General features: G+C 44.4%; 1 protein-coding gene across 2 annotated transcripts; it reads right to left on the bottom strand.

Annotated features, from left to right (window-relative positions):
* Positions 1 to 229: 229 nt before the first annotated feature.
* SETD7 (SET domain containing 7, histone lysine methyltransferase) lies at positions 230 to 44326 on the bottom strand. Of its 2 annotated transcripts, XM_073655814.1 has the most exons (8): positions 44173 to 44324; positions 30330 to 30459; positions 23080 to 23281; positions 19457 to 19646; positions 8172 to 8253; positions 6138 to 6255; positions 5029 to 5186; positions 240 to 1503 (listed from the first exon to the last, which is right to left on the bottom strand). In XM_073655814.1, exons 1-8 carry the CDS (start codon positions 44210 to 44212, stop codon positions 1326 to 1328), a joined length of 1098 nt encoding a protein of 365 aa, XP_073511915.1. In that variant the 5' UTR covers positions 44213 to 44324; the 3' UTR covers positions 240 to 1325. The 2 variants fall into 2 exon arrangements, with proteins under 2 accessions (XP_073511923.1, XP_073511915.1); XM_073655822.1 differs by lacking the exon at positions 23080 to 23281 and having other exon boundaries at positions 230 to 1503; positions 19457 to 19669; positions 44173 to 44326.
* Between the last annotated feature and the right edge of the window lie 27763 nt (positions 44327 to 72089).

The raw sequence follows: 72089 nt of genomic DNA on the forward strand, positions 1-72089 counted from the left end.
TACATTAACATTATAACTAGTGTTGAGCGAGTATGTTCTATTAACCCTTTCGCCGAGTATGCTCGGGCCGAGCACCGAGTATTTATAGCTGCTCGGTGATATGTTTGAATCGCTCCCATGTGCATGATTTGCGACTGTTTGACAGTTTTAATACATGTGAGGTATGTCTATTTCTTACACATTCCTCCCATGTAATAAAGCTGTCAAACAGTTGCAAATCATGCACACGGGAGCGATTCAACCATATCACCGAGCAGCTGTAAATACTCGGAGCTCGGCCTGAGCATACTCGGACAGAACATACTTACTCAACCCTAATTATAACCAATTGTATGGTTGTTATAAAGTGGTATATGTCAGAACACTGATGTGAAAAAGGTGGGATGATTTAGCAGTCTAACACTGTAGAAATATGTAGGAGATGGTAAAATCTCCTGGCATATAGCACTGTGCCATACGCCATGGAAAGGCAACCCCGTGTGATAGCCCATTGTATAGAAGAATAAAGCAGATTACACTTACTGAAATCACTAAAATGTTTACAGACATATACGGTACCTGCCGAGTGCCTAAAGCACACTCTTTGGCATCTTTCTGGTGGACAAGAAGAAGCCTTTAAATCTCTTGCAGGGAATGCATTCTTTACACATGCAATATTAACAGGTCATTAAGTTAGAAAAGCATTTTATACATACATTTTTGTGCATAATTATTTTAATAAATACTCATCCTCCTTGCAATATTCTTTCACAGTCTAGTACACGCTACATAGGGCATTACATGATACAAAAAAAGTGTACCAAAAGATCTCTAGTTTGCAGTTCCCCACACCTAAATGTGCAGTCCTACCACAGGCAGATTTATAAATAATCCTAGAAACTTTACCCTTCTGTAGTTTTTTCCTATGTACATAGAAAATACACATTGCAGTAAAGACAACAGTCATCCTTTCCCATCTCTAACATGGACTGCCAACTTACACTACAGCGTCCTAGTGTATTGTAACCAGCACAAAAGGCATAGACACAAATCCTCTATATTTGGAGTCCTAACATTTATACCCTTTTTCCACTCTGATGCCCAAGTTAAACCTGAAAAATATGTACTAATCCGCACAGTATTCGCCTAGCATTAGTCTTATTTAGTGTAAGATACGGTCACAATGTTGATAGGTATTTTGACTAAAAGTTTGATAACGAGAAATATCACAAGATGAAGATTAGTTGATTGTTATTCTCAGCGACCATAGGAAAGTCCAAAAACCTTCGGTAAAAACAAAATGCATAGATCCAGTTACCCAGAGCGCAGAAGAAAAGCTTGGCCGTTCACTTCTGAGTCAGCTCAAATTCCTTCAGCTGCTGTCGATACCATTCTGGGGCCTCGGGGCCATTTTTCCCTGCAGAGTTGTGGTCGTAGCCGTACGCCACAGTAAGTTCCTCGTCTTTTTCCACTGCTGCAATGGTTCGGATACACTTGATATGTCCAAATCTAGGATGAACAAACCTTAAGAAAGAAGACAACATAGAATTCAAGAAAACATTACAGTTTAGATAGGAAAGTGTGATAACTTCTATCTTCACACACGGAAACGCTTATTTTTATTTATTTTTTTTACAGCTCATAATTTTGAGTCTGCAGCCAAATGCAAATAGGGACAGACCGAGCTACAACAATAAATGGCAACTATGTAGATATGCAGTCAGTATCAAGTGTTACAAGTCATCTGGCATTATAAACCCCACCTATCAAATAGGTCACATACTAAAAGGAATAGGTCAGAACAAGGTATTCTCAGCAATCTAGAAGTTATATATGTTGATGTTGTGTATTTTATATGAGATATATACTTTATTATTAAGTGCAGCGCTCATGAGTCAACCCCGGTCATCCCTGCCAGTCAGTGACTGACAGTTTTCCGCCTATACACAGTAATAGAGAAGACGTTGGCAATCATTAGCACAAACTATCAGGTCCTAAAAACAGGGGACGCCTCACAATAAGTTTCACAGAAACTACATCCCAGGCACATAAAACACTGAAATACGTAGTATCCAGATATCTTCCAACACGCAACCTCCAGTCCTCCCAAGACCTCCTTCTCTCCTCCACACATATGTTCCTCAACCAATCGCCTCCAAGACCTCTCCCGTGTGTCTTCATGCTCTGGAATTCTGTGCCTCAACACATCAGACTATCCGCCACAATCGGAACCTTCAGACGGAACTTGAAAACCCATCTATTCAAGACAGCTTACAGCCTGCAATGACCCCGCTGCCACCAAAGCTGCCACAACCCCCCAACCTACTGTCTCCTTCTCCTTTGCTGTAAAATGTAAGCCCACAAGGGCAGGGGCCTCTCCTTTCTCGACCAGTCTGTCATTGTTAGTTTGTTCCCTGTGTTTTATATTTGTATCCTGAATATAACCCCCTTCTCATGTAAAGCACCATGGAATCAATGGTGCTCTAAAAATAAATATTATTAAAAATAATAATGCACTCTGCAGCCTTCTCCCTCGTCCCTTTCGGGGGTCCTCCTCTTACTTGCACAGCACTGTTATTACCCAATTAAAGGGGTTGTCACTTTTCAAAAAGTACCAGTCCCTGAAAACAATTTGTTAAAAAAAGAAAGCTTTCCTCCCCTTCCGAGTCTCCGCCACTGCTCCTAGCATCTAATATTGGCTGCAGCTCTGACGCCACTTCGACAGCCAATCACTGAGCTCAGCAACTTTGAGCGAGACATTCTACACACTAAGAGCTACAGCTAATTTCAGATACTTGGAATAGTGGTGGATATTCGGCGGCAGACCAAAAGGAGAGTAGAAGGAAGAAAAAAACAAACAAACAAAAAAAAAAAAAACAACCTAAAAAAGGATTCTCTTATTCTCTTTGGTATTTAAAAAAAAATAATAAAAAGCGCCCGGGGACCATGATTTTCTGGAAGAGGACAACCCCTTAAATATAACTGAAAACACATTTACATATACAAATTTTCTCCTTTAACGAACCTATAGGCACAGGTCCATTTCATGTGGTATAATGCAGAATAATGACATATGTGCATTCACTATGGTATTTGTATCATTTTAGTGTTTACAGCTGAACAAGGGTAGTTTGTAGACCAAAAGCAGAAGGGCTCTAACCATTCACACTCAATGAAGTCAAAGAAAGAATTCAGAGAAACCTGATCGCAATGTGAATTATTTGAAAACTGTAACCCTGACGTGCTACTATACAGTTTTATTATATTATTCTACAATAATGTCAGCAGGCACACAACACACTACATTCCTGACATATGCTTCGGAAAACCACACTGTGTGCAGAATTATTAGGCAAGTTGTATTTTATTTTTATTACTGATCAACAACTACTGTATGTTCTCAATCAACCCAAAAGATTCATAAATATCCAAGCTTAATATTTTTGGAAGTTGGAGTGGTTTTTTTTTTTTATTTGGCTATCTTAGGAGGATCTCTGTTTGTGCAGAATTATTAGGCAACTTAATAAAAACCAAATATAATCCCATCTCACTTGTTTATTTTCACCAGGTAAACCAATATCAGTGCACAAAATTTAGAAATAAACATTTCTGACATGCAAAAACAAAAACCAAAAAAATTAGTGATCAATATAGCCACCTTTCTTTATGATGACACTCAGCAGCCTTCCATCCATAGATTCTGTCAGTTGCTTGATCTGTTTTCGATCACCATTGCTTGCAGCAGCCACCACAGCCTCCCAGACACTGTTCCGAGAGGTGTCCTGTTTTCCCTCCCTGTAGATCTCACATTTTATGATGGACCACAGGTTCTCTATGGGGTTCAGATCAGGTGAACAAGGGGGCCATGACATTTTTTCTTCTTTTAGACCTTTACTGGCAAGCCACACTGTGAAGTAGTAGGATGCATGTGATGGAGCATTGTCCTGCATGAAAATCATGTTTTTCTTGAACGATACCGAGTTCTTCCTGTACCACTGCTTGAAGTTGTCTTCCAGAAACCGACAGTAGGTCTGGGAGTTGAGCTTCACTCCATCCTTAACCCGAAAAGGTCCCACAAGTTCATCTTTGATACCAGCCCACACCAGTACCCCACCTCCACCTTGCTGGTGTCCGAGTCTGAGTGGAGCTCTCTGCCCTTTACTGATCCAGCCTCTGGCCCATCCATCTGGCCCATCAAGAGTCACTCTCATTTCATCAGTCCATAAAACCTTTGAAAAATCAGTCTTAAGATATTTCTTGGCCCATTCTTGACGTTTTATCTTATGTTTCTTGTTCAAAGGTGGTCGTTTTTCAGCCTTCCTTACCTTGGCCATGTCCCTGAGTATCGCACACCTTGTGCTTTTTGATACTCCAGTAACGTTGCAGCTCTGAAATATGGCAAAACTGGTGGCGAATGGCATCTTCACGCTTGATTTTCCTCAATTCATGGGCAGTTATTTTGTGCCTTTTTTGGCCAACACGCTTCTTGCGACCCTGTTGGCTATTTGCCATGAAACGCTTGATTGTTCGGTGATCACGCTTCAAAAGATTAGAAATTTCAAGACTGCTGCATCCCTCTGCAAGACATCTCACAATTTTGGACTTTTCAGAGCCCGTCAAATCTCTCTTCTGACCCATTTTGCCAAAGGAAAGGAAGTTGCCTAATAATTAAGCACGCCTTATATAGGGTGTTGATGTCATTAGTCAACACCGCTCCTCATTACAGAGATGCACATCACCAGATTTACTTAATTGGTAGTTGGCTCTCAAGCCTATGCAGCTTGGAGTAGGACAACATGTATAAAAAATATCATGTGATCAAAATACTCATTTGCCTAATAATTCTGCACACGGTGTAGAGAATGTGCCAATGAGACTTGTATAAGAAAATGAAGACCAGGAAAGTAGTGCTATGTGAAGACAATCAGGTATTTGGTGGAGATCAGATTTTTATTTCAGCTACCTTTTTGTTTTTATTGTATATAGGCACCTTGGGGATGAGTTTTGTCTAGTTCAACATTTCCAGTAAGTTAAGAGTATTGTACTCACGTGTCATAAATACAGTTAGGAGAAAAAGAGTGGTTGGCCTTGTGTCCCAAGGATGCATAATACTTAGTAGTCTTGTTGTAGGGATCTGGTACATCAATTACAGTTTCATCATCTAAGGAAATGGTGTTGCCATTTAACGACCAGTCTCTACTGTCCACCTAGTAGTGAAATCAGAAAGGGGACATGATTCTTAATACTGCTGGGAAGAGGAGGTAAAGTACACAATTCTGTTGTGCATGCATGTTGGGCAGCATGCATCAGATGCTGGCTAATTTATTTCAGTCATATACATGTTTAATTCTGAAGCACTGCGGGTTCTCCCCACCCTCTGCCCTGAATTGGCAGGTCTCTCCCTGTGTAACACCTATCATTCCAGGGCAGCGGGTGCAGAGAAGCCGCTGGTGACCCGCCTGTCTGACTAGTCTCCCATGTAGCTCAGTCCCTAGCGGCTATTAAACTATGTGTTTCTAGAATTAAACATATACTGTATGGCTGACAATATACAGCCAGCGGCTGATACATGCTGCACGTGGATCAGCAGTTGGGTTCCCTTTAAATTGCCATGATCAGGTTATATTGTAGAAGTTATCTTTAGCAATACTACCGCAGCTCTTCTTCCTGAATGGATCCAGAGACCAGATTAGGAGGAGAGTATGGGCACACATACACAAAGTGATGCTTGGTTGATAACCAAATGACTGGACAATGCAATCAAAGAGATAGCTGTGTGTGGCCGAATTCACACTGCAGCTGCCCAGCACATCCAAACATGTTCAAGGGGCCCCAGTCGCTCGATAAGGCTATACAAGAGGTTCCGTTAGGCCTCTACCGGGCAGGTAAACCCCTTTCATTGGGTTGGAGTAGATTAATCTGCTGCGTATTCTATACAGAAACATGTAGCAGAAAAAAAAACCCACATACTGCACGGTTTACACGTTTCTAACATGGGAACCCGTGGGTGATGCAGGACTCCACACTGGCATATGTTGGGAAAACCCTTATGGTATATACCTTCGACAAGCACTATAAATGCAGTGTGGGGAAACCCTTACTAGAATTCAGGGATGTAATCTGTCCAGCATAGATTGTGTTAGTTTCTGAAGTCATACCTCCTGATGTGTAATCCGCACACCATTATAAAACGACATCACAGTACGAGGACCTGTGCTTATATTAGCGTAGAGACCTTCTCCAGCATTAGAAATCATAGAAACAGCTACGTACACTCTAGAGATGAAAAAAAAACAGATGAAAGTCCAGAGATAGTCATCAGATAGCAATTACAAGTGAAGATAACAGAAAAGGACTCCCTAATAGCAGAATATAAAACAAAGTGTCCTATGTAGGAACAGTCTGAGCAGGCAGCTTGTATCCACCGATTCTACCTTCTATCAAGTGGAGTAAACCTTCAAATGTATGGAACTCTAACCAGTACATGAGGTCTGCAGACATACGTGTACAGCAAATGTAGCAAATATACCTACAACACAAGTATTCAGTATATTATACATTTTCTTTTTAGAAATAGGTTTTACAATGACCTCTAAAACCAATATGCAAGTTACTTTATAGAAAGAATGATAGCCTATGCGCTGCTAGAAAAGCAGATCTTCTTACCTGCATGTACAAGGGCAAGGAAAGGACTCGTTACAGTTCAATGCTTTAGAATCTAATCAAGGCCACCTCCAGTAGAAAAATCAGGCTCTATTTCTAGACTAAGGGCAACTTTACAGGTCTGAATAGTGCAGCATAATGGATGTCCACATAATTATCTGGATGAGAACATGCACAAATAGTTTAAGAGCAAATAGCCAGATTAAAAATTAAAGAAGGGGTGGTGGGTGGAATCTGTCACCACATGTAAGAACAGTTCCGAAGTATTTATTTCTCTTAAAACGGAGGGGTTTTTATTATTATTATTTACATACGTATACTCTCAAAGTTGACACCTAACGCATTGTTAAAAGGGCCTCAGCACCTTATACACACAAGCTCAGAAGAAACATGACTCAAGCGAAACGGATGATAGCCATCACTGTCATTAGAAGCGAAGGCCTGGCATGCTGACGTCAGCTGCTGGCCTCTGAATGGCCAGCGGCACGTATTGCAGCGCAAGGAGCCGGAGGGTCCCTGCACTGCAATACACTTAAGCTGAATGTGTGAGATTGAACGAACATCCAGCTGAGGTTGGTGCTGGGATCGGCGGGCCTCCCTCCCGCGCGGGCCCAGTCAATAGTTACGCCCTGGCAGTGCCATATCCCCGTTTTCTATTAACATTAGAGTAAGCCTGAAAAAGAGGCACAAAAAAAGAAAAAGAAAAAAAAAAAATGAACAGAATGCACAGTAGTGTAAAAACTACACTGCTGTGTACATGTTCAATCTTTTCTTACTCCTATTAACCTGGTTTGAAAACCATGCCGGCATGCAAGATGGGGCAGTTTCAAGTTGATAATAAATGATGCATTTATTAAAAGTGAAAAAAATATACATATCCATCTTAAACAGTTATTAATATGGATAGAAAAATGCATTGACTTGAATGTCAACGTGACTTGGCTGCGTCATGGCACCTCCAAGGTTATCTGGACTTTTGATTACGGCAACCTAATTTTAGTAATGATTAAGCAGTTATCCCCAAACCACTCTTCTCCCACCCCCAGCCCCACAACAAAAAAACAAAACAAAAAAAAACATATAGTATGGAAAATAACTTGATAGCTGGGAAACAAACCACTGGGATTCCCAGAATTTAAAACCAGAATATCCTGAGCGGAACAAAGATCTGCAAACGTGACCTCTGCACCATTCATTGCCTTTGGGACTGCTGAAAAATTTCAAGCGCTGTACTTGGCAGTCCCACAGAAAATGAATGGAGTAGAGCCTGTGCATGCACACTTTGCTCTATGCAGAGCCCAAATCTTAGGATAAATTTGATTTTTTGGTACTAACCCTTTAATAGCTTCAACTAACCAATATTCCCTCTGTAATGATTAATGTGTGTAGGATCATTTATTTTTTTCAAAATATAGTGCACAGTTATGAATTCTGCCTGATGTATGTAAAACTAATAGCACAACTTCATCTTATAGACATAAAATGTTAATTCGTTCATCTTTGAATAACCTTAATATTATTCATCTCACCTTTCTGATTCATAGGGGTCTGGGAGCAAAGGACTTGTAGAAATGCCGGATGAAGTAGATTTATCAAATGTATAAACTTTACCTACAAAAACAAGAGGAACAGTTGTAGAAGTGTCAACCATTCACTGCTAGCAATAATCAGTCTGGATGAAACGCGGACGGTTTTTTCATACGCTCGTCTCCAGGCATTCTTAAGTTGACTTGATACATGAGAAATATAAATGAAAAGAATAATAAGGGAATTGCTGTGGGGGTAAAGGAGGGGGAAGTTGCATCAGTGCCACCCAAAAATAAATAAAAGCTAATTAATACAGCATGTGCCCCAGAATAGTGGTATTGAAAAAATATACACTGCTCCAAAAAATAAAGGGAACACTCAAATAACACATCCTAGATCTGAATGAATGAAATATTCTCATTGAATACTTTGTTCTGTACAAAGTTGAATGTGCTGACAACAAAATCACACAAAAATCATCAATGGAAATCAAATTTATTAACCAATGGAGGCCTGGATTTGGAGTCACCCCCAAAATTAAAATGGAAAAACACACTACAGGCTGATCCAACTTTGATGTAATGTCCTTAAAACAAGTCAAAATGAGGCTCAGTATTGTGTGTGGCCTCCACGTGCCTGTATGACCTCCCTACAACGCCTGGGCATGCTCCTGATGAGGTTGCGGATGGTCTCCTTTGGGATCTCCTCCCAGATCTGGACTAAAGCGTCCGCCAACTCCTGGACAGTCTGTGGTGCAACGTGACGTTGGTGGATGGAGCGAGACATGATGTCCCAGATGTGCTCAATCGGATTCAGGTCTGGGGAACGGGCGGGCCAGTCCATAGCTTCAATGCCTTCATCTTGCAGGAACTGCTGACACACACCAGCCACATGAGGTCTGGCATTGTCCTGCATTAGGAGAAACCCAGGGCCAACCGCACCAGCATATGGTCTGACAAGGGGTCTGAGGATCTCATCTCGGTACCTAATGGTAGTCAGGCTACTTCTGGCGAGCACATGGAGGGCTGTGCGGCCCTCCAAAGAAATGCCACCCCACACCATTACTGACCCACTGCCAAACCGGTCATGCTGAAGGATGTTGCAGGCAAGCAGATTGCTCTCCACGCCGTCTCCAGACTCTCAAGTCTGTCATATGGGCTCAGTGTGAACCTGCTTTCATCTGTGAAGAGCACATTGAGCCAGTGGCGACTTTGCCAATCCTGGTGTTCTGTGGCAAATGCCAAGCGTCCTGCACGGTGTTGGGCTGTGAGCACAACCCCCATCTGTGGACGTCGGGCCCTCATACCACTCTCATGGAGTCGGTTTCTAACCGTTTGTGCAGACACATGCACATTTGTGGCCTGCTGGAGGTCATTTTGCAGGGCTCTGGCAGTGCTCCTCCTGTTCCTCCTTGCACAAAGGCGGAGGTAGCGGTCCTGCTGCTGGGTTGTTGCCCTCCTACAGCCCCCTCCACGTCTCGTGTACTGGCCTGTCTCCTGGTAGCACCTCCAGCCTCTGGACACTACTCTGACAGACATAGCAAACCTTCTTGCCACAGCTCGCATTGATGTGCCATCCTGGATGAGCTGCACTACCTGAGCAACTTCTGTGGGTTGTAGAGTCCTTCTCATGCTACCACGAGTGTGAAAGCACAACCAACATTCAAAAGTGACCAAAACATCAGCCAGAAAGCATTGGTACTGAGATGTGGTCTGTGGTCCCCACCTGCAGAACCACTCCTTTATTGAGGGTGTCTTGATAATTGCCAATAATTTCCATCTATTGTCTATTCCATTTGCACAACAGCATGTGAAATTGATTGTCAATCAGTGTTGCTTCCTAAGTGGACAGTTTGATTTCACAGAAGTTTGATTTACTTGGGAGTTATTTTCTGTTCTTTAAGTGTTCCCTTTATTTTTTTGAGCAGTGTATATACAACTCATTCAGGAAATAAACAAGCTTCAGCAACAGAGGTTATAGATCCTTCAATGTGGAAGTGAGAAAAAAAAAATTACAAAATAAAATTAACGGACCTGGTTGTTAAAGCACACATGTTTTGCCATACTGTCTATACAGACAGTACAAGATGGAAGTGTGTGTCTTGAATATGGTCAAATCTGGGACAGAATGTAAAAATAAAAAATAGCTAGCACTTTTGAAAAAGCATTCTTCTCTTTTTACAGACTTAAAGGAGCATTTCCACTTCCAAGATGCTATCTCAATATGTAGTAGGTGTAATAAGATTACAAATACCTCCAATTAGATATGTAGTATAGTTCTTCTGATTCACTATGCCTCTTTCCTCATGTGCAGGGCATTGCAGTAGCTTAGGTATCCATGGTTATGACCACTGATATAGTGACAGGTAGTTAGCTAGTTGCTAGTGGTCATAATCATGGATACCAAAGCTATTGCAATGCACTGCACATGGGGTAAGAGACATATTTTATCAGGAGAATTGCACTACATTTCTAAGTGGAGGGATTTCCTAATATTATTAATTATTATTACACCTACTACAGCTTGCTTGATCCCTACACAGTAATAATTCTATACCGCAGTGCGCTGTTAATTTAGCAATCTCCTATCAAGCACAAACATGGCAGACGCGGGGGTCTTCAGAAGGCCTCCATCTGCCTAGCTAACCCATCATCACCCTGCTACTGTATCATGCAATGAGTGCGACAGATCTTTGGCGTCAAAATTACTAAACAAGATCACGGGTTTATTGTACTAAAATTGTAGCATTTGTAACCTAAAGAGAACGATTAAAAAATGAACTTTATTCTTTTCATTAACTGAAGACAAATTCACAGTCATTTACTGACCCTGTAGGCTGATGATGGGACAGGTATAATGATAGAGAGGAGGATTAGACAGAAGAAATTAACTGTCCCTGCATTGATTCTATGCTTCTTAACACCTACCATCTGTCCTACTCTACTAGTACACTAAGCCGCCTGTTCTACACTACTCCCAGATGGCTTCCAAAGCGTTTTTGCACTAAATATAGTTAAGGTTCTGTAACAGGGTTAAAGCCAGCTAGAGGGAAATATAGGCCCAGATTCATTAACACTGGCGTTTCATACACCAATGAGGAGCGTGCATGAATATGATGTGTCGAATTCATCAAGAGGTGCACGCCATGTAAAGGAAATCTTATCAGCAATTTGTTGACATGTAATCCGAGAGTAGCACGATGTAGGGACTGAGACCCTGATTCCAGTGACGTGTCATTTACTGTGCAGTGTGTTGCTATTTCAATAAAATCAGTGTTTTAATCAGTAGGAAATTATTACTACAGGACTAGATGTCTCGTGCTTCCTAGCCAACTGTTGTGTAGTGCACACAGAAAGATGCCAATCAGTGGTGTGGGCGGGGTTATACAGGGCTCAGTATTCAGAGAACTGCTAGATCTGCAGAAGATAAAACAGTGATTTTATCAAAATGACAGCAGGTCAAGTAAGTGACATCATTTGAATCAGCGTCTTTATCCCTTCGTCATGCTCTGAGACATCTCCTTCTTTCATCTCCTGTATTCAATGAAGACATATTTTCTCATTTCTGAAATAGGAGATGACAGTTGACAGCAAAGATAAAACATTCTGCTAAAAGTTCTTCCTGAAAATTATAGTTACAGTTCTCCATAGAACTTTATCAGCACCAACTGTCATCATCTCTCTCAGTAATGGACAAATCTTTATTCACCAAAGACACATTTTACCTGCGGACTAAATTCTGAGAATGAATGATCCGTTCAGAAGGAGAAAGCAGTAGATTTCTCTAATAAGATAGATTACAAAGTTTCTTATTTTCACATGTATTATGGATTTATAGAAGAAAAACAATCAAAACAACAGTTACTCCACTTATCAGAGGAGTACGCCTCCGTACTCCTCACCAGAGATGTTACTCCAGTAAAGGACTAGTTTAAGCAAAGCTGCCTCTTTTGATGAATTTGACAGATTGGCGTAGCCACGCTTCGCACCACCCTGACTCATCCCCAACTTTGCCCAATTTGGCTGAGCCGCTTGAAACTTGGTGTTTTCTGGTGTAAACACTTTGATGAATCAGAGCCAGAGGGTTTTAGATACCATTTACAGTATGTTTCACAGCAGTGTAACCCATGGCTCATCTTCCCTTTAAATAAGGAGCGATCTTTACTCACTAAGGCTATGTGCCCACGATGCAGAAATGCTCCGTATTTTTCCTGAGCGTTTCTGCATCTCCCTGGCAGAAAAAAACGCATGCGGATTGTACATGCGGATTGTACATGCGTTTTTTCTGCCAAGGACAAGCGGAAGTGAAGCGTTCTTCACATGCATTTCCACATGCGGGTTGTCAAGCGCTTTCCAAGCGATTTTAGCATCACTTGGAAACTGCTTGTCAACTTGGTCACACTATATAAATCCATGCAAACGGCATGGATTTATATAGTGTGACCCGAGAGAATGTCAAAAAAATAAATCTATACTTTCCTTCTGATGGCCCCCACAGTCTTGCTTTGCTCGGTGCTGACTGTCGGCAGATCGCGGTACACTGAAGGACCTGCCGACGTCAGCATCGCGTATAATATAATATTTATTTTACAGTTTCTTTGGTACCCAGGTCCGGAGGAGAGTCTCCTCTCCTCTAGACCTGGGTACCATCTGCACATTGAATGCATGTATTCCGCATGTGCTTATCTAGTGAAGCGGAATGCATGCGTTCTAATGCAAGTCAATGGCGGCGAAAATGCAGCACTTCTGCAAAATAATTTGTAGTGCTGCGTTTTTTTCCGCAATGATAATCCGCAGCGGAAATTTCCGCAGCATGTGCACAGCACATGCGGATTATCATTGGGGAACATGGCAGGCCTTCTACCATGCGTTTAAGCGTTTCTGCCGCTGCGGAAACGCTTAAAAAACGCATCGTGGGCACACAGCCAGTAGTCGTACTCCAATCAAAGTAGTTTACCGTTGGGTCGATCACAGGATGTCACGGGTGTGTCAGATGTAGCAGATAGTAGTTTTGCAGCTGGTTGCAGAAGGTCACTTTGTTTGGCATTACAGACGCCTTCTTAAATCTGTCTTACTTTAGGACCCAGCAGCTACCTCCCAGCTCTGATTAAACACCCTGGCCTGGGTGTTTAAATACTTTCAGTTTTCTGCAGGGAGGGGACGGTGATATTCACATGTTCCCTTGTGAAGGCTTGGAGCTATTGCAGTCTGCTTATTTCCTCTTTGGTGCTCTGGAGGATTTTGGTGTAATCTCTCTGAAGTCTGCTCAAGCTAAGTTTCTCCTCCTTGTGTTTGTCTCCCTTGTTGTCTTTAGTTTATAGTGAGGACTTCCCTACACAGGGCCTAGCTCCAGGGATATACAGGGCTTAAGTTTCCTGTTCGGCGATTGGTGAAGAACCAGTATAGGGATGGTAGGGGAGACAGGGTGATATTATATCAGCCAAAGAGGTCTCCACTCCCTCTTTCCATAGTGTCTGGGCTCCCTTCCCCTCTTCTCTTCGTGTTGCACTTTGTCTTTCCTACAGTGTGTGTGACACAGGATGGCAGATTATATAAAAAGGACACATAGGTTTACAAGCCAAACTTAAAATCTGGCATAGTCTTCCATATCCAATTTTAAAAGTGCATAGCTCACCAAAGACAAGTCGTCAAAAAGAAAACGATAACTTAAGTGCTACATGAGCACGAAACATTAAAGCACCACTCCAGATTTTTTTTTTGTTATTTCAGCGCTGGAGCGGTGCTACTAATCGAAGTTCCCTGCCCCTACTCTTATACTTACCAGACGCAGTCTTCATCTTTGCTTGGCGAGCCGGAAGTCACTACTCAATGAAAGTCTATGAGAGCCAGAACGAGGCCAGAATGAGACCCTCAGACTTGCACTGAGAGCATGCTTTATATATTGCATCATACCAAGTCGGTCCTAGCCCAATGCTACACTGTCATTATAGTACATTGGGTGGAAGACTAATGCTAACAGTATGTAACTTTACCTTCCACCTTGACTGTTTGCTTTTGTTGATATATTGTATTTAAAAAAATGGAAATGACCCAGCAGTCTCACAGTATCCAGTAGACCCACTGGTTCTCTGTCTTGTTACACCCCCATTACTAAAGGTTTGGTCATGGTAACTCACCTGAAAATTCTGTGACTGTATATGAGAACTCTTCCTTACAAGAACTGTCACTGATTTAGTGCCTGACTTGTCAGCAAAATTCCTTTATAGTCTTGCCTACTTACTTAACTCTACTGGGATGGGAGAGGAACATGGCAGATCATTTATTTGTACAAAACATTACCACAACAGAGATGAGGGAGGTTACAAAAAGGATTGTCACTTGTAATCACCTAGAGTATTACATTCATTTGTCCACCTAAGTCACAGACAAACACCAGTGCCAAGAACTAGGTCTCACAGAGGATATCCCAGATCTGAGAACAAATTTGAGCATTGTCAGCAATCTTTTGGAGGGCCGGTTCACACATGTATCCCCCAGTAGTAGAGAGATCACCTGTAGTTATTTTTAATCAACTGAGAAAAACGAAGCCATGTTCCTGCTTCAATACAAGTTGGAATGAATTGGAGGACCCATCGACACAAAGCCCTCAGATAACCAAGGGAAGCCTAAATAAGAATATTTTAATTGGCTGAGGAAGTTCCATCTAGACACACACAAGGCCGTGAAGTCTAGGGGTCCTGCAGGCAATCAGGGCACATCTTATTTTAATGAAACATTGTTAGGATTTCTTCACACTGTCTTTTTTTTTTTTTTTTAACCACTTCGCACCAGAGCCTGTTTTTGCCTTCGTGACCGGGCCAATTTTTTCAATTCTGACCACTGTCACTTTATGAAGCAATTACTCTGGAACGCTTCAACGGATCCCCCTGATTCTGAGATTGTTTTTTCGTGACATATTGTACTTCATGATAGTGGTAAAATTTCTTTGATATCACATGCGTTTATTTGTGAAAAAAATCGGAAATTTGGCGAAAATTTTGAAAATTTTGCAATTTTCAAACTTTGAATTTTTAAGCCCTTAAATCAGAGAAATATGTCACGCAAAATACTTAATAAATAACATTTCCCACATGTCTACTTTACATCAGCACAATTTTGGAACCAAAATTTTTTTTTGTTAGGGAGCTATAAGGGTTAAAAGTTGACCAGCGATTTCTCATTTTTCCAACAAAATTTACAAAAACATTTTTTTAGGGACCACATCATATTTGAAGTCACTTTGAGGGGTCTTTATGACAGAAAATACCCAAAAGTGACACCGTTCTAAAAACTGCACCCCTCAAGGTGCTCAAAACCACATTCAAGAACTTTATTAACCCTTCAGGTGCTTCACAGAAATTTTTGGAATGTGGAAGAAAAAAATTAACATTTAACTTTTTTCACAAAAATGTTACTTTAGACCCAATTTTTTTTATTTTCACAGGGGTAACAGGAAAAAAATGGACCCCAAAATTTTTTGTGCAATTTCTCTTGAGCGTGCTGATACCCCATATGTGAGGGAAAACCACTGTTTGGGCGCACGGCAGGGCTCGGAAGGGAAGGAGCGCCATTAGACTTTTTGAATGTAAAATTTGTTTGAATAATTAGCAGACGCCATGTCGCATTTGGGGAGCCCCTAATGTGACTAAACAGTGGAAACCCCCCACAAGTGCCACCATTTTGGAAACTAGACCCCTTAGGGAACTTATCTAGATGTGTGGTGAGCACCTTGCACCCCCAGCTGCTTCACAGAAGTTTATAATATTGAGCCGTGAAAATAAAATTTTCACATTTTTCCCATAAAAAATGTTTTTCATCCCCTAATTTTGCATTATCATAAGGATAACCGGAGAAATTGCACCATGAAATTTGTTGTACAATTTCTCCTGAGTACGCCGATACCCCATATGTGGGGGAAAACCACTGCTTTGGTGTACGGCAGGGTTCGGAAGAGAAAGGAGCGCTATGTTGGCTGGGATAGGCAGCAGACACCATGTCACATTTGAAGAGTCGCTGACATGCCAAAACAGCAGAAACCTCCACAAATGACCCCATTTTGTAAACTACACCTCTCAAGGAATTCATCTAGGGAAGTAGTGAGTATTTTTTAATTTTTAAATTTATACCATTGGGCAGTGAAAAAATCATAATTATATTTTTACCACAAAAAAATGTTTTACCCTCAGATTTTACATTTTCACACAGGGCAATGGGTAAAAATGGTGCCGAAATGTGTCACACAATTTCTTCTAAAAGTGTCAATACCCCATATGTGGCTGTATCGTACCGCTTAGCCATACGGTGAGATCTGGGGGGGACGGAGTGCTATTTGACAATTGGAGAACAAATTATTGTAGAATAGGCATTTGGATTTGGGAGCACAACATTTTCTGAATTTCTTTTGGGGGGCAAGGGTCATTTTGCTTTTCCAGAGCCTTTCTGCTACCAGTAACTTGGAAGTCCCTTATATTTTTAACAGATGACGGACCTGAGTGGGGACTAGCTTTTTTTGAGGACTGAGTTGAAGCTTTTATTGGGAACATTTTACGTAACATTTATCCGGCGCTCTAGGCTGAGCACTTACATCGGGGTTTCCATCTAAATTTCCAAGTGATGTAATTCAGATGAAACCCCTGCAGGATCCATTCACTGTAATGAGGCAGCAGAGTTACTCTGGACACTGTCTGGCCTCTGTGTAGCGGTGTCCTTTTTTTCAGAAGTGCACAAAACTGTGGCCAACCGCACTTTTATGCACGCCTAAAACAAATGACACCGTGGGATCCCAGGCTAGACGGCGTCCACAGTGGCCTATATCTGTCTCATTACAGGGAATCTTCCGTCATGGGTTCCGGCTGAATCATGTATTTCAGAGATTTACACGGAAACTCTGGTGTAAGTGCTCAGCGCAGAGCACAGGATAAATGTGGGCAGAGCCTTACTGGGATCTTTGGGGACATAATAAACAAATCAGTAGCAGGTGAAGAATTGGTTTTATTTATTTTTTACGCCGTTCCTAGTGTGATATAACTGATTAGATTACTTTATTCTTCGGGTCGGTGTGATTACAGAGATACCAGATTGATATCGGGTTTTTATGACTGACAGCTGTCACACACTAAAAGACGCTTTTTTTGCAAAATCTAGTTTTTGCATCACCATATTTTGAGAGCTATAATTTTTCCATATTTCGGCCGACAGAGTCATGTGACGGCTTGTTTTTTGCGGGACGAGTTGACATTTTTATTGGTACCATTTTTGGGGACGTGACATTTTTTGATCGCTTTCTATTCCGTTTTTTGGGAGGTAAAATTAACAAAAACAAACAATTCAGGAATTGTTTATTGAGTTTTTTTTTTATGCCGTTCTGCGTGTGGTAAAAGTGATCAGGCAGCGTTATTCTTCGGGTCAGTACGTTTACAGCGATACTACACTTACTGTATTTTTTTTATGTTTTGGCGTTTTAACACAATAAAACTATTTTATAGAAAAAAATATTTTTTTTGCATTGCTTTATTCTGAGCGCTATAACTTTTTTATTTTTCGGCTGATGGAGCTGTATGGCGGCTTTTTTTTTGCGTAACAAGATGACGTTTTCAGTGGTACCATTTTTATTTCTATTTTGTTTTTTGATCGCATTTTTTTCCACTTTTTGTTTGGCAATATGATGAAAAAGCATATTTTTTTGCTCCGTTTTTTATTTATTTTTATTACGGTGTGCACAGAAGGAGTTAATTAGTGTGACAGTTTTATAGCTCGGGTTGTTTCGGACGCGGCGATACCAAATATGTGTACTTTTTTTGGTTTTGTAAAAATATACGGATTTATTGGTTTAATATTTTATTTATTTATTTTTATTTATTTTGTGATTTTTTTATTAATAGTTTAAAAACTTTTTTTTTACTTTTTTTCACATTTTTACTTAGTCCCTGTATGGGACATTAATCTTTATTTTTCTGATCTCTGATCTCATGTAATGTAATGTAATAGACATATATTACATTACATGAGATCTTCCCTGACTGTTTCAGTCAGAGTCTCCTGTCTGGCTACAGCTGCAGCTGAGCCAGACAGGACACCATATATGGCAGAGCTGGAGGCGGTCATGTGACCTCCAGCTGCCATAGCAACCCCAGGTCCTGGAAGGACACGGAGGTCTTCGGAGAGGTAAGTTGACGACCCCCTCTCCTCCTGCTGTCTCCTATATGCCGTGATCACTATAGATCACAGCATATAGAAGACAGCTAAGGGTTAACATCACTGGGACCTGATCTAATCAGGTCCCGATGATGTTCCCTGTCAGAGCTAACGCTCTGCACCGGAATCGCAGCGCTTGCAGGACCCTAGGGGTCCTGAGCGCTGCGAGACCACCCACCGTTTTTAAACGTCGGCGCTGCACAGAGCCCGGCAAGCGCCGACGTTTATCTACAGTGGGCGGTCGGGAACCGGTTAAGATGTTTGTAAATGGCTTTTCTATCGGAAAGGCTTCTTTTTTTGGGAGGTGGGTTTCCCCTTCCTGAAGCTTTTATCGTAGCCTTTGGATTTAACAGTACCTAGTTTACAGTGGATTCTATCAGGATCTGGATCAAAGAATTAACTGGTGCCCTGTATTATCTACTGGGTTGTTTCATTCCAAAAAGATACTGTGTAAACATGGCCTTACTTCTACCCTAGGGCTCCAATTGTTAAAGGCACTTTGCACCATAGCATTATATGTAAATATATATTGCAGTGGATCTATAGCACTTTAGTGTCAGGGTTATGAGGTCACATTGCCTGATCCCTTATTACAGCTCAATGAGCATACAGTCTAGTCGTAACCTTCATTGTGCTTGAACGTTCCAATAGACAGTTGGGACCTGTCAAACTAACAAGTGGCAGCCTACATGTGCAAGTGTCAGGATTTAAGTACTAAACCTGAAAAACTATTGCTGTTTGAGAAAAGAGGTTAGCTGATTTTATGTCAACTGGGCATTTGTGTCCATGTGAATACTGAAAGTGTAAAATCATGGCACAAGCTCTACCTCCAAAAGAGTCTGTAGGAGTATTTGACATGGACACTAATTGAACTGACAAATGCTCTTTCAGGTATTTCAAGCCCTCTCCGGTACTTCAGTATTTCACCACACTACAGCTTGGTCTTCATGGAAAGTTCGCTTAGGGGCACCGCTATGAGTTAATAGGGCCCTGCATATATACTCTACTTCACCCTATAGAGGGATCAGAGTTTTGACCCAGATTTCCTTTCTAGACGACAGCCAAGTCATTTTGATATTACTGAGTATACTTACTGCCAGGCACAATCTCAAAATATGGCTTCCCTTCCTCCACAGACATGAGTGTAGCTAATTTTCCCTCCAGCATTTCTCCATCAATAAATTTTCCATACAGGGCAGTTCTTCCGTCTGGGTAGACATAAGCAATCTTCTCACCAGTCATCTCCCCATCTTCATTCACTTCTCCCACAAGGCCCCCTCCATCCTGTAAGACAAGGCAACCAACACCTGCTTGCGTCAAAGAAATTCAGTAAAGTAGACATTTTAGTGGATACTCTGCTTTTAAAAGGAACCCATCATGCTGCCCAAACAAAAAGAGCCTGGCTGCACGATTATTCTCTGAAATGCTCTGGCAGTTTATTTTTTCTAAAGTTAGAAGATTCGGCCAAGGAAGAGATAAGTCTGGTGCCACCTCTGACCGGCTCTTCTCAGCACCACTGCAGGTTATTGTAATATGTACACAGCAGGGAGAGACCTGTCAACCTGCATCTGCTCTAAAATGCCAGAGTGTTCAGAGAATAGCATACCTGACTGCAGTCTTGCAGCTAGGCGGACACTCACGCTGACCGCAGTGTGAGCAGCAAGAAATCCTGACAGGTATTGGCACCCCTGCAATTCTGTCAGATAATACTCAGTTTCTTCCTGAAAATGATTGCAATCACAAATTCTTTGGTATTATCTTCATTTAAATTTGCTTGCAAGGAAAAAAATACAAGAGAGAATGAAGCAAAAATCAAATCATTGATCATTTCACACAACTCCAAAAATGGGCCAGACAAAAGTATTGGCACCCTCAGCCTAAAACTTGGTTGCACAACCTTTAGCCAAAATAACTGGGAACAACCGCTTCCGGTAACCATCAATGAGTTTCTTACAATGCTCTGCTGGAATTGTAGACCATTCTTCTTTGGCAAACAGCTCCAGATCCCTGATATTTGAAGGGTGCCTTCTCCAAACTGCCATTTTGAGATCTCTCCACAGGTGTTCCTAGGGATTCAAGTCTGGACTCATTGCTGGCCACCTTAGAAGTTTCCAGTGCTTTCTCTCAAACCATTTTATAGTGCTTTTGGAAGTGTGTTTTGGGTCATTGTCCTGCTGGAAGACCCATGACCTCTGAGGGAGACCCAGCTTTCTCACACTGGGCCCTACATTATGCTGCAAAATTTGTTGGTAGTCTTCAGACTTCATAATGCCATGCACATGATCAAGCAGTCCAGTGCCAGAGGCAGCAAAGCAACCCCAAAACATCAGGGAACCTCCGCCATGTTTGACTGTAGGGACCGTGTTCTTTTCTTTGAATGCCTCTTTTTTTTTCCTGTACACTCTATGTTGATGCTTTTTCCCAAAAAGCTCTACTTTTGTCTCATCTGACCAGAGAACATTCTTCCAAAACGTTTTAGGCTTTCTCAGGTAAGTTTTGGCAAACTCCAGCCTGGCTTTATGTCTCGGGGTAAGAAGTGGGGTCTTCCTGGGTATCCTACCATACAGTCCCTTTTCATTCAGACGCCGACGGATAGTACGGGTTGACACTGTTGTACCCTCGGACTGCAAGGCAGCTTGAACTTGTTTGGATGTTAGTCGAGGTTCTTTATCCACCATCCGCACAATCTTGCGTTGAAATCTCTCGTCAATTTTTCTTTTCCGTCCACATCTAGGGAGGTTAGCCACAGTGCCATGGGCTTTAAACTTCTTGATGACACTGCGCACGGAAGACACAGGAAGATTCAGGTCTTTGGAGATGGACTTGTAGCCTTGAGATTGCTCATGCTTCCTCACAATTTGGTTTTTCAAGTCCTCAGACAATTCTTTGGTCTTCTTTCTTTTCTCCATGCTCAATGTGGTACACACAAGGACACAGGACAGAGGTTGAGTCAACTTTAATCCATGTTAACTGGCTGCAAGTGTGATTTAGTTATTGCCAACACCTGTTAGGTGCCACAGGTAAGTTACAGGTGCTGTTAATTACCCGAATTAGAGAAGCATCACATGATTTTTCAAACAGTGCCAATACTTTTGTCCACCCCCTTTTTTAGGTTTGGTGTGGAATTATATCCAATTTGGCTTTAGGACAATTCTTTTTGTGTTTTTTCATTGAAGACAAATTAAATGAAGATAATAATACCAAAGAATTTGTGATTGCAATCATTTTCAGGAAGAAACTGAGTATTATCTGACAGAATTGCAGGGGTGCCAATACTTTTGGCCACCACTGTATACCTCAAACTAATGTTCTCTATGTAAAGTCACTGTAATGTTGATTAAATCCATACCTTTGTTTTTGAAACCCAACACCAAATTTTATGCAAATGAGCTGAAAGCGCATGGGTGGGCACTGCATTTACAGCCCTCTCTCTCCATTCCCCTCCTGCCAGTGACTGACAAGTCACTCGTCTCTCCCACCCGCAGGCGCGGTCATTCTCTGAGGTGGCACATGCGCAGTTAGATCCGGATGATGTAGTGAGAGCCAGACTATTAATCTGAACATACGTCGCCCAGGAAATGATGGTGACTAAGCAAGATGTCAGGCTAGGAAGGCAAGGGTGACCTGTTTGTACCAACAGGAGGCAGGTGGATGGGGGATATGGAGAGAGGCCGGCAAGCTGTAAATGCAGTGTCAAGCCCACTGCAATTACATGAAAAATTTGACAATGGGATTTCTCAAAAACTGAAACAAGGATTTCTAGAACAAAGGTATAGATTTAATCAAGATTACTGAGGCTTGCCATAGATTACATAGTTTGGGATTTGAAGACCTGCTGAAGGGTACCCTTTAAAAGGGAATCTGTCAATAGCCGTCTCGGCTATAGGGGTACGCAGAAGTTGAATAAAGTGATACCTTGATATCGGAGATCCGATGTCTTATTCTAGAGAAGTCTACACTTCTCATAATATGTAAATGGATGAAAAGGAATAGAGGATAACTTCCTGACTGCTGCGGGGTGGGGTTGGGGGTCCGACCGCTATGACCTCCACCGATCTAGGAAAAAGGGGCTCTGCAGAGTGTAGTGTGAATGGAATCCAAGTCAATCATCTGCACTGCTGCTCCACTCAGTCTTATGGGAGGGCTGTGTGCATGATTGACCTCCGCTCCATTCACAAGGGTCTAGTAATCTCAACAATCAATTGTAATCTGTGGGGAAACTGGCAATGGATATCATATTTTCCAGTTGCTCCAGCACAGGAAAAATTAAACATTACACAAGTATCATTGTCTGTGCAACGACCACATTAAGGGTTCCTGATCTATGAGTTAGTGTGGTGCCTGACTATAAAGAGGGTCACTCTCGCTCTGGAATTATGTCCTACACTACACAGCTAATGGATTTCAACTACCATGATGCAATACATTAATTTCCCCCTTGGTGGTGCTGTAGGTGAAGCAGCCACCTTCCTCTTTAGCTCATTGTCGATCTCTTTGATGCGAGAGGTCCCAGCAGCGAGACACAAAGTTAGCAGCCAAGTACTGCGCTTAATGATCGGTGAAGTAAATAGATCAGCTGCAGTATGGGCCAATTTACAGCATGTTCACACCACATAAGCAACGTGAAAGAAATAAGCAATCAAAGTGACAAGTCTTTTGGCAGCACACCATTTCTACAACATAATGCTGCGCTATTGCAAATATACAATTTGCTTACTGGATAGTAAATCCAACAGACTCCATGTCGTATGTTGTCTCGATATTGACCTTTAAATATTAATTTTCCGTCTGCGTCATATTCTTGAGCAGAGCCATTTAGTTCTCCATCAACATATGTACCATGCAGAGCACCACCATCCTCATACGTGTACACTCCTTGTCCTTGTAAGGCATCATCAACATAGAAACCTTCCAAAGTACTAAAAAAAAAATAAAAACTCAAATTATTATCTCAGGAGTAATGTAAAACTGTGCATTCATTACATGTGTGTGGAGCCATATAGCAACAGTGTTTTGCTATATAGGCTTCCAGAGATATTCTTTACTAGAACACAAGCGACAGCTACTCTTCCCCACCTCCTCATTCATGTGGAGCAGTGATAACTTTCTGTTTAGGGTATGTGCACACGATGCAGAAATGCTCAGGATTTTTTCCTGAGCGTTTCTGCATCTGGCAGGAAAAAACGCATGCGGATTGAACATGCGGTTTCCTGCCAGGGACATGCGGAAATGAAGCGGTCTTCACTTTCATTTCCGCATGCGGGTTGACAAGCGCTTCCCAAGCGATTTTAGCATCACTTGGAAAGTGCTTGTCAACTTCACACTATATAAATCCATGCAACCGGCATGGATTTATATAGTGTGTGAATGTCAAAAATAAAAAATAAATCTATACTTTACCCTCTGATGGCCCCCGGTGTCCTGCTTCGCTCGGTCCCGGCTGCCGGCAGTGAAGACTTTAGGACCTTCCGACGTCAGCGTCACGTGACCCGTCACATGACTCTGACGTCAGCGAAGGTCCTTCATTCAACCGCGAAGTGCCCGGGAAGCCAGGAGGACGCTGCGCGGGCCGTCAGAAGGTGAGAATATATATATTTTTTATTTTATTCTTATTTTTTAATGGTACCTGGGTCTGGATGAGAGTCCTCTCATCCACACCCGGGTACCATCCGCACATTAGACCGCATGAAAAGCGCATCAACATATACAGTGATGCGGATTCCATGCGATCTAATGCAAGTCAATGGCGGCAAAAGAGCAGCGTTTCCGCAAAATTAATTGACATGCTGCGGATTTTTGACCGCAGCGTTTACGCTGCGGAAAAATCCGCATCATGGGCACAGCACATGCGGATTTCCATTGGGGAACATTGCTGCCCTTCTACCATGCGTTTTTCATGCGTTTCCGCGGCGTTTACGCAACTGCAAAAACGCCGCGGAAACGCATGAAAAACGCATCGTGTGAACTCAGCCTAGGCTGTGTGCCCACGTAGCATTTTTCAAGCGTATATGCTGCGGAATTTCCGCAGCATAAACGCTTGAAAAACGCATGTATATCCGCACCCCATGTTCCCCAATGGGATTCCGCAAGTTCTATGCACATGCTGCGGATTTTTCCGCAGCGTTTATGCCGCGTTCAAAAATCCGCAGCATGTCATTTAATTTTGCGTTTCCGCAAGCGGAATTGCCTTTGTCCAATGCATAAAAAACGCAAGGCAATTCCGCATGTGGAAAACGCGTGATAAACGCGCGAAAAATGCGCGATAAACGCGTGCGGAATTCCGCATGCGTTTTTCCGGGAGAGGACTTGCATTTATGCAGCAGAAATTTTCTGCTTCATAAATGCAACGTGGGCACATAGCCTTAGAGTAATCCTTAACGTCTGAATGTTAAAAGTGTAACTCCAGTAATACAGAAAAACGATTATAGTGCAAAATAATAGTCTCTGGATATATGCATAAAATATTTTGTTTCAAAATAGCAACACAAGACTGTCCAAGATCATGCTGCAGGCTACCCATATAGACCTACACTAGGAGACAAGTCATCCCACATTGTCTTCCAGGCTCCTGCATGCAGCATGAGGGCCAACATGAGAGATGCACAGTATTAGCTCACCTCCTGGATATGCAAACCAAGGGGACAGAGGAGGACGTTCAGTGTTTACATTTAAATCCATTTAGAAAACAGATTGTGTGCCAGACCGATTAATAATGAGAAAATATATATCATATCTATCTATCTATCTATCTATACACACACACAGTACAGACCAAAAGTTTGGACACACCTCATTTAAAGATTTTTCTCTATTTTCATGACTATGAAAATTGTACATTCACACTGAAGGCATCAAAACTATGAATTAACACACGTGGAATTATAGACTTAACAAAAAAGTGTGAAACAACTGAAAATATGTCTTATATTCTAGGTTCTTCAAAGTAGCCACCTTTTGCTTTGATGACTGCTTTGCACACTCTTGGCATTCTCTTGATGAGCTTCAAGAGGTAGTCACCGGAAATGGTCTTCCAACAATCTTGAAGGAGTTCCCAGAGATGCTTAGCACTTGTTGGCCCTTTTGCCTTCACTCTGCGGTCCAGCTCACCCCAAACCACCTCGATTGGGTTCAGGTCTGGTGACTGTGGAGGCCAGGTCATCTGGCATAGCACCCCATCACTCTCCTTCTTGGTCAAATAGCCCTTACACAGCCTGGAGGTGTGTCTGGGGTCATTGTCCTGTTGAAAAATAAATGATGGTCCAACTAAACGCAAACCGGATGGAATAGCATGCCGCTGCAAGATGCTGTGGTAGCCATGCTGGTTCAGTATGCCTTCAATTTTGAATAAACCCCCAACAGTGTCACCAGCAAAGCACCCCCACACCATCACACCTCCTCCTCCATGCTTCACGGTGGGAACCAGGCATGCAGAGTCCATCCGTTCACCTTTTCTGCGTCGCACAAAGACACGGTGGTTGGAACCAAAGATCTCAAATTTGGACTCATCAGACCAAAGCACAGATTTCCACTGGTCTAATGGCCATTCCTTGAGTTCTTTAGCCTAAACAAGTCTCTTCTGCTTGTTGCCTGTCCTTAGCAGTGGTTTCCTAGCAGCTATTTTACCATGAAGGCCTGCTGCATAAAGTCTCCTCTTAACACTTGTTGAAGAGATGTGTCTACTGCTAGAACTCTGTGTGGCATTGACCTGGTCTCTAATCTGAGCTGCTGTTAACCTGCGATTTCTGAGGCTGGTGACTCGGATAAACTTATCCTCAGAAGCAGAGGTGACTCTTGGTCTTCCTTTCCTGGGGCGGTCCTCATGTGAGCCAGTTTCTTTGTAGCGCTTGATGGTTTTTGCAACTGCACTTGGGGACACTTTCAAAGTTTTCCCAATTTTTCGGACTGACTGACCTTCATTTCTTAAAGTAATGATGGCCACTCGTTTTTCTTTACTTAGCTGCGTTTTTCTTGCCATAATACAAATTCTAACCGTCTATTCAGTAGGACTATCAGCTGTGTATCCACCAGACTTCTGCACAACACAACTGATGGTCCCAACCCCATTGATAAGGCAAGAAATCCCACTTATTAAACCTGACAGGGCACACCTGTGAAGTGAAAACCATTTCCGGTGACTACCTCTTGAAGCTCATCAAGAGAATGCCAAGAGTGTGCAAAGCAGTCATCAAAGCAAAAGGTGGTTACTTTGAAGAACCTAGAATATAAGACATATTTTCAGTTGTTTCACACTTTTTTGTTAAGTATATAATTCCACATGTGTTAATTCATAGTTTTGATGCCTTCAGTGTGAATGTACAATTTTCAAAGTCACGAAAATACAGAAAAATCTTTAAATGAGAAGGTGTGTCCAAACTTTTGGTCTGTACATATATATATATATATATATATATATATATATATATATATATATATATATATATATATATATATATATATATATATATATATATATACACATATACACACACAGAGTTTGGTCCATGGCCAAAGTGATTTGGACTCTGCATGCCACTATTTTTAATTTGAAATTAAACAACTTAGATGCAATTGAAGTGTAATCCTTCAGGTTTAAATGGGTTGAACACAAATATCCTGTGAAACGTTTAGGAATTGCAGCCATTTATCTACAAATCCTCTTCATTCAGGGACCTAAAAGTAATCGGACAAATTAATTTTACCATAAATAAAATGTTGATTTTTAATAAACACTATGTAGAGAATCCTTTGCATGCAATGACTACCTGAAGTCTGGAAGCCATGGACGCCACCAAACGCCGAGTTTCTTCCTTTGTGATGCTTTGCCAGCCTTTACTGCAGCTGACTTCAGTTGTTGCTTGTTTTCTGGGTCTTTCTGCCTTAAGTTTTGTCTTAAGCATGTGAAATGCTGCTTGATGGGATTGAGACCTGGTGATTGACTCGGCCATTGAAGAATGGCACTTATTTGACTTAAAAATCTCCTGGTTTGCTTTCACAGTATGTTTTGAATCATTGTCCATCTGTTCTGTGAATCGCTGTCCAATCAACCTTGGTGCATTTGGTTGAACTTGAGCACAAAGTATCGCCCTGTACACTTCAGAATTCATCCAACTTCCTCTGTCTTCAGTCACATCATCAATATACACTAGTGACCCAGTGGCATTGGAAGCCAAGCATGCCCATGCCATCACACTGCCTCCACCATGTTTTACAGAGGATGTGGTCTACTTTGGATCATGAGCCGTTCCAAGCCTTCTCCATACTTTCCTCTTCCCATTATTCTGGTACAGGTTGATCCTAATTTCATCTGTCCAAGGAATGCTTTTCCAGAACTGGGTTCACTTCTTTAGATGTTTTTTTGGCAAAGTCTAATCTGACCTTTCTATTTTTAAGGCTGAAAACTGGTTTGTACATTGGGGTGAACCATCTGTATTTGCTCTCATGTCTTCTCTTTATGGTAGACTTAGATACTGAAACACCTACTTCCTGGAGAGAGTTCTTCCCTTGGGTTTTTCTTCACCAAGGAAAGAATTGTGCAATCATCCCCACTGTTGTCTTCCATGGATGTCCAGGCCGTTTTGAGTTCCCAAACTCACCAGTGCGCTCTTTTTTATGCAGAATATATCAATCTGCTGATCTGGCCACTCGTAACATTCCTGCGATCTGATTTCTTTCTTTGTTTTCAGCCTAATGGTGGCCTGTTTCTCTTCTACTGAGAGCTCTTTTGACCGCATATTGTGGGTTCACAGCAACAGCTTCAAAATGCAAATGCCACACCTGGAATCAGCTCCTCTGCTTAATTGCATGGGTTAGCTAGGAAAGCGGAGCAGTCTGTTTGTGGGAGCTGCAGAGAAACATGTGGAAGGTACAGCCTGTTCACTGTGAACTGATTACGGAGTTGAATACTTCTGTTTCGCGCTTGAAAGCTGCTGGAGCTCAGCCTGACTGTGATACCGAGGACTGGTGGGATCGGGCCTATTCTGTGTATGAAGTTTTGTCCAGGGGAAAGGACTGTAATCTGTTTGAGTGAACCCACACTGACATATGTGCCATGCTAAATCAACTGTTTACTTCCTGTGATACCTTTGTGCCCAGGAGAAGCTGTTTTTGAATCCCCTGAAGATTTACGGAAGATATAAAACTGCACGTTTGGACCAAAAGGCATTGCCTGTGTGAACGCTACTCATAGCCTATAATAAGCGCGCGCGCGTGTGTGTGTGTGTGTGTGTGTGTGTGTGTGTGTGTGTGTGTGTGTGTGTGTGTGTGTGTGTGTGTGTGTGTGTATATATATATATATATATATATATATATATATATATATATATATATATATATATATATATATATATATATATATATATATATATATATATACATATATACATATATATATATATACACACACACACATACACACACACACTAGAGAGCATTCCCTTTTAGAACAGAAATTTTAGAAAGGGTTGTATCATTTTATTAAATGGACAAAATTGCAAACTGCTCATAAAAAGTAGCAATTTACCTCTTATTACAAATTCTAGCATTTTAGGCTCACATTTCATCCTCTAGTGCTACATAATGAAGATGGGATCCTGGACTGCAGAGGAGGATGCTTGTCTCCTGCACAGGTAACAGCAGCCAGTCTTAGTTTTTGTTAAGACGCAAAATCAAGTCCCATAGTAAAATAGTTATTCTGTGACGTCCTGCGGTATTGTTCTCCTATATAACTGGAGGTGCAGAATAAACACAATCTGATAACAGAGACGACTCAGGAATGTGACAGTTCTGCTTTCTTCCGTTTGCAATGTTTCTTGATGAATACAAGATTATGGCAGAATACAGATCATCTACATTACAATTTGAGCCTTGTCATTTCACAAGTTTTCCAGTGTAGGTTTATAATAAGCTACAATGTATTTGATTTTCACAGTCTTAATATTATGGAGGCATTCCTTTGCTTTTTACTAAACTCAGCTGTGCAGGCAGCGATCCAGACAACTGCTCAGTCTTCAGACAAGCAACCGCTTGAGGAGTTTCATGGCTATTGATGTACTAGCACATACCCGCGCATTTCAGAGTCAAACTCACCTGGCTGTGTTCATACAGTCAGTGCCTGATACATACATGCTGCTCACAGATTCAGAAGTATCAACTGTCAGGGTCACTTTAATGTAACAGATGATGTAAACTTTTTTTTTTTTTTTTTTTTACTTTTAGGCTATGTTCACACTAGGCGTTTTTCAACATTTTGTTCCATGCAAATTTTCTGCTGCGTTTTACAGTACCAGGAAAGTCTATGAGATTTCAGAAATCTCATGCACACACATTGGTTTTGTGTCATCAGTATTTTGTGCTTTGCATAGTTTTTTTGCACAATACAGTAGGTCACTTCTTTCAGTGTTTTTCAGCAGTTTTTCACCCATTGAAAGTAATGGGCAATGACAAAAACACTGAAAAAACGCAGGTATCAGATTTTGCTGCGTTTTTTTCTGCCAAAACCTGATGAATAGGTAATTTTTTTTTTAAACTGAACTTTATCAGCATGCATAAAGAGACAAATGGACAGTGTAAAAAACACAGGAAAAAATGCCTAGTGTGAACATAATAAAGTTTGAGAAAAGCCTTTAGCTTATCATTTGGATAGACAGAAAAAGTGGAGTTTCCTGCATAACGCTTTCATTATTTACCTAGGCACAGCACTGGACATATGGCTGCGGCTGTGCCTGGTACTACAGATTAATCCCATTCACTTGGAACAGTTGCCCCTTTTTCTCAGCTGATCAGTGGGGATGCTATGAGATCAACTCTTAAAATTCTGGAATGAGCTCTGATATATTGAGGCTCAGTTATTAAATACAATGCACCAGTCAAGTTGTAATATGCATTAAAAAAATATAAAGGCATGAGTCTTCCCTGCAATTCTAGTTTTGTAAAAATATTGATTGAAAAAAAAAAAAAAAAAAAAATTACCTTCCATCAAAGAAAAGGAATTTCCCACGACCATTTTTTTCCCCATGTACAAAATGTCCCTCAAAGCGGTCGGTGGAGCTGTAGCTAACAGTGCAGAATCCATGAGGCAAGCTGTCATCATCCAGTTGGCCTGTAACATACAGAAAAAAGATCTAATGGTTTTTGCCTCCCTTAGGTTTATTAGAGAATCATATTGTTATGCGCACTGAAACATTGCAGATCACCAGGAGATCAGCTGAAGTGGCCATCTTTTGCTTTTCTAATGTGTAGGGATACCAACATATTAAAGGGTTACTTCCAGTCACATAGCATATTCTAGCAATATGTGATCATTTATGATCAGTTTGGGTCCACTCTTCACTGTACAGAGAAAGCCTCACCACCTGCTGTGCAGAAACTGCAGCACTTACCCATTCATGTGAATTTCATTGGCTGCAGTTCTCTGCACAACCAGAGGTGCTATACAGGGGAAACTTAGAAGGGGACAGAGTGCTGATCATTGTTATGACCCCATTATTCTCCTAATTGGTGGTGTCCCAGAGGCCAGACCCACACTGAACCTAAAATTGATGTATAGCCCTGTATTTATAAGAATACCCATTCATATCACCTCCTCCTCAGAATTATTCCTCAACATTCAATCCTGTATCTCCAAACACAGTCACCTCATGCTCTCTCCTACTCCAACCAGCTAACGCTTTCTCTACTCCTTCTCACTGTGACATCTCTCCAAATCCTGGTCCTCCTCGCCATATCCCCACAGTCACTTCTACCTCCTATTCACGACCTTCCACAAACTCTCGCAACCTTTCTAACCTCATACCCATCCAACTAATCCCCACTTCCTCAGTTGCACTAACAGGAGCTCTATGGAATTATCGCTCCGTCTGCAACAAACTTCCCTACATTCACGACCTTTTCATTACTAACAAACTTTCCTTCCTCGCCATCACCGAAAACTGGCTCACCCCCTCTGACACAGTCTCCCCAGCCGCACTTTCGTATGGTGGACTCCACCTTTCCCACCCCCCTGCCCCAACGGCAAACATGTTGGAGGCGTAGGTTTTCTCCTGTCAGATACCTGCGCCTTCACCCAAATCCCACTGCCGCCCTCCGTTACACTCCCCTCTTTTGAGGTGCACTGTGTGCGCATCTACTCCCCCTCCAACTGGCCGTCATTTACAGACCCCCAGGGCTAGCCACCACTTTCTTAGACCACTTCACCACCTGGCTGCTTCACTTCCTTTCCACTGACATCCCCACTATCATAATGGGTGACTTCAACATCCCCATTGACACTTTCTACTTATCTGTCTCTAAGCTCCTATCCCTCACTTCCTCCTTTGGCCTTGCTCAATGGTCTTCCGCAACCACTCAAAGAAGGCCACACACTAGACATCTTCACCCGCCTCTGTTCCCTATCTAACCTCTTTAACTCTCCTCTCCTTCTCTCTGACCACAACCTACTCACATTCTCTACCCTCTCCTTTCCTTTCCAGGTCGACAATCCCCATTCCACAAACTTGCACACCCACGCAGAAACCTCAAACACCTTGACCTACACTCACTCTCTGAATCCCTCCTCCCTCTTACAGACAAATTCCTTACACGATGCAAATGTTGCTGCTGCTTTATATACCACCACAATAGCTGCAGCTCTCGACTCGATCGCCCCTCTCGCACATACCAAAGCTCGAACAATCAACAGGCAACCCTGGCACACCAGCCTTACACCTTACTAAAGAACTGCGACGGGCCTCCAGGGTTGCTGAGCGTAGATGGAAAAGATCCCACTCCATTGAACACTTCACTGCATTCAAACAATCCCTTACTATTTTCAAGTCCACACTCACTGCAGCAAAACAAACATACTTCTCATCTCTCATATCTTCCCTGTCTCACAACCCTAAACAGCTATTCAACACTTTAAATTCTCTCCTTCGTCCCCCAGCGCCTCCTCCCTCTTCTCTCATCTCAGCCGAAGACTTTGCCTCATTCTTTAAGCAGAAGATTGACACCATCATACAAAGCTTTTGCCTAAAGTCCCCACAGTCCCTCCTCATATCTACTCAATCTTCCTCTTCCAAACCCCACTTCTCCACCATTACAGAAGGTCAAGTCTCCTCTTTACTCTCCAAATCACACCTAACCACCTGCGAACCTGACCCAATCCCGTCCCACAGTCTTCATCCCAACCCTAACCCACCTCTTCAACCTGTCACTAACAACTGGTGTCTTCCCCTCATGTTTCAAACATGCCTCAATCACACCCATCCTCAAAAACCCCTCCCTTGACCCATCCTCTGACTAGCTACTGCCCCATATCACTTCTCCCCTATGCCTCAAAACTACTAGAACAACATGTCCACCATGAACTGTCGTCCCATTTCTCCTCATGTTCCCTCTTCGACTGCTTACAATCTGGCTTCCGACCACATCACTTGACTGAAACTGCCCTGACCAAAGTCACCAACGACCTACTAACCAACAAATCCAAGGGACACTACTCCATCCTCCTGCTCCTGGACCTGTCATCTGCCTTCGATACAGTCAACCATTCCCTCATCTCTTGGCATCACGGACTTGGCCCTATCTTGGATCTCCTCATACCTAACAGACAGGACATTCCGCGTCTCCCACTTGCACACCACCTCCTCATCTCGTCCCCTATCTGTCGGTGTCCCCGAAGGTTCAGTTCTAGGACCTCTGCTCTTCTCCATCTACACCTTTGTCCTGGGACAGCTCATAGAGTCTCACAGCTTTCAGTATCTCCTCTATGCTGATGACACACAGAGCTACCTCTCTGGACCCGATATCTCCTCCCTTCTAACCAAAATCCCACAATGTCTGTCCGCTATCTCATCCTTCTCTGCTAGATTTCTAAAACTTAGCATAAATAAAACAGAATTCATCATCTTTCCACCCTCTCATTCACCCCCCCCCCATCTGACCTATCCATCAACGTCAATGGCTGTTCACTCTCCCCAGTCCCACAAGCTCGCTGCCTCGGGGTAACCCTGGACTCTGATCTCTCCTTCAAACCACATATCCAAGCCCTTTCCACTTCCTGCCGACTCCAACTCAAAAATATCTCCCGCATCTGCGCATTCCTCAGTAAAGACTCTGCAAAAACACTAGTGCATGCCCTCATCATGTCCCGCCTCGACTATTGCAACCTCCTGCTCTGTGGCCTCCCTTCCAACACTCTTGCGCCCCTTCAATCTATCCTAAACTCTGCTGCTCGACTAATCTAACCTGTCCCCCCGCTACTCCCCTCTGTCAATCCCTTCACTGGCTCCCCATTGCCCAGACACTCCAGTTCAAAACCCTAACCTTGGCATACAAAGCCATCCACAACCTGTCTCCCCCATACATCTGTGATCTAGTCTCCCGGTACCTACCTGCACGCAACCTCCGATCCTCACAAGATTTCTTGCTCTACTCCCCTCTTATTTCCTCTTCCCACAATCGCATACAACATTTCTCCCGCGCATCCCCCCTACTCTGGAACTCTCTACCCCAACACATCAGACTCTTGCCTACCGTGGAAGCGTTCAAAAGAAACCTGAAGACCTACCTCTTCTAACAAGCCTACAACCTGCAGTAACCACCGCTCCACCACATTGCTACATGACTACCTCTACCCCCACCTACTGTATCCTCACCCATCCCTCGTAGATTGTGAGCCCTCGCGGGTAGGGTCCTCTCTCCTCCTGTACCAGTCACTGACTCGTTTTGTTAAGATTATGTAAATGTTTTGGCTATGTATACCCCCTTTTTCACATGTAAAGCGCCAAGGAATAAATGGCGCAATAATAATAATAATAAACTACTATGGCCTTAATATATAGTACATAGTATGAACACAATTTGTATACACTACATTTCTAAGTCTCCATCTGAAAATCATAGAGATTTATACACAAGTATACATGCCCACCTTGTCCTATGATACCCGGCCAATTCAGTGGCAGTTCCTTAATCTTCTAGTTAGACATGCCCTTTAAGTAAAATCTATCGAATGCGCTATAGAAAATACATTATCAGGTGTGATTTAAAATGCATGCTATAAGCAAACTGATGTGCTAATCAGTCTGATTGGCTCCAACTGGGAACCAGCTTAGCAATCTATATATTTATATATATATTGCACGGTGTGAGCTCAGGAGCAGAGCCTGCGCCATCTTCAGTATGTTCTATTCTCTCCCTTAGATAGATAGATAGATAGATAGATAGATAGATAAAGAATGGAACCTACTGAAGGAGATATGGGCTATATCATGCATCCTGACAGTATTGTGTGTGTCAGTCATAACTCAAGGGTCACCCTGCTGCAGGGAGAATATAACTTGAAGGGGGTTTCCCACAAACTAAAATACATTTTAATCAGTAGATCTTGGAATAATAATAAGTTCCACAATTTAATGTATTTAAATAAAATGCTCCTGTGCTGAGATAATCTTATAAATGTGCCCCTGCTGTGTACTGTGTAATGGCTGTGTCTGACCGTACAGGGACATGGTCTGATCATACCACATCTCCTGGGCAGGGGAGGACGCAAAATAATATACAGACATTACAGCAGGGGGCCACAGCTGATTCTTTTTGTGAGGTAAAGCATTTCCCTGCCTGTTTTTAAAATATGTTTTATCTCAAAAGATTATTTGCGATCTCATGCTGTAATATCTGGATACTCTTTTGCTTCCGCCCCTGCCCAGGAGCTGTGGTATGATCAGACCATGTTCCTGCTGGGTCAGACACAGCCATTACACAGTACACAGCAGGGACACATTTATAACATTATCTCAGCACAGGAACATTTTATTTAAATACATTCAATTGTGGAACTTATTATTCCAAGATCTATTGAGTAAAATGTACTTTTGTTCATTGGAAAACCCCTTTACGTTATTTCCCTCTGGCAGCATTACCAGTAATAGGCCAGCCAGACATGATTTAAACTCCAATTACCTGTAGAATACCATTATATCTGCAGGTAAATAACTTTTTTTGGGTTGGTGACAGGTTCCCTTTAACAGCATAGATCCATGCTGACACATTCTAGGGTCTGCTCACCTCTGGTCTTGGCGCATTAGCCACACCATGTGTGCATGGGCACTGGAAAATCTCCTGATGTAAATGTACAATGCGTCCATAGCCCCTCATCAGCTAGCAGCACAGGTTGCCATACACCTTGTTAATAGGGGCAAAAACTAATAGAACAGTGCGAAGAACAGTAAGATATTAGGTCTTTGAAGGTCACTTGAACAGTCTGGATGTAACCAGGAGGCAGAATTCGTGAGAATAGTGAGGATTTGAAGCACAGGTTATATTAGTTGGATACTTCATAAATCAACCATTTAACAACCTGGCACCAGTTTGCAAGCATGCCCCAAAAAAACTGTTGAAAGTCAGTATTTCCAAATCCTGATAACATAGTCAACACATTTCATCCACTGTCCCCTGCAGTATATTATCGTCTAAGCCCTTCATCTCTCACTGACCTAATCTCTCTCGTCTGTCTGCTGTCGCAGCATTGTAGCAGATCCCGGTTGTCCACCTGTAAAGAAGATTATTGTCACGGCTGCAGCCTGTCTGAGAGGTTATACACAGGTACTAGAGTGTAAGCATCCCTAGAGAACAGGGCGCTTATTTAATAGATTATAATCATACATTTCTAAAGGGTCTACACATCCAAGATTTTTTTTTTAATGAAAAACTACTTAAAAGTCATTAACAAGCAGAGATTTATTACAAGTCATCAGTCGGATTACAATGAACATGCTACAAGGTCACAATAGCTAGATTCATCGCATGCCAGCATATAATCTCCATCTGCAGAAAATAACTAGTGCTACTGACTGTGACAGGAGACCGGGAACGCTTATATTTTTCCAGTGGATAAAGATGTCAATGTCAGTGTACCCTCCCGATCCTGCAGAGGCAACCACCTTCCCCCTTGCAGCATCAGAGCACACAGTTTTGGGAAAGCAGCTCAACCATGCAGCTGACCTCATCCGTCAATCTTCAGGAATGCACTACCCCCCAGCAAGCTGGAAACTGGGAGGCAGGGTAGAGGTGTGCTCCTGAAGATTGAAGGAGTCGTTTTAAGTTTCTAATTACTCTAGAAGTACCCATAAATATCCACCAGTATATAAATGTCCATAAATTCAGGCACCAGGTTGTCAGATCCCTGCCTTCGTTTGGCAATGTGTTATGATCCAGACAAAGGGTGCGATAACGTCACAGGGATACCGCGACAGAGGGGCCAGAAGTTTGTTATGTCTGGTTACATAAACACCATCTTATTAAACAGTGCAGGTTTTTTTTTCCCCTTGCTAGCAGTGCATGGTTAATCTGATCATTTGAAGCTCCTGAAGTTTTCCTACCTCCATTGTCTCAACTGTTCAGTGTTGGCCACTCCCCTCTGCTATATATTCTCGCCTCTGGCAATTAGGAATTGTCAGTGTTAGTTCTTACTGCCTAGTTTGGAGTTGGAGGTGTAGTTTGTGGTTGGAGGTGGTGTTTGGAGATTTGTTCAGGAGACTGTTGCTTGGAGCTTGTTTGTGTGCACATCCTCATCCTCTCCTATTTGGTTTCTCTTTCCTTTAACTCCTGTGCCCCACTCTGTTTGGTGAGTGTATTTTGTATGATTGTTATTTTCATTTATCCCCGTCAGTCTTCCTATACACTGCAGCTTCCCACCTCCCTCGGTTGGGGAGGGGACAGATTAGGGTTGATTTAGGAGCATAGCAAGGCACAAGAACACTGCATCTCCACCTTCAGGAGTAATCCGGGGGACAGGGATAGACTAGGGCGCCCCTAGTTCTAGGGACCTGGTTAGCGCCCACAGTCCCAAGTCATTAAGTGACAGATTAGATGTCACCATTTCCCCCCCTCTACCTCTTGACATTTATCAGACAGAGTATGTATTTTAATATCATGGAAAATTAAAGGGATATGGATCATCCATAATTCTTAAAAAATATTACTTCTTTATTAGTAATCCATAGAAAATTAACAATCAAAATCCACCTGACATGATCGCAGTAGTCACTAGTCTGCGATCAGGTCACGTGGATTTTAATTGTTTGTTCATTTTCTATGGATCACCAATAGAAAAGCAACGTTTTTAAGAATTATGGATGTGCCGTATTCCTCCATGATGTACCATGTTGAAGGTTCACAACAGGATTGGCACAAGAACTATTTGAAAAACAAATATGAGGCAAGTTCACAATTTGATTTTCTTTTATATCTTTATGTACTTTAAACAGAGCTGCATTTTTAAATTAGTTCTATTTACTTTTGCCATTATTAACAACCTGCTGTTAACATTTTGGAAGGATCAATTCCTCTTAGATATTCTTTGTGAAGCAGAACTCAACTATAAGCAATAGGAAGAATACGGTTCAGATATCTAAATAACAGAGTTCCTTGTCCAAGAAGTCATTTAACCCGCCGTGCAGACAACATACAGTGAACACAAGCGTATTAGGCTATTTGCACACCATGGTTAAGCCTTCTTTTCCATCTCCATCAGGGGCTTTCATGAAGCACCCAACATGGGATTCAGATGAGACCCTGTTGGAGCCATTAAATATAATGAGCCAAATAGACTCAGTTTGACCTTTTTATGGCAGTGTTTGTCTTTTATGGTGGATACAATAACACGATAAAATGCTATATTGTGTCCGCCTTAAAAGTCCTTTATACTCCATGGCTCCATAGGGGCTCTGTCTGAAACAAGCAAAGGAGGCTCTGACATGGTGTGCAAGTAAAATAAGGATTTTAGAAGAAAATACCTTATATAACAAAATAGTGAAAGGTTTACGAACACACCTAGAACAATGTCAAACATGTTCAAAAGCCACAAAAAATAGACAATCTATTTATCATTAATAATTTGTCACACAAAAATATAACATTAAGACATTAATTAAAATCTAATGAGGAGGTAAACAGTTCTAAACATAAAAAATGCATATAAGGGCACGATGCTATATCACAAATTGAGTGAAGCCACCTAGTTCAGTTCATAACATAAAAAATGGTCTCCTAGATTATAATAAAATGCAGGTACATGCACTATGAACTATCAAATGGGCATCAATATTAACAAACTGTGGGCAAGAAAAGTTATGGATTCCCAGAAAGTAGAAATAGCTAGTGAATGGGGATATAATTACATTGAATAAAGTTTACTCTTAATGGAGCTAATAAATAGCATAAGGAAAATACTACCCCAATTTCTTATGAATAAGGCTGTGTGCCCACTATGCGTTTTTCAAACGTTTTTGATGCGGAATTTCCGCAGCGTAAACGCTTGCAAAACGCTTGGTAATCCGTGCCCCATGATCCCCAATGAAAATCTGCATGTTCTGTGCCCAAGCTGCCGAATTTTCCGCAGCGGATTTTTCTTGCGGAAAAATCCGCAGCATGTCCATTATTTGTGCGTTTCTGCATGCGGATTTGAGGTCTCAATGCATTTGAAAAAACGCAAGTCAAATAAGCATGTAAAAACGCTGCAAAAACGCGTGCAAAATCCGCAAGCGTTTTTACACGCAGAAACGCTGCCGAAATTTTCTGCTTCATTTCTGCATCGTGGGCACATACCCTAACAAATGGTGTAAATAAGAGAGACCATACGAAAACTCGGTGATCTTTCTGACCTGGATGGACAATGTTAAGAACATGTTCACCCTCCTATGTTTCGCTGTGTCACTTCCTCTGGTATTGTGAGCATTGTGCCCTTATATGCATATTTATCATGTTTCTGCCTGTTCCCCACCTCATTGGTTTTGTTTTATTAAGTCATGTCTTAATGAGTTATATGTTTATGTTGTTTGGCAAATTATTGATAAGAAAGAATTATCTTTTGCAACTTTGTCAATATTGTTTGAACACTTTGTTTAGTAAGGAGTGCTAATAGCCTAAAGATCCATAACCTGATTCTTTTACACGGGCCGATACAGGATGTCAAACAACCAGCCTGTTTAGGAGGCAGATTAGCGTTCTCTGCACGCAGAATGAGCATTAAGGCCAGGGTCCAACTATCAGTATTCGGGCAGTATTCGGTCAGTATTTTTTCTCAGGCGTGGGAACCAAAACCAGGTGAGAAACAATAAGAGAAAAGGTATAATAGAAACAAGTCACCTAATCTGCATTTATCACCAACTCCTGAAAAAAAATACTGACTGAATACTGTTAAGGCCCCGTCTCATATAGCGATATCGCTAGCGAGATCGCTGCTGTGTCACGGTTTTGGTGACGCAACAGCGACCTCACCAGCGATGTCGCTATGTGTGACACTTTGCAGCGATCAGGCCCCTGCTGTGAGGTCGCTGATCGCTGCAAAGTGTTCTGGACCATTTTTTGGTCGTTGGCCTCCCGCTGGCCAGCACACATCGCTGTGTGTGACCAGCGGGACCAACGATCAGGCTGGTATCCATGGTAAACATCGGGTTACTAGGGGCACACGCGCACTTAGTAACCCACTGTTTACCATGGATACCACTCTGCTACGGTGCACCGGAGGTTACCGCTCACGGTAGCAGAGTCGTATCCATGATAAACATCGGGTTACTAAGTGCGCGTGTGCCCCTAGTAACCCGATGTTTATCATGGATACAGCTCTGCTAAGGTGAACGGTAACCTCCCGCACACCGTAGCAGAGTGGTATCCATGGTAAACATCGGGTTACTAGGGGCACACGCGCACTTAGTAACCCGATGTTTATCATGGTTACGAGCCTGCTCCTGCTTCAGCAGCAGGCTGGCAACCAGGAGTAGGACATCGTGGAACGATTCTTTCCACGATGTCGCTGCTCCCCTGATCGCTGGTGAGCCTGCCTGTTTGACAGCTCACCAGCGATGTATTAGCGACGCAGCAACGATCCCTGACAGGTCGTATCATTGTCAGGATCGCTGCTGCATCGCTTAGTGTGACGGGGCCTTTAGTGGGGCCGGGGCCTTAATATAATTGTTCTGCCCCAATAGAGTATCATGTTATTGGCCTTACATCTCCTGTTTTGCGGGGGTGTTTGGACGTAAGCCCCAACAGGGCCACCGAGCGTGTAACTAAACGCAATGTGAAAGCACCCAGCCTTACAGACTAAACCAGTATATAAAGCAGTGACATGTATGCTGACATGAGACCCAATTACAGAAAAGAGAAAGTGTAACGGTGTCTAGTGATTCCCATAGTGGCCAAATAAGAACTTTTACCTAAAGTAAAAATGTTACTTCTCACTCTGGACAGAAGCTGGTAGTCTATGTGCATGGTTCAGATGTACATGGAAAAAAATAAGCGGCATTTGAATGAGATTGAAGGAATTTCATTCACTATTCTGGCACTGTAAGGCTATGTGCCCACGTTGCGGACCTGAAGCATATTTTTTACGCTTCTCCCTGGCGGGAAAATCACATGCGGATATTACATGCGGTTTTCCCGCCAGGTAGAAGCGTTTGTGAGGCGTCTTTGCATGCATTTCCGCATGCGGGTTATCAAGCACTTCTCCAAGCATCACTTGGAAAAGTGCTTGACAACTTGTTCAGAATGGTAAAAAATAAAAAAATAAACTTTATACTCACCTTCTGATGCATTCTCTGCCCCGTCCGGAGTCTTGAGCGGCTCACGCTGTTGTGTGCAGGACCTGCGGTGACGTCATTGAGTCATGTGGTGGGTCACATGACTCAATGACGTGGCAGGTCCTTCAGACAACAGCGCGACGGAGGGAAAACATCAGAAGATAAGTATAAACTTTATTTTATTCTTTTTTTTACAGGTTCTTTGGTACCCAGGTCTGGAGGAGAGTCTCCTCTCCTCCAGACTTGGGTACCATCCGCACATTGATTCCGCGGCGCTTCCGCAAAATTAATGAACATGCTGCGGATTTTTGACTGCAGCATATACGCTGCGGAAAAATCCGCAGCATGGGCATTGACATTGCGGAATGCCATTGGGGACCATGGGGTGCGGATCTACATGCGTTTTTCAAGCGTTTACGCTGCGGAAATTCCGCAGCATATACGCTTGAAAAACGCTACGTGGGCACACAGCCTAAAACGTTGCATTTTTTCCATGTGTGAACAAGCCCTTAGAGAACCTTTGCAGTACTGTCAACCATTTGTCTTCCGTGAGGAATATTTTCAACTGGTCGTTTCTCATTAGAACTACTGCGCTTACCTGATATCCAGGAACTATACAGGAGCTTTCCTAGGTAAATATTGATAAATAAATATGCAGCCCGATATCTAAGATTAGCGATTCAGGGTAAGCACAGATTACTCACGTGAGGTTACTCACCCCGCTGGCGCTGTGCATACACATACAGCACAAGCAACAGGATCAGAAGTCATCTCATTTGATGTAGGAACCCTCCAGGACAAAGATCCTTAGGTGCGGACCTTGTTATTTTTAAGGAAGACTGTAGTGTAGTTCAGCAGTTTATGTAGATACTTTATTGACAGAGCCCTGAAAGCAGCTGGACTTCACCTGTGCCCCTTGCTACAATTACACCACTGTCCTATGTGTCTGCGGTCCGGCGCTAGATATTGCCTGTTCATGACAACTCCGGGGCTGAAACAAAGCTTTGCTATTTATGGACAGAACCCAGCAAGTGTCAGATGGGAAATTCTCCTTATAGTTTATATCTGTAATTCTCCAACAGTCCTACTGCACACTTAGGCTATGTTCACACACGTTGTGTTTTCTTTCTGCTGCTACCTTTCTCTGCAGAAAAACAGCTGTGTTAAAAATGCAGGTTTTGGTACGGTTTTTGGACCACCCATTACTTCCTATGGGTGAAAATACGCTGAAAGAAGTGACACGCTCTATTTTCCAAAATCACAACCAAGTCACAAAATAAGTAGCAAAAAAACCCACAAAATGTGTGAACAGAGAATTCTGGTTTCTCATACACTTTGCCGCTACTGCAAAACGCAGCTGAAAATTTCCATAAAAATCTGCAGCAAAACACAACAAGTGTGAACACAGTCTTATCCTACAACGTAACAAAAGAAAGAATGTGATTATCCAATCCATCAATGCAATTCTAACATGATACTTAGGATGGAGTTGTCCCATCCCCAGTTTCAGTCGTATTTTATTAGTAATAATTGTGGGGTGCAATAACAAATACGATGCAGTCAGTGATGTATAAAAAAATACCTAAAAAACAGTACTTTTCACAAAGAAGGGGTGTGCAGATGGTGGTACTTAAACTACCTCACTACTGGCCTTCATCTCTATAACAAAAAAAATGTATCTTAAGGCTATGTGCCCACGTTGCATTTATGAAGCAGAAAATTTCTGCTGCATAAATGCAAGTCCTCTCCCGGAAAAACGCATGCGGAATTCCGCACGCGTTTATCGCGCTTTTTTCGCGCGTTTATCACGCGTTTTCCACATGCGGAATTGCCTTGCGTTTTTTATGCATTGGACAAAGGCAATTCCGCTTGCGGAAACGCAAAATTAAATGACATGCTGTGGATTTTTGAACGCGGCATAAACGCTGCGGAAAAATCCGCAGCATGTGCATAGAAGTTGCGGAATCCCATTGGGGACCATGGGGTGCGGATATACATGCGTTTTTCAAGCGTTTACGCTGTGGAAATTCCGCAGCATATACGCTTGAAAAATGCTACGTGGGCACACAGCCTAAAAGGGGTTTTCTAACTTAGAAAAAAAACCCTATAAAACAGCAAAAAAAATTAAAAACATACATATAAGGCCATGTTCACATGTTCAGTATTTACCTCAGTATTTGTAAGTCAAAACCAGGTGAGGAACAATCAGAGGAAAAGTATAATAGAAACACATCACCACTTCTGTATTTATCACCCACTCCTGAGGTAAAATACTGAACGTGTGAACGTGGCCTTAAACAAAGAACACTGTCCTCCCAGTCTTTGACTAAAGGGGGCACATGATCCAGCGCCACCAGTGGTCCCATGCTGGTGGTTTGTACACAAAGACAAGGGGCACCTGGGGCATCAGATGAGTTGGTTTATGGAATTTACAGATTTTTCTATTTTTTGGGAAGTCTGATAACACTTTAACAACAAAGCAAATTGCAACATCAATAAAACATTCTATGTAAATGAATGAACTATCCTCTGGATCAGCAGGTTACTATTTAGCTATTCATTTTAGGAAAGTAGTAATCCTCTCTTGAGTCCAGTGGTCAGTAGGACCTCAGTGGTGGGGTTATAGATGACATCTTCTGCACATTATAGCGCTGCCCTTGTCACACACAAGTATCAGAGCTATGAAGTTACTGGTTTGTGTGACACATTGTCTGAGGTGTCCCTGCCTGGGGAGAGGGCTGTGTGATCGGGTGTACACCCTGCATTCCTAGGCCGGGGCCCGGGTCGGTGATTGCTCAGCATTGGATCTATCTATCTATAGGACGTAGATCCCTGCTATAGGAACTTGCCGTGGCCCCGGCGGGCGGCGGCAGCCCTGCCTGGTCGCACGCTCGCCCCTGCCGGCGGCAGCCCTGCCTGGTCGCACGCTCGCCCCTGCCGGCAGCAGCCCTGCCTGGTCGCACGCTCGCCCCTGCCCTGCTGTCTGCCCGCTTCCCTTCTATGGGCTGGATCGGCGGTGGAGAAACGGCATATAGACGCATGAAGGATCTCATCTCAGCCGTGTATGAGCGGCAGATGAAGTTGCATCACATCGTGCTGTGTTACTTCGTCCACGCCATCCTCCTCCCCCTCTCCAGCCTCCGCCACTTCCTTTTGGGGAGACCCTATTTTAGCTGCACGTTATTGTCTACATGTCAGACCCAGATCTGCGCTGCAATCTGCCCGGGCAGCAAAACCCAACACAAAGCACCCACCTTCCACGGTCTCCTCCACGTTCTCATCATCGCTGTCCATGGCTTCCTCTGCGATTGACAGACACCAAGTTATTCAGCGTGCGTGCGACTCTCGGGCGCCCCCTCCCTCCACGATGCTGGAGAACGCGTGAGCTCGGCCAGCAGCGCCACCTATGGACACAGCGTGCACCGCACCTCTTAGTAGTAGAGCTGCGCCCTACAGTGTTATGTCTGATTTGATCATCTGTAAGAGAGATCGCTGCCTTCTCATAAGCAGCAAGTGGCATCACCCACACCAGAGAAATCACCAACACCAGAGACATCACCCACACCAGACACACCACCCAGACCAGAGACAGCATCCACACCAGAGACATCACCCACACCAGAGACATCACCCACACCAGTGATATCACCCACACCAGTGATATCACCCAGACCAGAGACAGCACCCAAACCAGTGACATCACTCACACCAATGGCATCACCCACACCAGAGACATCACCCACACCAGAGACATCACCCACACCAGAGACAGCACCCAAACCAGTGACATCACTCACACCAATGGCATCACCCACACCAGAGACATCACCCACACCAGAGACATCACCCACACCAGACACACCACCCAGACCAGAGACAGCATCCACACCAGAGACATCACCCACGCCAGAGACATCACCCACACCAGAGACATCACCCACACCAGTGATATCACCCAGATCAGTGACATCACCCACACCAGTGGCATCACCCAAACCAGTGACATAACCCACACCAGTGACATCACCCAGACCAGTGTCATCACCCTAAACAGTGCCATCATCCAAACAAGTGACATCATCCACACCAGTGACATAACCCACACCAGTGACATCACCCCGACCAGTGTCATCACCCTAACCAGTGCCATCATCCAAACAAGTGACATCATCCACACCAGTGACATCACCCACACCAGACACACAACCCACACCAGGGAAATAACAAACACCAGCAACATCACCCAGATCAGTGGCATCACCCAAACAAGTGACATCACAAAGACCAGTTCCATCACCCAAACCAGTGACATCACCCAGACCAGTGACATCACCCACACCAATGGCATCACCCACACCAGTGACATCACCCTAACCAGTGCCATCATCCAAACAAGTGACATCGCCCACACCAAAAATGCCACGTGTGAACATAGCCTCACTATGCAACACCTCTCCTGGTGCATTTAAACTACAGGTCTCTGTCTTCAGCTTATTCCAGCATTCTCATGGTGGGCTATTCATGGACCCCACTGCACAACTCCATTAACCCGTCTATAAGCAGGAGATTTTTCATTATCGTTTTTTCCTCCTCTTGTTCCAAGAGCCATAACATTTTTATTTTTCCGTCCTCACAGCCGTAAGAGGGCTTGTTTTTTGAGGGACGAGTTGTACTTTTGAATGACACCATTAATTTTATCATGTGATGCACTGGAACGCGGGAACAAAATTCCAAGTGTGATGAAATTGCAAAAAAAGTACAATTTTATAAATATGATTCTCCAGGCCAGTACGATTGAGGAGATAACAAACATGCATAGTTTTTCCTTTATTTAAGTGGGGGGGGGGGGGATTTGGAAATTTATAAAAAACAAAACAAAACACATTTTGCTTTTGTTGCCATTTTCCTAGACTGTAACGCTTTTAATTTTCAGAATAGGGGCTGTGTGAGGGCATATTTTTTGCGCCCTGAGCTGACATTTTTTGCTGATGCAATTTTGGGGTAGATACATTGTTTTGATCGCCTCTTATTGAATTTTATTGAATGTTGCATTGACCAAAAAAACATAATTCTGCAGTTTCGATTTTTTTTTTAACTTGTTATGCTGTTTACCAATGGGATTAATTAATTTCATATTTTGATAGAGCAAACTTTTATGAACACAGCGATATATGACTATTTTTTTTATTGCTTTATTTTTCATGGGGCAAAATTTTAACTTTTTGTTTTGTTTTCATATTTTTTAATTTTTTGCTGTATGTTAGTCCCCTTAGATTACTTGAAGCTGCGATTGTTCGATAGCTTGTACTATACATAGCAATTAGTGATCAGCGAGCGTGCTCATTTAACCCTTTAAACGAGCACGCTTGGGTGCTTGCCGAGTATTTTCGGCGTGTTCGGCATCTATGTTTGATCCGCCGTGGCTGCATGTGTCACTGATGTTAGACAGCTGCGACACATGCAGGGATTGCATGTTTTGTTAGGCAATCCATGCATGTGTCGCAGCTCTCTAACAGCTGTGACACATACAGCTGCTGCGGATCAAACATAGATGCCGAGCATGCCAAAAATACTCGGCAAGCACCCAAGCGTGCTCGATTAAAGGGTTAAACGAGCACACTCGCTCATCACTAATAGGAATGCATGAGCACTGCTATGTATAGAGAAAATCATGATCTCCTATGAGCGATAGCTAAATGCTGGCTTTCACAGGAGTATCATAATGACTGGCACCGGGGTCATCAGTAGACCCCGCACTGTCATGGCAACACACTGGCGCCCCACGATCACGTCATGGGTGCGCTGATGGACGAGTGGAATGACGTACCCCCCTGCCGGCGCGGGTTAAATGCCGCTTTCAGAAATTGACTCCACCTGCGGCTGTTAAAGGCACAAGATGGCTGATTAAATCAGTCATCATCTGCTGGGAAAAATGCGGGCTCGGCGTGCGAACCCGCGTCAAAGACAGGGACACGACCTTTGACGTAACTGGTCATGAAGGAGTTAACTCCATTAAGGCTTTTAGTAACTTGCACCTTTTTCTGCTTTTCTTTGGCTTTTTTGGCACCGCACATTATGCACTGTCACCGAATTCATGCTGGAATTCCTTTTAACACCTCTCTATAATTGCCAACTCTCCCGCCACATCCAGGAGGATCCCAGAAATAGAGGAGACATCCTGGATCCTGGCTATGGGCCCACAATGAGTTTTTGACTGCGTATTTTCACTGTGTCAGAAAAGCAGCATCATAAGGCCATGTACAATCATTCAGTATTTGGTCAGTATTTTACATCAGTATATGTAAGCCAAAACCAGGAGTGGGTGATAAATACAGAAGTGGTGACGTGTTTCTATTATACTTTTCCTCTGATTGTTCCACTCCTGGATTTGTATTACAAATACTGAGGTAAAATACTGACCAAATACTGAATGTGTGAACGTGGCCTTATAGAAATCTCATGCCCACTGTGCTTGTTATTCACTCAGCGTAAACTGACCTGCGGTGCACAACATGTCAATTTCTCTTGTGGGTAGGCCGAGTTTTATGTGCAATCTTTTCCCATAGACTTGCATTAGATCCAGAAAGTCCACAGGTAAAAAATGCACGTGCATTTTTAGTTATCCTCACATGACTGTATCAATAACGTTTTGTCAAAGCCAGATACCAGGAAGTATCAAAAACAAAGCAGCTTTGTTTAAAACAGGGGTGGGAAACCTGCGGTCTTATCTCATATCGGTCAAAAATGGTGACAGGTTCGCGTTAAGTAAATTAGGTTACTTGCGTTTTTTTACATGTTTTTTTTAACGCTGCATTTTTGTCTGTTTTTGGTATGCCATGCTCATGTTTTTGTGCGGATTCCATGCATTTAGATGCGTTTCTGCCGCAGAAATGCAAGTGCATTTTTTACATGTGGATTTTCCACATCTAATGCGAGTCTATGAGAAAAATCTGCAGATAAAACTCAGTGTACCCTCAAGAGAAACTGACATGTTGAGGATATGAAACCCCCACCTCAGTCAGTTTACACTGAGAGATAAGAAGCACAGAGGCATGAAATTTCTATAAATCCCGTTCACTTTGCTGGAACTGTAAGACGCTGCGTTTTTGACCCAGCAAAAGTGGGAAGCTGTTGGCTACAATCTTTTATTTTATGCATGAACAGATAATTATCCATGGGGGCAGACACTAAGGCTTCGTGCCCACTATGCGTTTTTCAAGCGTTTTTGTCGCGGAATTTCCGCAGCGAAAACGTTTAAAAAACGCTTGGTAATACGTGCCCCATGGTCCCCAATGATGATCCGCATGTGCAGTGCACGTGCTGCGGAAATTTCCGCTGTGGATTATCATTGCGGAAATTTTTTTTATTTTCGCATGGGTATCATTAAAAAATGAACCCCAAAATTTGTTGTGCAATTCCTCCTGAACACGCTGATACCCCATATGTGGGAGAAAACCACTGTCTGTGCGCACGGCAGGGTTCGGAAGGGAAGCATGCTGATACCCCATATGTTGGGGAAAACCACTGACATTTGACTTTTTGAATGTAAAATTTGCTTGAATAATTAGCGGATGCCATGTTGTGTTTGGAGAGCCCCTGATGTGCCTAAACAGTGGAAACCCCCCACAAGTGACACCATTTTGGAAACTAGACCCCCCAGTGAACTTATCTAGATGTGTGGTGAGCACCCTGAACCCCCAAGTGCTTCACAGAAGTTTATAACATTGAGACGTAAAAATAAAATTTTCACATTTTTCCAACAAAAAAGTTTTTCTGCCTCCAATTTTGCATTTTCATAAGGGTAACAGGAGAAATTGTGACGCGCCCCTGGGCCTGTGTCGCGCTGCGTTGCGCACGCGGGAGCTTACCCGGAGCCGGATCTCTTGAGGGTTGTAGTCTCGTGGCGGTGACCCGGTCCGTGCCCAGGGAGACAAACTGAGCGGCGATGTAACAGCGGTAGATGCAGGACGACTACGCCACCCGTTGAATGCAGCTATGGAGCTGCCGCTGCAGGACAGTCCGCTGAGGCCGGTGGATGGATGGTGCAGCGTAGATGGTATAACCCCCAACGGGAGGGGTATGGCCTCAGGGCAGCAGATGTGGATGATGGGGGTAGCAGGAACCACTCAGAGACGGTGCGGTGTAATTCAGGGTCTTTACTGGTAACAACGATAGACCCTCCCGGAGTACTTGCTAGTGAACGGGGCCTGGTCAGTCCTTGAGCAGATGGGATCTCCCCTGGCCAGGCGGAGTTGTAGGCCTCCCAAACTGACTGTACTCTTCTGGCTACCTTGCTAGAAGCGGATATAAGTAGCCCACGTCCCTGAGTGTACCGTGTGGTGCTCACCCGTATGGCCGGTGACTCGGGGCCTTCTAATGGCTTCCGCTCCACGATGGCGGTGCTGGTCCCACGCGTGTGACCGTGCCTTCGGGCTTCTTGGCCAGAGGACCTGAAATCCCCTGCCTGACGGATTCTGCTGCTGGGTAGGAGTTAGTCCCCACAGCCTCGGACTCCGGGTCCGGTAAGAAATCTTCTCAGTCAGGGCGGGCTCTGCAGCTGCCAGCCCCTGACTCTTTGTAACACTGCTCCCACAGAGCTCCTGTTGTTTCTTCCTATGCTGCTTCTCTGTCTCTACTTCTGTTCTTCTTCTACTCCAGGCTCAGGCCCCAGGACAGGGCCTGCCTGTGGAGCAGAGCCCATAGAGCAGCTCTGCTCCCTGTCTTCTCCTCTCTGAAACTCCTAACCCTGCCTCAGCCCCAGGTTTATATAGGGGAAGTTCTTCCCCTCCCAAGACTGGGCAGGAGGTGTGGCATGCACAGGATCCCTGACCAAAGGACCTCCCACCTGCTCTCAGACATAACATTACATTACTGTGGAAACCAGACCCCTGGGGTGCCACATTCCCCCCTAGTGAAATTTAGTACTCCGGGACTAAACATATTTTTGTAAACATAACAGAGTACAACCAAAACATTATAATAAAGAGACACATAACGATGGTCACGGCGTGTCCGCAACCGGGTGCAGTCTTTGAGGAAAAACAAGGTGTCCATTTCACCAAAACAGGGAGACGTAACCAGGTAGGGGTTTGTCCTGCCCCAAGTCCTTAACAGTCTTTAGTCCATCCTGGGTTATGCTCCAACTATGTACAAAGGATTCCGGATAATCCAAACTGACACCTATAAATAACTAGAAACACATTATTATTTACAGGGTATGGCCGCTCTCAGTCCTCGGCCAGTGGGGATGAGGGATGGCTGTTCACAGTCCTCAGCCTGGTAAGGGATAGGGAATGGCTGCTCACAGTCCTCAGCCTGGTAAGGGATAGGGACACACGGATAACAGTTCACACTTGTCCCAACGGGGACCACACTTCAATCATTTAACAGTTTCAGCAAGTTCTCATACCCTGACGGGTAACTATGTACAGCTCTTTATTTATGCTACTTCCCTTCAGTAGCGGTGTCCTCTCTTTGTCTCCTCCTGATGGTAGTCTTCAGACCCGTCCGGGTCCTCTTGGCTTTCCTCGTATTGGTAGTACTGCAGCTCCTCCTTGGTTAGCCGGTGAACGTGGAGGGCGTACAGTCCTTTTGCACCTGGGGAGTTCAGGCCTTGCGACCAGGCGTGGAGAGGGTCGCCGTTGATGACGCCCGGGGTCAGAGGGTGCAACTTTGGGCCTGGGCGCGGGCTGGTGGTGGTAGTGCCCAGGGCTGGAGGCCTTGGCCGCAGGGCTTGTTGCGGGGGCTGGAGCAGGTCGGTGTCTGCAGCGCCCGGAATCGGCGGCTCCACCAGGGGGCCCGGGAGCAGGCTGACGCTGGCAGCGTCCGGGACAGGGAGACTCCTCTTACCTGCTCCCGCGACCGCTCCTGCGTCACTTTTCTTCTCCCGGCGCTGGTCGGGGCCGGCGACGACTGGGGCACTGCCGATGCTGGGCAGCTTAGTCTGCTGCCGGTCCGCCATCTTGCTGTCCGTTCCTGGTGTCCTCCTCCCCCCTAGTGGACCGTGGCCTACCTTCCGAAGATCCTCTTCCGTAGGCCGCGGCTCCGCAGTCAATCGTCGGGGTAGAGGACCTGGCGTCGCGCTCCTGTGACGTCGGCGTCTGCTGGGCTCCTTCCAGGACCTTACGCAACGTCCGGACGTGAGGCGGGGCTTCAGTTCTCGCGCGCTTTCGGAGTCCACGCCCCTCTTCTTCCCGCGCGGCGTCTCCAAGATGGCGCCGGATGGCGGGAAAACTCCTCGGATGGCGGGAAGAAGGCAGAAGATGGCGCCGGATGGCGGGAAAACTCCTCGGATGGCGGGAATCTTCACAGATGGCGGGAATCTTCACCACGGGTAAGTTTTCACAGTCTCTTTCAGGCACGCAGTACCCGGTGGTTGCGGGCACGAAATCCTGCCGACTACGCCAAAAGTTGACGCGCCCCTGGGCCTGTGTCGCGCTGCGTTGCGCACGCGGGAGCTTACCCGGAGCCGGATCTCTTGAGGGTTGTAGTCTCGTGGCGGTGACCCGGTCCGTGCCCAGGGAGTCAAACTGAGCGGCGATGTAACAGCGGTAGATGCAGGACGACTACGCCACCCGTTGAATGCAGCTATGGAGCTGCCGCTGCAGGACAGTCCGCTGAGGCCGGTGGATGGATGGTGCAGCTGTTATGTTCTGCTACCAAAGCTAAGGAAAGAGAGGAGATCTGTCCCTACTATAGGACTCAGCTGAATCCCTACGATGTAACAGGGAACCTGATCCTGCGATCAGACCTGCTAAAGTCCTAATCTAGTCTGTACGAAGACCTATAGATGTGGGGAGGGAATCCCTACAAGTACTAAGGACTGGAAGGAATATGGGACACCTCCTAACAGAAATAGTAGCAGACAGACGAACAAACAAAATAGATAGAACATAGAGGTCCGTAGACCAAGCAAACTAACAGAGATAGATACAGAGCACAGGCTAGCTAGAAAGTAGATATACAATGAAGTCCAGCAAAGCCAGAAGGGCGGAGCAGGATTAAATAGGCCAACAAGGTCATGTGACCAGCAAAGGAAAAAAAACCTAACAGCAAGGTTCTAACAGTACCCCCCCTTCTAAGAGGATCCTCCGGATCCCCTAGGACCAGGCTTATCAGGAAATCTCCTGTGAAACGCTCTGATAAGTCTGGACGCGGAAACATCATCTGACCTCACCCAAGAGTTATCCTCGGGTCCGAAACCTTTCCAGGCCACAAGATACTGCAAACTACCTCTATACCGTCTAGAGTCAAGGATGCGAGAAATTTCATATTCCCCGTCCTCCACCACCGGAGGAACAGAGGCAGAGGCGTCACCATCCGACACAACAGCTTTTTTTAACAGAGAGACATGAAAGACCGGATTAATTCTCCAGGAGGTAGGAACCTCCAACCTAACAGCAGATTGGTTGACAACCTGAAGCACCTTAAAGGGCCCCACAAACTTGGGACCCAATTTCTTAGAAGGAATCCTCAACCGCAGATTCCTAGAGGACAACCAAACCATGTCACCAACAGCGAACAAAACCTCCTGTCGTTTCCTATCAAAGTAGTCTTTAGATTTTCTGTTGGCCTCCTGAAGATTACCACGCACATCCGTCCAAACTCTTTCCAAATCACCGGAAAAATTCTCCTCCTCAGGCACGGCAGATCCCAACTTGGAGAACGACCCAAACGACGGATGTCTCCCAGAACAACAAAAAAAAGGCGAACAACCAGCAGAAGAAGATGTATGATTGTTCAGAGCAAATTCGGCAAGTGGCAGAAACTCAGACCACCCCTCTTGATTGTCTGCCACAAAACAACGCAAGAACTGCTCAACATCCTGGTTTTTCCTTTCTGTCTGGCCATTAGATTCAGGATGATATCCGGACGAAAACGACAAATGAATTCCCAACCTGTCACAAAAGGCACGCCAAAAACGAGCCACGAACTGAGGACCCCTATCAGAAACAATGTCAGTAGGAACGCCATGAAGTCTGACAATTTCTTTGACAAAGGTCTTAGCGAGAGTTTTAGCGCAGGGCAGTTTGACGAAGGGAACCAAGTGACACATCTTGCTAAAACGGTCCACGACCACCCAGATGACAGTAAAACCCTCAGAGGGGGGAAAGTCAGTTATAAAGTCCATAGCCAAATGTGTCCAAGGAGCACTGGGGACCTCCAAAGGACAAAGCAACCCCGCAGCAGGAGTATGTGAGGACTTAGATCTAGCACATATAGTACATTGGCGCACCCACTTAATGACTTCCTTCTGCCATCCAGGCCACCAAAAACTGCGACCCACCAGTCTCTTGGTCTCAGAGATTCCGGGATGACCTGCCAACCGAGATTCGTGACACTCAACAAACAAATCTCTCCTAAAGGTCCCAGGCACAAACAACCTCCCATGAGGAGTGTTAGATGGGGCATTCTCCTGAGCTTTAAGAATCTCATCTTCCAAAACGGAGTCTAAAGCAGCTATCACAACACCTTCTTGTAAAATGTTTTCCTCTTTCTCAGCACCGACTATGGGAGAAAAACTGCGAGACAAGGCATCCGCCTTAACATTCTTAGTACCAGGGATGTAAGTAACGGAGAAATTAAACCGCGAGAAAAACAGTGCCCACCTAGCCTGACGGGCATTCAGGCGCTTGGCAGCATCAAGATATATCAGATTTTTATGATCTGTAAGAACCTGAACGGGAAATTCCGCACCTTCCAAGAAGTGGCGCCAGTGTTCAAATGCGAGTTTAATAGCCAATAATTCCCGATTACCAACATCGTAATTCAATTCAGTCTCCGAAAATTTTTTTGAAAAAAAGGCACAGGGATGTAATCCATCCCCGTTATCCTGAGAAAATACTGCGCCAACCCCCACAGAGGAAGCATCAACCTCAACCAAAAACGGCCTAGTAACATCAGGCTGCATAAGGATGGGAGCAGAGGTGAACCTCTCCTTGAGATACACAAAAGCTTCAATGGCCTCAGAAGACCACTGAACCGCATCAGCACCTTTCCTGGTGAGATCAGTCAGAGGTTTGACAATACTAGAAAAATTTTTTATGAATTTTCTATAGTAATTGGCGAAACCCAAAAACCTCTGTATCGATTTCAAACCAATAGGCCTAGGCCATTCCTGCACAGCCTGAACCTTAACCGGATCCATCTCAAAACCTTTGCTGGAGATAATGTAGCCCAAAAAACTAATTCTCTGTACAGCGAACTCACATTTCTCCAGCTTAGCAAAAAGCGAATTGTCCATTAATAACTGTAATACCTCACGCACGCTCCGCCAATGAGACTCCAGATCTGGCGAATAAATCAAAATGTCATCCAAATACACAACCACATTTTTACCGATCAAAGGTCTAAGGATGTCATTAATCAGATTCTGAAAAAATGCAGGAGCATTAGTAAGACCAAAAGGCATAACCAGATTCTCAAAATGACCCACAGGAGTGTTAAAAGCAGTCTTCCATTCATCACCCTCCTTCATGCGCAACAGATTGTATGCCCCCTTAAGGTCAATTTTAGAGAACCACTTGGCCCCCAATAACTGGTTAAACAGATCAGGAATCAATGGCAGTGGGTAAGGATTGCGTACAGTAATTTTGTTAATCTCACGAAAATCCAGACAAGGACGTAAACCGCCGTCCATTTTTTTTACAAAAAAAAATCCAACCGCCACAGGAGACTTAGAGGGCCTAATGTGACCGGTGGCCAAACTTGTCTGTATGTATTCCTCCAAAGCCTTCCTCTCAGGAATAGTAAGGTTAAATAAACGACTTTTAGGAAGAGTCGCTCCAGGGACAAATTCAATAGAACAATCATAGTCTCTATGGGGAGGCAAAACCTGCGATTCTTTCTCAGAAAAAACTCTCCAAAAATCCTGAATAGGAACAGGCAATTCTCCCCTATCCAAAGCTGCAATACGCCCGTTACAACACTTGTCATAACATTTATGGCTCCAGGATTTAATTTCACTGGTAGACCAATCCAGTACAGGATTGTGAAATTTTAACCAGGGCAAACCCAATATTACTGGAGACGGCAAGTTATTCAACACTACCAAATCCAATTTCTCATGGTGAACACCATTAATAGTGAGAGGAAATTCACTGACCTTGAGAGTAATATTCTTCAAAGGGGAGCCATCCACAGAAACCACAGCAATGGGGGATGATAAAGGTTCAGGTTTTAAATTGAGTTTTTCCACGAATCCCCCATCAATTACATTTAGTGTAGACCCGCAATCAACAAACACCCGAAATTCCATTAATTTTTCCTGAGCAATCGTGGAAGCAGCTAAAAATATACCCTTGGAATTTAAACAGGCAATACGGGCGTGACTGACCATTTTTTTTTCTTTCTTCATACGAAGCTCACAGCCTTTAATCAAATGACCAGATTTTCCGCAATAGAAACACAAGCCTTCCGAAAAACGACGGTCTTTTTCTTGAGAGCGCGGTGCCACCGATCCAATCTCCATCGGTTCACCACTGTTAGTACACACATTATCATAACCAGAAACTGACATAGCAGAGGATTTGCTCTCATTAACCCTAGCACGCAGTCTTCTATCCACCCGTATAGCTAATTGCATAGCCTGTTGCAAATCCTCAGGTGTAGGATAAGCAATTAGCAGGTCTTTAACCCTTTCACTGAGCCCAGCAAGAAATAGACTTTTCAGAGCAGAATCGTTCCACCCTGTTTGAGTGGACCAACGACGAAAATGAGTACAATATTTTTCCACATTACCTGATCCTTGCTTTAAACGTCTCAACTCAGTCTCAGCTGATGCCACACGGTCAGGATCATCATATAATAGTCCTAAAGCAGAAAAAAAACTATCCACTGATCTGAAGCATGTATCACTAGGTTGCAAAGAAAAGGCCCACTCCTGAGGCTCTTTGCGCAAAAGTGACATTATGAACCCTACGGGCTGGGATTCATCCCCAGAGGACTTGGGTCTCAAACGAAAATACAATAAGCAAGCATTTTTAAATGAAAAAAATTCTCGATGTTCACCAAAAAATAAATCCGGCAAACATACCTTAGGCTCCAAGAAATATGCTCCAGGACAGTTACTCACGTGCTGACGGAGCTCGGCCACTTCCAGAGAGAGTCCCTGCAGGTGTTTAGCCAAATCCTGAACCGACACCATGATGGAACAAAAAAAATCTTTCCTTAGAGAATTTGCAGGCTGGACTTACTGTTATGTTCTGCTACCAAAGCTAAGGAAAGAGAGGAGATCTGTCCCTACTATAGGACTCAGCTGAATCCCTACGATGTAACAGGGAACCTGATCCTGCGATCAGACCTGCTAAAGTCCTAATCTAGTCTGTACGAAGACCTATAGATGTGGGGAGGGAATCCCTACAAGTACTAAGGACTGGAAGGAATATGGGACACCTCCTAACAGAAATAGTTGCAGACAGACGAACAAACAAAATAGATAGAACATAGAGGTCCGTAGACCAAGCAAACTAACAGAGATAGATACAGAGCACAGGCTAGCTAGAAAGTAGATATACAATGAAGTCCAGCAAAGCCAGAAGGGCGGAGCAGGATTAAATAGGCCAACAAGGTCATGTGACCAGCAAAGGAAAAAAAACCTAACAGCAAGGTTCTAACAGCAGCGTAGATGGTATAACCCCCAACGGGAGGGGTATGGCCTCAGGGCAGCAGATGTGGATGATGGGGGTAGCAGGAACCACTCAGAGACGGTGCGGTGTAATTCAGGGTCTTTACTGGTAACAACGATAGACCCTCCCGGAGTACTTGCTAGTGAACGGGGCCTGGTCAGTCCTTGAGCAGATGGGATCTCCCCTGGCCAGGCGGAGTTGTAGGCCTCCCAAACTGACTGTACTCTTCTGGCTACCTTGCTAGAAGCGGATATAAGTAGCCCACGTCCCTGAGTGTACCGTGTGGTGCTCACCCGTATGGCCGGTGACTCGGGGCCTTCTAATGGCTTCCGCTCCACGATGGCGGTGCTGGTCCCACGCGTGTGACCGTGCCTTCGGGCTTCTTGGCCAGAGGACCTGAAATCCCCTGCCTGACGGATTCTGCTGCTGGGTAGGAGTTAGTCCCCACAGCCTCGGACTCCGGGTCCGGTAAGAAATCTTCTCAGTCAGGGCGAGCTCTGCAGCTGCCAGCCCCTGACTCTTTGTAACACTGCTCCCACAGAGCTCCTGTTGTTTCTTCCTATGCTGCTTCTCTGTCTCTACTTCTGTTCTTCTTCTACTCCAGGCTCAGGCCCCAGGACAGGGTCTGCCTGTGGAGCAGAGTCCATAGAGCAGCTCTGCTCCCTGTCTTCTCCTCTCTGAAACTCCTAACCCTGCCTCAGCCCCAGGTTTATATAGGGGAAGTTCTTCCCCTCCCAAGACTGGGCAGGAGGTGTGGCATGCACAGGATCCCTGACCAAAGGACCTCCCACCTGCTCTCAGACATAACATTACATTACTGTGGAAACCAGACCCCTGGGGTGCCACAATTGCACCCTGCAATTTATTGTGCAATTTTTCCTGAGTAAGCTGATGCCCCATATGTGGGGGAAAACCACTGTTTGGGCGCACGGCTGGGTTCGGAAGGGAAGGAGCACCATTTGACTTTTTGAATGTAAAATTTGCTTGAATAATTAGCGGACGCCATGTTGTGTTTGGGGAGTCCCTGATGTGCCTAAACAGTGGAATCCCCCCCCCCCCCAAGTGACTCCATTTTGGAAACTAGACCCCTCAAGGATTTTATCAAGGGGTAGTGAGCATTTTGAACCCAGAGGTACGACACAGAATTTGATAACATTAGGTCATCATACTGAATAAGTTGTCATTAGTCTTGAGTGCAAGTGCTCGCTACTTGAGCTTGCATTGGGTGCTCGGGTATGCACAAAGTATCGTGGGTGCTCAAGAGACATGCTCGGGTCCCTGCCCGCATGTTTCACGGTTACTAGACACCCAAAAAAAAACATGCGGGAATCGCTCGTGCATGGCAGGCAATCCCTGCGAGTTTTTTTGGCTGTATAACAGCTGCAAAACATTTGGGGTGGAGACTCAAACATGTCACTCGAGCACCCGCTATACTCGGGGCATACCCGAAGACCCGATGCAAACTCAAGTAGCGAGCACTTGCGCTCAACATTAGTCGCCATATCGTCATCATCTTTTTTTCTATACTTCTGAAAAAATCCCAACCCCAACACAAGCCTAACCCCAACCCTAATACAACCCCAACCCAACTCAACCCTAGCCCAACCATAGCCCAACCCTAACCCTAGCCCAACCCTAACCCTAGCCCAACCCTAACCTTAGCACAACCCTAGCCCAACCCTAACTCTAGCCTGACCCTAACTCTAGCCCAATCCTAACCCTAGCCCAACCCTAACCCTATCCCAACCCTAACCCTAGCCCAACCCTAAACCTAGCCCAACCCTAACCCCAACCCTAACCCTAGCCCAACCCTAACCCTAGCACAACCCTAGCCCAAACATAACCCTAGCCCAACCCTACCCATAGCTCAACCCTAACCCTAGCACAACCCTAACTCAGGGCCGGCTCCAGGTTTTTGTGGGCCCCGGGCGAAAGAGTCTCAGTGGGCCCCTTTAACACATACCACGATTCATGATGCACAGATACCACAGAGAAATATATATATATATATATATATATATATACAGTACAGACCAAAAGTTTGGACACACCTCATTTAAAGATTTTTCTGTATTTTCATGACTTTGAAAATTGTACATTCACACTGAAGGCATCAAAACTATGAATTAACACATGTGGAATTATATACTTAACAAAAAAGTGTGAAACAACTGAAAATATGTCTTATATTCTAGGTTCTTCAAAGTAACCACCTTTTGCTTTGATGACTGCTTTGCACACTCTTGGCATTCTCTTGATGAGTTTCAAGAGGTAGTCACTGGAAATGGTTTTCACTTCACAGGTGTGCCCTGTCAGGTTTAATAAGTGGGATTTCTTGCCTTATAAATGGGGTTGGGACCATCAGTTGTGTTGTGCAGAAGTCAGGTGGTTACCAGCTGATAGTCCTACTGAATAGACTGTTAGAATTTGTATTATGGCAATAAAAAAGCAGCTAAGTAAAGAAAAACGAGCGGCCATCATTACTTTAAGAAATGAAGGTCAGTCAGTCCGAAAAATTGGGCAAACTTTGAAAGTGTCCCCAAGTGCAGTTGCAAAAACCATCAAGTGCTACAAAGAAACTGGCTCACATGAGGACCGCCCCAGGAAAGGAAGAACAAGAGTCACCTCTGCTTCTGAGGATAAGTTTATCCGAGTCACAAGCCTCAGAAATTGCAGGTTAACAGCAGCTCAGATTAGAGACCAGGTCAATGCCACACAGAGTTCAAGCCGCAGACACATCTCTACAACAACTGTTAAGAGGAGACTTTGTGCAGCAGGCCTTCATGGTAAAATAGCTGCTAGGAAACCACTGCTAAGGACAGGCAACAAGCAAAAGAGACTTGTTTGGGCTAAAGAACACAAGGAATGGACATTAGACCAGTGGAAATCTGTGCTTTGGTCTGATGAGTCCAAATTTGAGATCTTTGGTTCCAACCACCGTGTCTTTGTGCGACGCAGAAAAGGTGAACTGATGGACTCTACATGCCTGGTTCCCACCGTGAAGCATGGAGGAGGAGGTGTGATTGTGTGGGGTGCTTTGCTGGTGACACTGTTGGGGATTTATTCAAAATTGAAGGCATACTGAACCAGCATGGCTACCACAGCATCTTGCAGCGGCATGCTATTCCATCCGGTTTGCGTTTAGTTGGACCATCATTTATTTTTCAACAGGACAATGACCCCAAACACACCTCCAGGCTGTGTAAGGGCTATTTGACAAAGATGGAGAGTGATGGGGTGCTACACCAGATGACCTGGCCTCCACAGTCACCAGACCTGAACCCAATCGAGATGGTTTGGGGTGAGCTGGACCGCAGAGTGAAGGCAAAAGGGCCAACAAGTGCTAAGCATCTCTGGGAACTCCTTCAAGATTGTTGGAAGACCATTTCCGGTGACTTCCTCTTGAAGCTCATCAAGAGAATGCCAAGAGTGTGCAAAGCAGTCATCAAAGCAAAAGGTAGCTACTTTGAAGAACCTAGAATATAAGACATATTTTCAGTTGTTTCACACTTTGTTGTTAAGTATATAATTCCACATGTGTTAATTCATAGTTTTGATGCCTTCAGTGTGAATGTACAATTTTCATAGTCATGAAAATACAGAAAAGTCTTTAAATGAGAAGGTGTGTCCAAACTTTTGGTCTGTATTGTATATAGTACAATGATGAATGAAGATTTCACCTCTTACATTACATGAGTGATATCTTTTGTAAAGTCTACAATAGCTCAGAAACCGGCGAATCGCTCCACACAGAATACTTGCCCCCATATAATGCTCCATACAGGATACTGGCCCCCATATAATGCTCCATACGGAATACTGGCCCCCATATAACGCTCTATACAGAATACTGGCCCCCATATAACGCTCCACACAGAATACTGGCCCCCACATAATGCTCCATGCAGGCTGTTCAGCCCACATAATGCCTCATGCAGGCTGTTCCCCCCACATAATGCCCCACGCAGGCTGTTCCCCCCACATAATGCCCCACACAGGCTGTTCCCCCCACATAATGCTCCATGCAGGATATTACACCCCTCTCCCTTATAATGCCTTATGCAGGCTGTCACCCCCCCCCCATATAATGCCCCATGCAGGATGAACCCCCCCCTTATAATGCCCCATAAAGCATGTCACTCTCCCCCCTTATAATTCCCCATGCAGGATGTCACACCCCTCCTCCCTTATAATGCCCCATGCAGGATGTCACACCCTCCCCCCTTATAATGCCCCATGCAGGATGTCACACCCCACCCCACAACATAATGCCCCATGCCTCCATACAATAAAAATAAAAAATCAAATACTCACCTCACTTCTCACCTGCTGCCGCTGCTCCGGACTCCTCATGTGCACCAGCAACTTCCCGCTCTGCGTTGTGACGGCTCAGGAGAGAGCGTGGTGTAAAGACATCACTGCACCCTCTGACCTGAGATGTCACTGTGCAGCAGCCGCAGAAAAGACCGGAGCCGCTGCGGGGAGGGATAAGTATTGTGCCAGCTGCCGGTGCCCTGAGTAGGCGGTGGCACCGCTCTCCTCCGCTCACGGGTCCCATAGCGTGGCGGGGTGCCCGACGGCGAGTGGGCCCCCACGCCTGCTCAGAACCCCCCCCACGCCTGCTCAGAGTGCGGGACCGCTCCCTGCACATAGCACTAGGTGTCAGCTGTGACAATCAGCTCACACCCGGCGGCGATTTCGCCCGCACCGCTTGTGTGCGGGCGAAGTCGCCAAGGCGTACTAATACGTATCTGGCCCATAAGGCCCAGGGCACAGATACGTATTAGTACGCCTTGGTCCGGAAAGGGGTTAATTAACCCCTTTACGACATAGGCCTTATTAGTACGTATCTGTGCCCTGGGCCTTATGGACCAGATACGTATTAATACGCCCTATCTTTAATGCAGCACCGTGACCGAAGTCGCGGTGATAGCATTAAAATTCCAGTGCCATCTTACCTTAGGGTAGATGGTGCCGGCATCTCGGGGTTGTTGCCGCCCCTTCACACCCACGATCGCTGTGATTGGTTGTTCAATTCTGAACAGCCAATCACAGCATTTCTCACTGTTTCCGGCAATCAGATTGCCGGAAACAGTGATGTGCAGCCTAGGATCGGTGCTCCTAAGAGCACCGATCCTAGGCTGTTGCCTAGTAACCCCAGCCCTCTCCCCAAACTGCTAGGATCGGTGCGATCACCGATCAAATCGATCGCACCGATCACAGCGGGACTTTTCTGTAACAGGGTGGTCACGGGGCGGTGACCGGCTTGTGACCTGCCTGTCACCTCCCCATGACCCGCTGTGATGTCATAGAAACCTCAGCCAGCTCTGATTGGAGCGATCGATGATGACATCGCTCCAATCAGAGTACCTGAACACAGGTGACAGGGCGGTCACAGGGCGGTGACCGGCTTGTGACCTGCCTGTCACCTCCCTGTGACCCCCTGTGGTACGTGCCCAGGCCCCAGCCATCTCTGATTGGTGCCATCGATGTCATCATCGATCGCACCAATCAGAGTACCTGACTGGGAGGTGACCGGGTGGTGACCGGCCTGTGACCTGCCTGGCACCACCCTGTCACCCCCCTGTGACCGCCCTGCAGATCCTCACACTTGGTGAGGATTTCTAAAGAGCGGTCACGTCTGATCTGCGCTGTGCTGGGCCTTGTAGTGCAACAGAATCTTCTGTTACACTACAAGACCTTTCTCCTACCTGCTCCAGTCGCTGCTGCTGCTCCGGCATCCTGCTGTGGTCTCCAGGGTCCTGGATCTCCTGCTCCGGCGTCCTGCTGCTGTCTCCAGGTTGCTGGGTCTCCAACTTCGGCGTTCTGCTGCTGTCTCCAGGGTCCTGGGTCTCCAGCTCCTTACCCTGCTGCTGTGGATCCTGCTCCAGAGCCTCTTCCAGAACCTGCTGCTGATCCTGCTGAAAGAAGAACAGAGAAGACTTTGGTAAGTCCATCTCTGTTCTCCCCTCATCCACCCCTCTCCCCCCCTCCTCCTCCCCCCTTCCCTTTACCCCCAATCCTCCTCCCTCCCAGTTTTTTTTTTTTTCGTGCGTCCTGCAGTGGCTGAGCGCTGAGCAGTTTCTACGTCACTGATCAACGTCCGTGCTCGCTGCTTTTCAGGACTTTTTCTTGTCCCTGTCAATTCCCCCCCACCACCACCACCTTTGCACCACATCCACGCACACACCTAGCAGCTGCCGAGATTTGATTGGTGACATAGTTCACCGATCCGCACTCGTGCTCGCTGTTTGTACCACCTACGGTAGTTCCTTTTTTACTCTTTTTTTTTCAGAAAAAAAAAGTTCACACCAAGCACACTGAAACACACACACTCTAAATAAAGTACTGACACACACGCACCACATACACGAGAAAAAAAAAATGTCCGGTTCATCTCAAACTCGCTATTCAGCGGAGAAGGTATACGCTATTGTTGCCTCCGACACGGAGACTGACAGCGAGGGCGAGGATCCCCGATTTCTTTACTTTTCCGACGCCTCATCGTCCTTCTCTTCCTCCTCTTCTTCCTCCTCAGGTGCTGCTGGACCGCCCCGCAGTCGTCGCAGGAGAGAAGATGTTCCAGCGCCCCCCACTACTGACCCCATATGGACCTCGCCCCCCCAAAATTTTGAGCCACTGATTTCTGATTTTGTGGCGGAATCAGGAATCAAGTTTGACACCACCGGCCTCACAGAAATAGACTTTTTCAAAGTCTTTTTCTCTGAGGATTTTATAAACCTCATGGTGGGCCAAACTAATTTGTATGCTCATCAATTTTTCGAACAAAACCCCTCTTCATCATTTTCTAACTGGTCTCCTGTAGACGCAGAAGAAATGATGACGTTTTGGGGCCTGATCCTTCATATGGGGATCCTGAAAATACCAGAGGTTCGGCAATACTGGAGTGTTGACGTTTTGTATAACACTCCAGTGTTCCGAATGGTCATGACCCGGACACGTTTTGAGGCCATCTGCAAGTTCTTGCATTACCAAGATAATGCAAGGTGTCCTGCACGCGATGACCCGAACTTTGATCGTCTTTTCAAAGTTCGGCCGGTCATCGAGCACTTCAACAACAAGTTTGATGAAGTGTACGTGCCCCAAAGGGACATCTGCGTGGATGAGTCCTTAATTTCTTTTAAGGGGCGGCTTGGATTCCGGCAGTACCTGCCCAGTAAAAGGTCCAGATACGGGATCAAGCTGTATAAACTTTGTGAGAGTACCTCAGGGTACACTCACAAGTTTAGAGTTTATGAAGGGAAGGACTCCCGGATTGAACCCCCTGAATGCCCCCCTGTTCTGGGAGTGAGTGGGAAAATTGTGTGGGACTTAGTGCACCCACTGCTGGATAAAGGTTATCACCTGTACGTGGATAACTTTTATACAAGTATCCCGCTCTTCAAGTCCCACACTGCGCGACATACCGCAGCTTGCGGTACTGTCCGCAAAAATCAGAAAGGCCTCCCAAAGACGCTAATTGGGCAGCTACTCAGAAGGGGTGAGAGCAGAGCCCAATGTAGCGACCACCTATTGGTGGTCAAGTGCAAGGACAAGAGGGATGTCCTTCTCTTGACCACCATACATGGTGATGGCAGCACCCTCAGCACTGTAAGAGGTTCCACTACACAGGTCGCCAAACCAGACTGTGTAGTGGGGTACAACAAGTACATGGGGGGAGTTGATCTCTCCGATCAAGTCCTCCAGCCGTACAAGTGCTTTGAGAAAGGCCAAGGTATGGTATAAGAAGCTGGCCGTGCACATTGTTCAGATGGCAATGCACAACGCTTTCCTTCTGTCAAAATGTGCAGGCCAGACTTCTGCGTCGTATCTTCACTTTCAGGAGACAGTTATCAAGGCCCTGATATTTGGCAGTGGTGGCGGAGCGGGCCCCACTACTTCTGGAACTGAAGGACCTCGAATTGTACCGGGCCAGCATTTCCCGGGGCAGATCCCTCACAGCGGAAAAAAAGGTAAGTCACAAAAGAAGGGCCGAGTGTGTTACCGAAGGGGAATACGCAAGGACACCATTTACCAATGTGACACCTGCCCCGACAAACGTGGCCTCTGCATGAAAGACTGCTTCAAAAGGTACCATACTTCCATGGACTATTGAATTAATTTCTGACGTATGACAACCTGACGAACACTACACAGCTGACGTAGTGTTCGTCAGGTTGTCATACTTCAGTTGTGTAGTGTTTGTCAGGTTGTCCTACACAACTGGCGTATAACACTACATTATAAAATTGACAAATCAGGTATCCATTCCAAAAAGGGGGCACTTGTTGGGCATTTCCACTGTTTAGGCACATCAGGGACTCTGAGAACGTGACATGACGCCCGCAGAGCATTCCATCAAAGTCTGCATTCCAAAGCGTCACTCCTTCCCTTCCGAGCCCTGACATGCGCCCAAACAGTAGTTTTCTCCAACACATGGGGTATCAGCGTACTCAGGAGAAATTGCACAACAACTTTTGGGGTCCAATTTCTCCTAGTACCCTCGTGAAAATAAAAATATTGCGGCTAAAAGAGCATTTTTGTGGAAAAAAATTATTTTTTTTTCACAGCTCTACGTCATAAACCTTTGCAAAACACTTGGGGGGTTCAAAGTGCTCACCATACATCTAGATAAGTTCCCTGAGGGGTCTAGTTTCCAAAATGGGGTCACTTGTGGGGGAGCTCTAATGTTTAGGCACACAGAGGCTCTCCAAACGCGACATGGTGTCCGCTAACAAATTGGAACCATGTCGCGTTTGGAGAGCCCCTGTGTGCCTAAACAGTGGAGCTCCCCCACAAGTGACCCCATTTTGGGAACTAGACCCCCCAGGGAACCTATCTAGATGCATAGTGAGCAATTGGAACCCCAAGGTGCTTCTCAAATTGATCCGTAAAAATAAAAAAGTGGTTTTTTTTCCCACTTTTTCATTTTTACGAATCAATTTGTGAAGCACCTGGGGGATCCAAGTGCTCACTATGCATCTAGATAGGTGCCCAAGGGGGTCTAGTTTCCAAAATAGGGTCACTTGTGGGGGAGCTCCAATGTTTAGGCACACAGGGGCTCTCCAAACGCAACATGGTGTCCGCTAACAATTTGAGCCGATTTTCCATTCAATTTGTTAGCGGACACCATTTCGCGTGCAAAACATAGAAACACGATATAAATGTGGTACCGCTGTAAACGTACTGACCCGAAGAATAAAGCTGCCTTATCAATTTTACCACACGCGGAACAGAATAATAAAAAAAAAAACAATTCCTGAATTGTTGGTTTTTGTTTATTCTGCCTCCCAAAAATCGGAATAGAAAGCGATCAAAAAATGTCACGTGCCTGAAAATGGCACCAATAACAATGTCAACTCATCCCGCAAAAAACAAGCCGTCACATGACTGTCTGCCAATATCTGGAAAAATTATAGCTCTCAAAATATGGCGATGCAAAAACTAGATTTTACAAAAAATGCGTCTTTTAGTGTGTGACAGCTGTCAGTCATAAAAGCCCCATATGATTCTGGTATCGCTGTAGTCTCACCGACCCGAAGAATAAGGTCGTCTAATCACTTATACCGCATGAGGAACGGCGTAAAAAATAAACTCTCAGGTTAGGGTTGTGCTAGGGTTAGGGTTGTGCTACGGTTAGGGTTGTGCTACGGTTAGGGTTGTGTTAGGGTTAGGGCTGGGGTTGGGGTTGCGATGGGGTTGCGATTTTTTTCAAAAGTAAGAAAAAAAGATGACGATATGGCGACTAGTGTTGAGCGCAAGTGCTCGCTACTTGAGTTTGCATCGGGTATTCTGGTATGCATTGAGCATCGTGGGTATTTGAGTGACATGCTCGAGTCTCTGCCCCATATGCTTCACGGCCCACAAAACTTTGCGAGGATTGCCTGCCATGCACGAGCGATCCCTGCATGGTTTTTTTTGGGTGTCTAATAACCGTGAAACATCCGGGCGGGGACTCGAGCATGTCACTCGAGCACACGCAGTACATGGTGCATACCTGAGTACCCGATGCAAACTCAAGTAGCGAGCACTTGCACTCAAGACTAATGACAACTTATTCAATATAATGACCTAATGTTATCAAATTCTGTGTCGTACCTCTGGGTTCAAAATGTTCACTATACACCTTAATAAAATCCTTGAGGGGTATAGTTTCCAAAATGGGGTCACTTGTGGGGGAGCTCCACTGTTTAGGCACATCAGGGGCTCTCCAAACGCGACATGGTGTCCGCTAACAAATTGAATGAAAAATTGGCTCAAATTGTTAGCGGACGCCATGTTGCGTTTGGAGAGCCCCTGTGTGCCCAAACATTGGAGCTCCCCCACAAGTGACCCCATTTTGGAAACTAGACCCCCCAAGGCACCTATCTAGATGCATAGTGAGCACTTGGAACCCTTAGGTGCTTCCCAAATTGATTCGTAAAAATGGAAAAGTATTTTTTTTCCACTTTTTCATTTTTACGAATCAATTTGTGAAGCACCTGGGGGTTCCAACTGCTCACTATGCATCTAGATAGGTGCCTTGGGGGGGTCTAGTTTCCAAAATGGGGTCACTTGTGGGGGAGCTCCAATGTTTGGGCACACAGGGACTCTCCAAATGCAACATGGTGTCCGCTAACAAATTGTCGGCTCAAATTGTTAGCGGACACCATGTTGCGTTTGGAGAGCCCCTGTGTGCCCAAACATTGGAGCTCCCCCACAAGTGACCCTATTTTGGAAACTAGACCCCCAAGGCACCTATCTAGATGCATAGTGAGCACTTGGAACCCCCAGGTGCTTCACAAATTGATTCATAAAAATGAAAAAGTGTTTTTTTTTTCACTTTTTGATTTTTACGAATCAATTTGTGAAGCACCTGGGGGTTCCAAGTGCTCACTATGCATCTAGATAGGTGCCTTGGGGGGTCTAGTTTCCAAAATGGGGTCACTTGTGGGGGAGCTCCAATGTTTGGGCACACAGGGACTCTCCAAATGCAACATGGTGTCCGCTAACAAATTGTCGGCTCAAATTGTTAGCGGACACCATGTTGCGTTTGGAGAGCCCCTGTGTGCCCAAACATTGGAGCTCCCCCACAAGTGACCCTATTTTGGAAACTAGACCCCCAAGGCACCTATCTAGATGCATAGTGAGCACTTGGAACCCCCAGGTGCTTCACAAATTGATTCATAAAAATGAAAAAGTGTTTTTTTTTTCACTTTTTGATTTTTACGAATCAATTTGTGAAGCACCTGGGGGTTCCAAGTGCTCACTATGCATCTAGATAGGTGCCTTGGGGGGTCTAGTTTCCAAAATGGGGTCACTTGTGGGGGAGCTCCAATGTTTGGGCACACAGGGACTCTCCAAATGCAACATGGTGTCCGCTAACAAATTGTCGGCTCAAATTGTTAGCGGACACCATGTTGCGTTTGGAGAGCCCCTGTGTGCCCAAACATTAGAGCTCCCCCACAATTGACCCCATTTTGGAAACTAGACCCCCAAGGCACCTATCTAGATGCATAGTGAGCACTTGGAACCCCCAGGTGCTTCACAAATTGATTCGTAAAAATGAAAAAGTGGAAAAAAAATACTTTTCCATTTTTACGAATCAATTTGTGAAGCACCTGAGGGTTCCAAGTGCTCACTATGCATCTAGATAGGTGCCTTGGGGGGTCTAGTTTCCAAAATGGGGTCACTTGTCGGGGAGCTCCAATGTTTGGGCACACAGGGATTCTCCAAATGCAACATGGCGTCCGCTAACAAATTGAATGGAAAATCGGCTCAATTAGTTAGCGGACACCATGTTGCGTTTGGAGAGCCCCTGTGTGCCCAAACACTGGAGCTCCCCCACAAGTGACCCAATTTTGGAAACTAGACCCCCAAAGTCACCTATCTAGATGCATAGTGAGCACTTGGAACCCTCAGGTGCTTCACAAATTGATTCGTAAAAATGAAAAAGTGAAAATAAAAGCACTTTTTAATTTTTATGAATCAATTTGTGAAGCATCTGGGGGTTCCAAGTGCTCACTATGCATCTAGATAGGTGCCTTGGGGGGTCTAGTTTCCAAAATGGGGTCACTTGTGGGGGAGCTCCAATGTTTGGGCACACAGGGGCTCTCCAAACGCAACATGGTGTCCGCTAACAATTTGAGCCAACAATTTGTTAGCGGACACCATGTTGCATTTGGAGAGTCCCTGTGTGCCCAAACATTGGAGCTCCCCCACAAGTGACCCCATTTTGGAAACTAGACCCCCCAAGGCACCTATCTAGATGCATAGTGAGCACTTGGAACCCCCAGGTGCTTCACAAATTGATTCATAAAAATGAAAAAGTGGAAAAAAAATACTTTTCCATTTTTACGAATCAATTTGTGAAGCACCTAAGGGTTCCAAGTGCTCACTATGCATCTAGATAGGTGCCTTGCGGGGTCTAGTTTCCAAAATGTGGTCACTTGTGGGGGAGCTCCAATGTTTGGGCACACAGGGGCTCTCCAAACGCATCATGGCGTCTGCTAACAATTTGAGCCGATTTTCCATTCAATTTGTTAGCGGACACCATGTCGCGTTTGGAGAGCCCCTGATGTGCCTAAATAGTGGAGCTCCCCCACAAGTGACCCCATTTTGGAAACTATACCCCTTAAGGATTTTATTAAGGTGTATAGTGAACATTTTGAACCCAGAGGTACGACACAGAATTTGATAACATTAGGTCATCATATTGAATAAGTTGTCATTAGTCTTGAGCGCAAGTGCTCGCTACTTGAGTTTGCATCGGGTACTCAGGTATGCACCATGTACTGCGTGTGCTCGAGTGACATGCTCGAGTCCCCGCCCCGATGTTTCACGGTTATTAGACACCCAAAAAAAACATGCTGGGATCGCTCGTGCATGGCAGGCAATCCCCGCAAAGTTTTTTGGGCCGTGAAGCATATGGGGCGGAGACTCGAGCATGTCACTCAAATACCCACAATACTCAATGCATACCAGAACACCTGATGCAAACTCAAGTAGCGAGCACTTGCGCTCAACACTAGTCGCCATATCGTCATCTTTTTTTCTTACTTTTGAAAAAAATCCCAACCCCATCACAACCCCAACCCTAGTCCTAACCCTAACACAACCCTAACCGTAGCACAACCCTAACCGTAGCACAACCCTAACCCTAGCACAACCCTAACCCTAGCACAACCCTAACCCTAGCACAACCCTAACCTGAGAGTTTATTTTTTATGCCGTTCCTCATGCGGTATAAGTGATTAGACGACCTTATTCTTCGGGTCGGTGAGACTACAGCGATACCAGAATCATATGGGGTTTTTATGACTGACAGCTGTCACACACTAAAAGACGCATTTTTTGTAAAATCTAGTTTTTGCATCGCCATATTTTGAGAGCTATAATTTTTCCAGATTTTGGCAGACAGTCATTTGATGGCTCGTTTTTTGCGGGATGAGTTGACGTTTTTATTGGTGCCATTTTCAGGCACGTGACATTTTTTGATCGCTTTCTATTCCGATTTTTGGGAGGCAGAATAAACAAAAACCAACAATTCAGGAATTTTTTTTTTTTTTTTTTTATTCTGTTCCGCGTGTGGTAAAATTGATAAGGCAGCTTTATTCTTCGGGTCAGTACGTTTACAGCGGTACCACATTTATATCGTATTTCTATGTTTTGCACTTTTACATAATAAAAGCAATTTTATAGAAAAAATTATTTTTTAGCATAGCTTTATTCTGAGAGCTATAACTTTTTTATTTTTTGGCTGATGGAGCTGTATGGCAGTTTGTTTTTTGTGGGACGAGATGATGTTTTCAGCGGTACCATTTTTATTTATATTTGTCTTTTTGATCGCGTGTTATTCCATTTTTTGTTTGGCGGTATGGTGATAAAGCATTCATTTTTGCTTTGTTTTTTTTTTTTTTTTTTTTACCGTGTTCACTGAAGGGGTTAACTAGTGGGACAGTTTTATAGGTCAGGTTGTTCTGGACGTGGCGATACCAAATATGTGTACTTTTATTTATTTTTTTTTTTATAATAATATTTATTGATGGGTACATTATATTTTTACTTTTGGTGGATTATTTTTTTTATTTTTTTTTTTATATTTTTACAATTTTTTTTTTTTCACTTTCTGATAGTTTTAGTACTTTTTTACTTTGTCCCACTGTGGGACTTTCACTTTTTTTTCTCTGATCGCCTGCATGGCACAGGAATGCAGCACCATCCCTGTGTCATGCAGGCTGTAAGCGCTGGACAAGGAGAAGATTGTTTGGAGATGCACTGCGCATGTCCAAAAAATCTTCCTGCTGTCTGGTGACCCGGATGTTGTCATGACGACATCGGGTCGTCATGGCAACATCCTGGAAGCCATGGCAGTCAGCGCTGGAAGCCGGAAGAGGAGGTGAGTATCTGCGATCACCTCCCCTTGCCACCGCAATGCTGCGATCGACTTCGATCACAGCATCGCGGGGGTTAATGTGCTGGGAGCGGTGCAGGACCGCTCCCTGCACATAGTACCGGGTGTCAGCTGTGACAATCAGCTGACACCTGGCGGCGATCACGCCCGCACAGCCTGTGTGCGCGCGCCATCGCCATGACGTACTAATACGGGTCTGGCTCTTAAGTCCCAGGGCACAGACAAGTCCCAGGGCACAGACGCGTATTAGTACGTCAAATGTTGTTATGGGGTTAAAGAGTAACCGTCGTTTTAACTTTTATTTCATAAAGCAATAGTACACATGAAAATAAGCAGCTTTGTAATATATCTTATCAGAGAGATCTTCTTCTTTAGAACTGATCATTAATTTTCAAAATCCTCAATTCTGGTTAAAATCTGTATTCAGTGAGGACAGACTTTCCCATTACTGAGATAGGAGATGGCACCTGCTACTGATAAGGTTCTATGTAGACTGGAGGGGATGGAGGAGGTTCTCTGCCTCTAGCTTCTCCCACCTCCTCCCATCTCCATAGAATCTTCTCAGTTGCACCTGTAGTTGTACTGTAGATTGTTGTCGTTATACCTCTGCCTTTAGATTTCCTATTATAGAATCATCAGAGTGCTAAGACAAACTTTATATAAAATGTTTAACTTTTTTATAGCTGTATGATTGTATGGAATGAAAGATAATATTTTTTTATTACTTTAAGGCCATTAGTAAATAATTGTTGTCCACAGCCTTGTATGGAGTATGAGTAATGCAGCAACAGATGGGAAGTATGATCGTATTCCTATTGTGATGTCACCTAGTTATAAAGACTTTCCCAGCAACATGGACAGTTTTTATCTGAATTTCTCTATATCCAGTTAACTATTTGCATCAAAGCCTTTGTTCCTTGTTTCAGATGTCCCAAACTCGGCAGCGTAATGTACAGTCTGTCTTTTCTTCAAAAAATTCCCAAGTAGGATATGAAGACATCTCCCCGCTGTTTCTTTGACTTCATGAACATGTCATGAAGCAATCGTGGCAGCAATGATTGAGATAAATACATTACACACATGTCCTCATATGTGACCTCTGGTCGGCTAAAATGAAAAAGGGGGTCAGTGTGGCTGATTTTCAATGGTATTG

This window comes from Phyllobates terribilis, unplaced genomic scaffold, assembly GCF_046119375.1.
Source record: "Phyllobates terribilis strain yellow unplaced genomic scaffold, ASM4611937v1 Scaffold_1__5_contigs__length_1240528914, whole genome shotgun sequence".
In the NCBI taxonomy this organism is placed as follows: domain Eukaryota; kingdom Metazoa; phylum Chordata; class Amphibia; order Anura; family Dendrobatidae; genus Phyllobates; species Phyllobates terribilis.

Coding starts and splice junctions, on each gene's coding strand:
- SETD7 (XM_073655814.1), bottom strand. CDS start 44,212: ATGGACAGCGATGATGAGAACGTGGAGGAGACCGTGGAAG. Junction 23,282..30,329: donor TTCCTTTTCTTTGATGGAAG/GTAATTTTTTTT, acceptor TTTTTTTTTTAG/TACTTTGGAAGGTTTCTATG. Junction 1,504..5,028: donor CCTAACTGTATTTATGACAC/GTGAGTACAATA, acceptor TTCTTTCTTAAG/GTTTGTTCATCCTAGATTTG.